At 44.4% G+C, this 72,089-nt stretch overlaps 1 protein-coding gene across 1 annotated transcript; it reads right to left on the reverse strand.

The window, feature by feature from the left end:
• Nucleotides 1–8,059: 8,059 nt before the first annotated feature.
• On the reverse strand, nt 8,060–50,896 carry LOC144508748 (B-cell receptor CD22-like). The gene is made up of 14 exons (XM_078237057.1): nt 50,804–50,896; nt 50,281–50,598; nt 40,138–40,422; nt 38,064–38,348; nt 35,675–35,959; nt 33,590–33,829; nt 32,162–32,473; nt 30,294–30,395; nt 25,387–25,443; nt 21,293–21,349; nt 20,593–20,643; nt 18,949–19,002; nt 18,607–18,663; nt 8,060–8,154 (listed from the first exon to the last, which is right to left on the reverse strand). Exons 1-14 carry the CDS (start codon nt 50,847–50,849, stop codon nt 8,060–8,062), a joined length of 2,244 nt encoding a protein of 747 aa, XP_078093183.1. The 5' UTR covers nt 50,850–50,896.
• Nucleotides 50,897–72,089: the final 21,193 nt, after the last annotated feature.

Below are 72,089 nucleotides of genomic sequence, written 5' to 3' on the forward strand. Positions count from 1 at the left end.
CGTTTCAGTAGGGAAGCAGTTCGGGAACAGTGACCGTAACTCAGTAAGCTCTAGTGTACTGATGGATAAAAATATGTGTAGTCCTCACGTGGAGGTGCTAAATTGGAGGAAGGTTAATTACAACAATATTAGGCAGGAACTGTAGCATGTAGATTTGGGGCAGATGTTTGAGGGCAAATCAACATCTGGCATGTGGGAGGATTCCAAATATAAGTTGATAGGCATTCAGGGCCAGCACATTCCTATAAGGATGAAGGATAAGTATTGCAAGTTTAGGGAACCTTGGATAATGAGAGATATTGTGAGCCTAGTCAAAGAGAAAAAACAGATGAATTTGTCAAGCTAAGGCGCTGGGAACACAGGATGCAAGTGCGGAATACAAGAAAAGTAGAAATAAACTTAAATGAGGAGCAAGGAGGGATAAAAGGGGTCACGAAATGTCATTGGCCAGCAGGATTAAGGGAAATCCCAAGGTTTGTGTACATATATAAGGAGCAAGAGGGAAGCCAGAGGGTTGGCCCACTCAAGGACGGGAAGGGAATCTATGCGTGGAGCCAGAGGAAATGGGTGAGGTATTAAATGAGTACTTTGCGTCAGCATTCAACAAAGAGAAGGACTTGGAGGATGATGAGTCTGGGAAAAGACGCGTAGATAGTTTGGATCATGTTGAGATCAAAAAGGAGAAGCTATTGTGGTTCTTGAGAAACATTACGTAGACAAGTCCCCAGGGCCTGATGGGATATACCACAGAATACTGAGAGAGCAAGGAAGGAAATTGTTGGGGCCTTGAGAGAAATCTTTGTATCCTCACTGGCTATGGGGAGGTCCCAGAGGATTGGAGAACAGTCAATGTTGTTCCTTTGTTTAAGAAGGGCAGCAAGGGTAATTCAGGTAATTACAGGCCAGTGAGCGTTACTTCAGTGGTCGGGAAATTATTGGAGAAAATTCTTCGAGACAGGATTTACTCCCACTTGGAAATAAGTGGACGTTTTAGCAAGAGGCAACATGGTTTTGTGAAGGGGACGTCATTGATCGAGATTTTCGAGAAAGTGATGAAGGTGATTGATGAGGTTAGGGCAGTGAATGTTATCCACATGGACTTCAGAAAGGCCTTCGGCAAAGTCGTCCATGGCAGACTCGTACAGAAGGTGAACTCGCACCGGATCAGAGTTGAGCTGACAAGATGGATACAGAACTGGCTCTGTCATAGATAGAAGTTTAACAACACCAGGTTAAAGTCCAACAGGTATATTTGGTCGCAAAAGCCACACAAGCTTTCGGAGCTCAAAGCCCCTTCTTCAGGTGAGTGGGAATTCTGTTCACAAACAGAGCTTATAAAGACACAGTCGGTACACTTCTTTGCAGTAATCCGTTCTGTTCAGTATGACGATGGCCCCTCCTTTGTCTGCTGGTTTGATGACAATGTTCGGTACACTTTGCAGTAATCCGTTCTGTTCAGTCTGTTTGTGAACAGAATTCCCACTCACCTGAAGAAGGGGCTTTGAGCTCCGAAAGCTTGTGTGGCTTTTGCTACCAAATAAACCTGTTGGACTTTAACCTGGTGTTGTTAAACTTCTTACTGTGTTTACCCCAGTCCAACGCCGGCATCTCCACATCATGTCTGTCATAGATGACAGAGGGTAGCAATGGAAGGGTGTATTTCTGAATGGAGGGCTGTGAGAAGAGGCGTTCGTCAGGGATCAGTGCTGGGATCTTTGCTGTTTGTAAAGTATATATAAATGATTTGGAGGAAAATGTAATTGGTTTGATTAGTTAGTTTGCGGATAACACAAAGTTTGGGTGGAATTGTGGATAGAGATGAGGACTGTCAGAGGATATAGCAGGATATACGTCGGTTGGAGACTTGGGCGGAGAGATGGCAGATAGAGATTAATCTGGACATATGTGAGGTAATGCATTTTGGAAGGTCTAATACAGATGGGAAATATACAGTAAATTGCAGAACCCTTAAGAGTATTAATAGGCAGTGGAATCTGGGTGTATAGGTACACATGTCATTGAAAATGACAACGCAGGTGGAGAAGGTAGTCAAGAAGGCATACCCCGACCGATGAAGGCTTGCCTTCATCGGTCGGGGGCATTGAGTTTAAAAATTGACAAATCATGTTGTAGGTTTAAAGAACATTAGTTAGGCCGCATTTGGAATACAGTGTTAAATTCTGGTGGCCACAGTAACAGAAGGATGTGAAGGCTTTGGAGAGGGTACAGAAAATATTTACCAGGATGTTGCCTGGTATGGAGGGTATTAGCTATGAGGAGAGGTTGGAGAATCTTGGTTTGTTCTCACTGGAACGACAGAGGTTGAGGGACAACCTGATAGAAGCCTACAACATTATGAGAGGCATGGACAGAGTGGATAGTCAGCATGTTTTTCCTCGGGTGGAAGAGTCAATTACCAGGGGGCATAGCTTTGAGGTGCGAGGGGCAAGGTTTAAAGGAGATGTACGAGGCATTTGTTTTTACACAGAGCATGGTGGGTGCCTGGAACTCACTGCCGGGGCAGGTAGTGGAAGCTGATACGACAGTGGCTTTTAAAGAACGTCCTGACAAATACATGAATAGAATGGGAATGGAGTGATATGGTTCCCAGAAGCGTATGACGTTTCAGTTCATTCGGGCAGCATGGTCGGTGCAGGCTTGGAGGGCCGATGGGCCTGTTCCTGTGCTGTAAATTTCTTTGTTCCTTGTTTTCTTTGTTATGCCATGTTACCCTGGATCTCATGTGCCCTTGCCTTCTCTGTCAGTCACCCATGTGTGTCCTTCTCAAAATCTTTGCTGAATTCCATATAAAGTACATCAACTGCACCACCTTTATCTAGACACCTGGTCAAATCCTCGGAAAGTACAATCAAATGTGTTGGGTGTGACGTCCTCTGACAAGCAATACTGTCTATCAATAACCAAACCATGGCCCTCCAAGTGAAGATTAATCATCACCTTCAGAATTTTCCCAATAGCATCCCTATCACTGATGTAAGACTCACTGGTCTGTAATTCCCTCGTTTATATCTACCACCCTTCTTGAAAAGTGGAACCAAATTAAATGACCTCTAATCGTCTGGCCCCTGACCTGTGGAATTAAATATTTGGGTCAACGCCCCTGCAATTCCTTCATTTGCCTCCCACAGCAGCCTGGGATACAACTCATCTGGACCTAAGGATTTGTCAACTTTTACACCCGCCAGAAACCTCCGATACTTCCTCAATCCCTATGTAAAATTGTTCAAGAACTTCATAGCCTGTCTCCCCCAATTCTGTACTACATCTTCATTCTCCCATGTGAAGACAGATGTAAAGTTTTCGTTTAACACCATACCAATATTATCCAGCTCCACGCACAGATTGCGCCCTTGATCTCTAATGGACCCTACCATGTCCATGGCTATCCTCTTCCCCTTAATAAAGTTATAGAATATTATGTGATTCTTCCTCATCCGACTCGACAGTCATGCCCCTTCTTTGCTTTCCCAATTGTCTTCTTAGGTTCCCTCTGCACTTTCTATTGTCCTCTCAGACCTCTGCTGATTTGCTCCCTTTGTACCTGCCAAAAGCCTATCTTTCATTTCTTATTCAGCACTGAATACTCCTGGACATCCAGGGATCTCTGGGCTTGTCGCTTCTACATTTCACCCTAATGGGAACATGTTGGGCCTTTTTGAAAGCCACCCACCTCTCCCACCCGATGCCCCCCTGTCCCCTGCCGCTGCCCCCAAATCTGCCGTTGTGTATTTTCCCACAGGAAGCTGTTCCCAGTCTACAGTCCTGCCTTAATTTAATAAAATTTGCCTTCACCCCACTCCAACCACATTTTGGTTCTGCAGACCACCTATTTCTTTTTCTAAAATGTTAAATGTTACTGCGTTGTGGCCACTGTCACTAAAATGCTCCCCACTACCACCGCGAACACCAGTCCAGCTCTGTTCCCCAGGATTAGATTACATACTGCACCGTCCCTTGTTGAGGATTCAACATATTGCCATAAAAATCTCTCCTTGATACATTTCAAGAAACCTGCCACCTCTAAACCCTTTACATATGACTTTCCCTAGCTTGTCAAACTCTACGTTAATTGTCTCAACTCAGGAGACAGAAGTGCAGACGGCACAGTGACACAGTGGCTAGCATCGCTGCTTCACGTCTCCAGTGGCTGGGTTCGATTCCGGCCACTGTTTGTGTGGAGTTTGCACGTCCTCCGTGTGTGGGTTTCCTCCGGATGCTCTGGTTTCCTCCCACAGTCCAAAGATTTGCGGGTTAGGTGCATTGGCCATGCTAAATTGCCTCTTTTTGTCCTGGGGTGCGTAGGTGAGAGGGATTAGAGTGGTAAATATGTGAGCTTACGGGGATAGAGCCTGGGTGGGATTGTTGTCGGTGCAGACTCGATGAGCCAAATGGCCCCCTTCTGCACTGTAGAGTTTCTATGATTCTATGATGATGATAAGGAATTATTCTGTAGATATTGCGCCACAGAATCATGGTTTATGATTGATTTTGGTAATTACTTTATTCATTTACTTATTGCGAGAAAGTGCAAGCTGAAAGATAGAGACAACTAATTTAGTCATAATGAAGGGAAAAGTTCATCTGCTCTCTGCACGTAGGTTCATTCTAAATGATAGGATACATTCCTTCAAGTCCGTTTTGACAGAGAGGTCAATCTCTTTGAACCAAAGCTTGATTTCACAAGAAATTCTGATTCGAAATCTTAATGATGCATTTGCATTGGATACAAAACCATAAATTGGGCAACAGGCCAAGGAGGAAATAAATTGAGTTATAAGGAGAGGCTGGATAGACTGAAACTTTTTTCTCTGGAGCGTAGGAGGCTGAGAGGTGATCTTATAGAGGTCTACAAATTAATGAGGGGCATAGATCAATCAGATAGATAGTCATTATCTTTTCCCAAAGCTAGACGAGTCTAAAACTAGAGGGCATAGGTTTAAGGTGAGAGGGAAGAGATACAAAAGTGACCAGAGGGGCAATTGATTTCACACAGAGGGTGGTGAGTGTCTGGAACATGCTGCCAGAGGTAGTAGTGGAGGCGGGTACAATTCTGTCTTCTAAAAAGCATTTAGATAGTTACATGGGTACGATGGGTATAGAGGGATATGGGCCAAATGCGGGCAATTTGGATCAGCTTAGGGGTTTAAGAAAAAAAGGGCGGCATGGACAACTTGGGCCGAAGGGCCTGTTTCCATGCTGTGAACCTCTATGACACTCTATTTGAGAGCAGTGATATAATGCCTTAATAAAACACTACAGCCTATGTTGTGTAGGTGCCCCCAGAGTGCAGTTAAGGAATGCCATTAATTTGGCTAATAAAAGTAAATTAATGGCAATACAATGCCAAATCGAGATTGTTTGCGACTTGGAAGGCGGAGATAAGTCTCCAATGCGCCTTTAATTGGCGGAGTTTGCAGATGACAGCTTCGATTATATGTCCATTTCTCTGGAGTTGGGCTCAAATCCACAACGTTGTTTCTCAGGAGGTAAACTCTGCCACGAAGGAGGATGGACACTATTCTTCTCCTTGTAACTGTATAACATTAAATATTGTCAGCTTGTCAGAATTGTCTCAATGCAGAGCACACTTGTGAGGAGATGGTGGAGCAAGCTCCTGTGCAGCGAATTGAATAGAGCGACCGTCAGCCTATAGTCCAACCTTAAACAAGGGGAATGCGTATTGTCAGATATCCAGTCTTCCAGATGAGATATTAGACGCAGGACCAGTCTTCTGTCTCTGCTGGACCTAAACGATCTGACGGTCAATAGTCGAAGAGTAGGCCTGTTCTCCACAGAAGGGTACAGTAAAGTCAGACAGCATATTCGGTTGGCGGATGCTTTATTTGGTGGAGAGTGTTTGATTGCACACTGTTACAACACGTTAAGAGGCCTTCAGTGCACATACCATTCATATTTGAAAAGGAACGATATAATGTGCTAATATCACCACAAATGCTCCAACGTGTTACTCGTGAAAGGGTGCTCAGATCATTTGAAATTAAAATGAGAGAAGGGAGGTTTCGAAAGGCTCCATCAAAAGGAGATCACACAACCAGTGGAAAAAAATGCATTGTGAGATTTGATCATTCTATTACGTTCACATTGATGTATTACTCCCACGTTCAGAAACAACTCTGTGTACTGTCTAAAGTGTAAAACTAAACTCTGCTCTAAATAACATGCAGAGTTGCAAAAAAATTTGTATGGCGGGTGCAGGGATTTTGCACCTGCAAAACCGACGGGCGGGTTGGTGTTGGGGGAGAGGGGGCAAGGGGAGCGGGGTAGCTGGTACTGAGGGCAGGGCGTGCTCTAGAACAACGGGTCACAATCTCAGGATACGGGATAAAATTTTATTTATTTGTGTCACAAGTGGGTTTACATTAACACTGCAATGGAATTACTGTGAAAATCCCCAAATCGCCACACCCTGGCGCCTGTTCGGGTACACTGAGGGCGAATTTAGCATGGCCAATTCGCCTAACCAGCACGTCTTTCGGACTGTGGGAGGAAACCGGACCACCTGGATGAAACCCACACGGACAAGCTTATGTCCCACACGCGTACAAGATTATGAAGGGTATAGATAGGGTGAACAGTGGGAAGCTTTTTCCCAGGTCGGAGGTGACGATCACGAGGGGTCACGGGCTCAAGGTGAGAGGGGCGAAGTATAACTCAGATATCAGAGGGACGTTTTTTACACAGAGAGTGGTGGGGGCCTGGAATGCGCTGCCAAGTAGGGTGGTGGAGGCAGGCACGCTGACATCGTTTAAGACTTACCTGGATAGTCACATGAGCAGTCTGGGAATGGAGGGATACAAATGATTGGTCTAGTTGGACCAAGGAGCGGCATAGGCTTGGAGGGCCGAAGGGCCTGTTTCCTGTGCTGTACTGTTCTTTGTTCTTTGTTCTTTGTTCAGACACGGGGAGAACGTGCAAACACCACACGGACAATGACCCAAGCCGGGAATTGAACATGGGTCCCTGGTGCTGTGAGAGAGCATTGCTAACCTTTGTGCCACCATGCTGCCCTGGCAATAAATAAGTACATAAATAAACTCCTCCCCCCCCCCCAACCTTTTCTCTCTCTGTGCTGTCACTCCCTCTCTCTCTCTCTCTCTCTCTCTGTCTCTCTCAATCCCTGCCGCCCTGGAATTTAGCACTGAGGTAAGGAGCAAGGTTTTGATTCAGAGGGTAGTGAAGCTGTGAAATTCTTTTGCACAGAAAGCTCTGGAGGCCAAATCACTAAATGTATTTCAGAAGGTTAGATTTCTACACTCTAAAGGGACCAAAAGGTATAGGGAGAGCGCTGGATAATAGAGCTGAGATATAGGATCAGCCATGATCATATACATTGGCGGAGCAGACTTGAGAGACCGAATGACCTACTACTGCCCTTATTTTCTACGTTTCTCTGTCTCATTCCCATTGGAAAGTATCGAACCATATTCTGAAAAACATAATTCCGCTTTAGTCATCCCCTCTTGTTAACAATCAATAAAAATTACTTCACCTTTGTCACGAACGTTCAAAGCATGGAAAATAGCCCTTCTGTGTTGAAACTTACACAGTCCTTCACAATTTAAAACACAAAACCTTGGACTCCCATTGTCCAAAGATTCGCGGGTTAGGTGGATTGGCCATGGCAAATTGTCCCTTCGTGCCCCAAGATAAGTAAGATGGGTGGATTAGCCACAGAGTCATATAGTGCAGAAAAGGCCCTAAGTTCGATCAAGTCTGCTTTGGGGAGTTTGTGGGGATAACGGGGATAGAGCAAGACAGATAGCCTGGGTAAGATACTCTATCAGCGACTCAGTGCAGACTACATGGGCTGAATGACCTTTTCTTCACTATAGGGATTTAGTGATTCTATGATACTTACAATTTCGACAAGAGCAGCAGGGAGAAAGTTAATTTCGCAACCGTGTGTTCATTAGTAGAGTTCCCAATGATCTTTTTTTTTATCTTTAGTGCCCTTTCTCTGCTGTTGGAGTTTCCTTATGGGGGAATGAGGGGGTGGTGTGGACAGGCGACAACAAGTCTACACAATCTCTAACCGCGGCTGTGCTCCTTCAAAAAATATATTATTTATTTCTTCGTTCACTGTCTGCTCTTGTTCGTAAAACTTCGAAGGCACTAGCATTTAAGAGCTAAATTATGTATTCAAATTTCACAACTTTACTGGAATATTGTAACAGGCAACCTTTGCCCATTGTACAATAACCTGAGGAACCAAATCATATCTGAAGTGCTCACAGAAATGTAAACACCTAAAAGCAGCCAGGTGTTCAAACAGCGCCTGTTCCAAAGGTGAAATCGTTATCGCGTTCTAATATAAACTTACGTACACAGTCCACCATTAAGCACAGCATATGTGAGGTCAAAATCTTCTGCCTAGAATAGATTTATTCATCTCAAATTATATAATGAAAACACATCACGACATTACAGAATAAAGCAACAATTGATCATTTGGGTCCGGACTCAAGACAAATAATAAATATTATTAATTATTATTTTTATTTACAAATATAATTTAATGTATTAACATGAGATAATCTCACCACAGTTATTAGTGTAAGCCCACAGAAAATGTCCGAAGAGCAAAGCTCACTATTTAATTTCATACTGGTTATACTAATTACACTGTTCAATGGTTTTTTCAACGTGTAAAACTCACTCGTTGAATAAGCATTTACTTGTCATGCTCTCTGAATCCAAGTCATTTAGCAAATCTATTGATTTATGATAACAATATGGACTTGTATTGGAGGGCGATGGAGTTTTGTGGTACAACTCCAGTAGCCACATGGCAGCAGAAGGCATGATGAGTCAATTTAAACAGAATGTCGGAGAACAGGAAGTCTCAGCGAACAATAGGGCATGAAGGATGTTACCGGGGTAGGGTGTGCCATCGGAACTCGGGGAGTTCAGAGCTGCTAAATGAGGTTACCGAGATAGGGAGGGTTGACGGGGCTGGAGGAGGATAGTGAGATAGGTAGCGTTGTCGGGGCTGCAGGAGGTTACAGAGGAAGGGGGGGCTGTGGGTGCTGGAGAAGATTAAAGAGGCGTGTTGTAAAGCTGGAAGAAGTAACAGGAATAGTGAGGGGACTCTGGGTTTTGTCAGTATTTAAGCATTTCAAATATCAGTTTATTTTTTCGTGTTTTATTTGAATCAGTCCTGTAGCTGAAATACGTGTTGCTTCTGTTCGAAATTACAGGTATGTGACGAATAGGGTAAAATACATTTTCTCGAGTTTAATTTGTATTTTTCTGACATCAGGGAATGCCCGCAGACTCCAACGAGTAGTTGAGGCGACCAAACCAGTCAATGTCTTAATGTAAGTTGATCTGTGAAAAGTGCAACATGAGAAAGCATACATGTATTACTTCACCTTCCTGATATTTAGTTTTGAATTCACAGTCATACAGTGCAGCATTCAGAAGGCAGGCTGACGTTGAAGTTATAACAATAAATCATGGGTGCTGATGGAATATGGTGTCGTTTACATGGATTTGTGCTCAATTACGACAGACTGAGTAAAGCCACATTGGATTAATGTCTCTTCATTTAAAATTCACATTTGTAATGGGTTTACAGTTAACCATTTTCTTCATTGTTTGCTGAAATAATTAAACGAGCAACTGTTAAATCAGCAGCTTCAATTTTGCTCCATTATTTCATGGCATTTTTAAAATTTAAGATGAAATTGTTAATCTGCTCTGGAATTCTAATAATCTAAACCTTTCTCTTGCTAAGTATTGGTTGACTGGTTGTGTAACTCTCCAAATTTCTACCCTTATTTAGCAAAGCTGGATTTTTTAAAACATCGAATTATGTGATAAACTGGCATGAAGATGAAATTTGAATGCATTTTCTCCGATCTCTATTTGGACTATTTTTTTAAAATATCTTTCTCAGGATGCGTTGGCCCTTCCAGCATTTGTTGTCCATCCCCAATTGCCCTTCAGAAGGTGGTGATTCGCCAGCAATCATTAAACTCTTTACTGATAGTTCCTTTGATTGCAATGCATTGCAAAGTTTCGAACAGTCTGAAAAAATGATTCTAGACTTTGCGCTGTTTGCACAATGGCCTGGTTACGACTACTGTGAGAATTTTGTTTGAATCGAATTAATTTGGAGAATTAGAAAGTAAAAACTGTCTGATTGATATTCTGTGCAGCATGAAAGCACAACATTCGGAAAAGAAATGACTAGTTAGTCCCCTCAACGAATGAAGTTGGTGGCTTAATAAGGTTAATAACCAAGTTAAAAAGGCAACTAAATGAAATTTGCTTCAACACAGTTTATTTTCTGACCCCACTGTAAATACGAATGGTTTCTGCAAGATGCTCTGCACATAATTACACAATTTCCCTCGTTACCTACCTTTATTCATGAGGTTTTTTTTGATTTATTCACTTGAGCATATAGATCTGTTGGGACGGCTGCAGGACGAGAGAGACAAATAAGCATTATCGTACAGTAGCAAATTTAAATGACCAATGCAAAGATTAATAAAATTCGACCCAAAACAATTCATGCATTTTCTTTTTCCTTACACTGTGAGCAACGTTTGTTTCACAAAAATCTACTGACCATAGTGTTCATTCGGTTTGTTATTTTTCATTCCATTATTCATTCATTCATGGGACATGGGCTTTGCTGGCTGGGCAGCATTTATTGCCATCCCTTGCCCTTGAGAAGGTGCTGGTGCACCCCCTTCTTGAATCGCTGCAGTCCATGTGCTATGGGTTGATCGACAATGCCGTTAAGGAGAGAATTCCAGGATTTTGCCCCAGCGACAGTGAACGAATGTCGCTATAATTCCAAGTCAGGGCGGTGAGTGACTTCGAGGGGAACTTCCAATTGGTGGTGTTCCCATGCATTTGCTGTCCTTGTCCTTCTAGATGGAAGTGGGCGTGGGTTTGGAAGGTGCTGCCCAATGATCTTTACTGGATTGCTGCAGTGCATCTTGCAGATAGTACACACTGCTGCTACTGTGTGTCGGTGGTGGAGGGAGTGGCTGTTTGTAGATATAGTGCCAATCAAGTGGGCTGCTTTGTCCTGGATCGTGTCAAGCTTCTTAAGTGTTATTGGAGCTGCACCCATCCAGGCAAGTAGGAAGTATTCCATCACACTCCTCACTTGTGTCTTCTTGATGGTGGATAGGCTTTGGGGAGTTAGCAGGTGAGTTACCCACCGCAGTATTCCCAGCCTCTGACTGGCTCTTGTAGCCATTGTGTTTATGTGGCGAGTCCAAGTGAGTTCCTGGTCAATGCTAACCTCAAGGATGTTGAAAGTGGGGGATTCAGTGATGATAACACCACTGAATATCAAGGGGTGTATGTCAGAGTGTCACTCATTTGTGGTGGTCAATGCCTGGCATTTGTGTGGTGCAAATGTTACTTGCTGCTTGTCAGCACAAACCTGGATATTGTCCAGATCTTGTTGCCTTTGAACATGGACTGCTTCGGTATCTGAGGAATCGCACGAATGGTGCTGAACATTGTGCAATCATCAGTGAACACTCCGGCTCCTGAGCTTATGACGAAGGGAAGGTCATTGATGAAGCAGCTGAAGATAGGTTGGGCCTAGGATACTACACTGATGTCCTGGAGCTGAGATGACTGGCCCTCCGCAACCACAATTATCTTCCCATATGTGAAATCAACAGGGAGGAGAATTTGCCCCCTGATACCCATCGATTCCAGTTTTGCTGAGGCTCCTTGCCGCCATACTCGGTCGAATGCGACTTTATTATAAGGGCTGTCACTCTCACTTCACTTTTGGAATTTAGCTGTTTCGTCCACGTTTGAACCAAGGCTGTAATGAGGTCAGGAGCTGAGTGACGCTGGCGAAACCCAAACTGGGCGTCACTGAGCAGGTTATTGCGAAGCAGGTGTTGCTTGATAGCACTGTTTATTACCCCCTTCGACCACTTTACTGATGATTGAGAGTAGAGTGATGGGGGGAAATTGACCGGGTTGGATTTATTCTGCTTTTTGTGGACAGAACATTCCTGGGCAATTTTCCACATTATGGAGTAGATGCCAGTGTTGTAACTGTACTGGAGGAGCTTGACTAGGGCAGCGGTAAGTTCTGGAGCTCAAGTCTTCCGTACTCTTGCCGGAATGTTATCAGGGTCCATTGCCTTTGCAGTATCCAGTGCTTCCAGCTGTTTCTTAATATAACGTAGAGCGAATCCAATTGACTGGAAATTGGCATTTGAGATGCTGCGGACCACTGAAGGAGGCCAAGGTGGATCACCCACTCCGCACTTCAGACTGAAGATTGCTGCAAATTCTTCAGCCTTATATTTTGTACTGAGGTTCTGGGCTCCTCCATTATTGACGATGGGGATATGTGTGGAGCCCCTTCCTCCAGTGAGTTGTTTAATTGTCCACCACAATTCAGGACTGGATGTGGCAGGACTGTAGAGTTTAGATCTGATAGGATAGCTGTGGGATCGTTTAACTCTATCTATCACTTGATTTTTATGGCCTTTGGCATGCAAGTTGTACTATTTGGTTGCTTCACCAGGTTCACACTTCAATTTTAACTATGCCTGGTGCTGCTCCTTGCATTCCCTCCTGCACTCTCCAATGAACCAGTGTTGATCCCCTGGCTTGATCATCAGGGTTGAGTGGGGGAAATGCCGGGGCATGAGGTTGCAGATTGTGTTGGAGTGTATTTCAGTTGCTTTTGATGGCCCACAGCGCCTCATAGATACCCATACTGGTCGACGTCTGTCCTATTGAGAACAGTGATACTGCCATACAACACGATATAGGTAATTCTCAAAGTGAAGGCAGCGCTTCATCTCCACAAGGACTGTGCTCACTATGACCGACGCTGTCATGGATAGATTACACCTGCAGCCGACAGATTGGTAGGGATGAGGTCAAGCATGTCTTGTCCTCTTGTTGGTTCCTTCACCACCTTCTGCAGACCCAGTATAACAGTTATGTCCTTTGGGACCCGACCAGCTCAATCAGTAGTGCTCCTGCCGAGCCACTCTTGGTGGCGGACATTGAAATCCCCCACCCAGAGTGCATTTTGCGCCCATCCCCTCCTCAGTGCTTTCGCCAAGTGTTGTTCAACATGGAGGAATACTGAGTCATCAGCCGAAGGAGGACAGTACGTGATAACCAGTAAGCGGTCTCCTTGCCCAGGTTTAACCTGAAGCCATGAGAATTCATGGGATTCAGAGTCGATGTTAAGGAATCCCACAGCAACTCACTCCCGACCGTATACCATTGTGCCGCCACCTCTGCTGGGTCTGTCCTATCAGTGGACAGGATACATCCATGGATGGCAATGGTGGTGTATGGGGTGTTATCTTTAAGGTATAGTCCCGAGGATGACTGCGGCTTTACTAGTCTGTGAGAATATTCTCTCAATGTTGGCACTAGCCCCCAGATGTTAGTAAGGAGGACTTTGCAGGGTCGACAGAGCTGTTCGTTTTGTCATTATCTTTTCCAATGTCTCAGTCGATGCCTGGTGGTCCATCTAGTTTATTTTGTTTTGAGACTTTATAGCGATTAATACAATTGAGTGACTTGCAAGGAGAGAAGGCAGGAAAATGGAGATGAGGAACATATCAGCCATGGTCGAATGGTGGAGCAGACTCGATGGACCGAATAGCCTAATCCTGCTCCTATATCTCATGAATTGATGAACTTAACTCACAGGTGACATGTTCTTTAATATTGTCTGAAAAATTCATTATCGTTCCGACTAATTTCATGTCAGGTTATTAAGAAAGTTTTTTGTCTCTATGTACTTTGCAGTCTTTGAAGTATTTTTTAATTGTAATAATTATTATATGTAGGAAGTACAGCAACACACGTGCGTACAAGTTGCTTGGGTAGCGACGTGATACCATATAGGTTATCTGTATTTGTAATTTTGATTGAATGATAAATGTTGGCTCGGGTATCGGGGAAAACTCCATTATGCTTCTTCGATGTAGTACCATGGGATCTTTTGAAGGCAGGTAAATTGTTTTTACATAGCTCCATGAGTACCACACTGGACTGTCGTCAATTGTATTCATTCATGGGCCTGTGCGTGCAAGTGGCTCGAGCAGCATTTATTTCTCATCACGAATTACACTTAAGTAGGTGATGGTGAACTGTCTCCTTGAGCCTGCTGTCCTTGTGGTGAAGGCTAAATGCTGCACTAGCCAGTTCAATCAAAATCACAAATACTGATAACCTGGATAGTATCAAGCCACTATCCAGGGAACTTGGCTGTGCGCACGTGGATTGCTGTATTTCCTTCATATAATAATATGGCGGGAGAGAGGAGGGGAGGAGGGGAGGAGAGAGGAAGGGGGAGAGCAGTCAGTGATGGGATTCCCTGTGGTTGTCCCCCTCTAAAATAAGTATACCGTTTTGGATACTGTGGGGAGGAGGGGGGGATGACCCTCCAGAGGTAAGCCACGATGACCAGGTCACTGGTACGGAATCGGGCTCTGTGGCTCAGAAGGGAAAGAGGGGAACCAGGAGAGCAATAGTAGTGAGGGACGAAATGGTTAGAGGCACATACAGGTGGTTCTGTGGGCGTGAACAAGACTCCAGGATGGAAGTCTGCCTCCCTCGTGCCGGGGTCCTGGATGTCTCTGAGTGGGTAGGAAGCATCCTAAAAAAGACGGGTAACCAGACAGACGTCATTGTCCACATTGGTGCAAGTGACGTAGGCAGAAAGAGCAGGGAGGTCCTGCGAGAGCAATTCAGGGGGTTGGGTAGGAGGCTAAAAAGCAGGCCCTCTAGGGTAGCGATCTCTGGGCTACTCCCAGTGCCACGTGCCAGTGAGGCTAGGAACAGGGGGACTGCACAGCTGAACGTGTGGCTAAAGGACTGGTGCAGGAGGGAGGGTTTCGAATGCATAGTTCACTGGGAAGTCTTCAGGAGAGGATGGCACCTGTACAAGAAGGATGGGTTGCACCTAAACTGGAGGGGTACGAATATCCTAGCTGGGAGTTTGCTAGTGTGGTTCGAGTGGGTTTAAACTAATGTGGCAGGGTGTGGGGCTCAGAACAATAGGTCAAGAAGCATAGAGGCTGGGGACGAGATTGGGGACAAGACAAGGCTATCTAAGAGGAAGAGCATTCTGGAGGAGGATAACCTCAGTGGGCCTGGAGGTCTGGAGTTCATCTGTTTCAATGCAACGAGCGTTACGGGCAAGACAGACGAGCTTAGAGCCTTAATGCTTGCGTGGAATTTGGATGTGATTGCAGTGACGGAGACTTGGTTAAAAGAAGGACAGGACTGGCAGCTGAATATTCCGGGGTACAAGTGTTTTAGGCGAGACAGAGGAGGGGCGAGGGGAGGTGGGGGAGTAGCAATGCTGGTTAGGGAGCATATTACAGCGGTAGAGAGGGTGGACAATATGGAAGGGTCAGGTAACGAGTCACTGTGGGTGGGGCTCAGAAACAGGAAGGGCGCAGTCACTATGCTGGGGGTATACTAGAGGCCTCCCAACTGCCCACGGGAAGTTGAGGAACGGATATGTAAGGAGATTCTGGACAGGTACAGAAAAAATAAGGTTGCTGTAATAGGAGACTTTAATTTCCCTCACATACACTGGAAATCTCTTAGGGCTGGGGGCCTGGACGGGGAAGAATTTATAAAATGCGTACAGGAAGGCTCTTTGGAACAATATGTTGACAGTCCAACTAGAGAGGGGGCTATACCGGACCTAGTACTGGGGAATGAGCCCGGTCAGGTCATCAAAGTTGCAGTAGGGGAACATGTGGCAAATAGTGACCACAATTCTGTAAACTTTAGGATAGTAATGGAAAAAGATGAGTGTTGTCCTATGGGTAAGGTGCTGAATTGGGGGAAGGCTAACTACAGCCGGATTAGGCAGGACTTGATGGCTGTTGATTGGGAGAGGCTGTTCGAGGGTAAATCCACATCTGGCATGTGGGAGTCTTTTAAGGAGCAGTTGATAGGACTGCAGGACAGGCATGTCCCTGTAAAGAGGAAGGATAGGAAAGGTAGGAATCGGAAGCCGTGGATAACCAGTGAAATTGTGGGTCTAATCAAAAAGAAAAAAGAGGCATACATGAGGTCCAGGCAGCTAAAACAGATGGAGCTTTGGAGGAATACAGAGAAAGTAGAAAAGAACTCAAACAGGGAGTTAGAAGGGCAAAAAGGGGTCACGAAATGTCCTTGGCAGACAGGATTAACGAGAATCCTAAGGCATTTTATACATACGTTAGGAACAAGAGGGTTGTCAGGGAAAGAATCAGCCCTCTCAGGGACAGAGGAGGGGAATTATGCTTAGAACCAAAGGAACTAGGTGAGATCCTGAACGAATACTTTGCATCAGTATTCACAAAGGAGAGGGACATGTTGACTGGTTGTCAGAGAGATGTGTTGACCCGTTAGAAAAAAATCTCAGTTACAAGGGAGGAAGTGTTAGGTTTTTTAGGAAACATTAAGACAGACAAATCCCCAGGGCCGGATGGCATCTATCCTAGACTCCTCAGGGAGGTGAGAGATGCAATTGCTGGGCCTCTAACAGAAATCCTTGTCTCTTCACTGGTGAGGTCCCAGAGGATACGAGGATAGCAAATGTGGTCCCGTTATTTAAGAAGGGTAGCAAGGATAACCCGGGTATTTATAGGTTGGTGAGCTTGACGTCCATGGTAGGGAAGTTGTTGAAGAAGATTCTTAGAGATTCTTATGCACATTTGGAACTGAATAATCTCATTAGCGATAGACAGCATGGTTTTGTACAAGGGAGGTCATGCCTCACAAATTTGGTTTAGTTTTTCGAGGAGGTGACAAAAACGATTGATGAAGGAAGGGCCGTGGATGTAGACTATATGGATTTTAGTAAAGCGTTTGACAAGGTCCCTCATGTCAGGCTGGTGCAAAAGGTTATATCTGACGGGATAAAAGGTGAGCTAGCTAGATGGGTGGAGAACTGGTTTAGCCATAGAAGACAGAGGATAGCAGTGGAGGGGTCTTTTTCCGTTTGGAGGTCTGTGACTAGTGGTGTTCCGCAGGGCTCTGTGTTGGGACCTCTGCTGTTTGTGATATATATAATTGATTTGGAGGAAGATGTAGCTGGTGTGATCAGTAAGTTTGCGGACGACACAAAGATTGCTGGAGTTGCAGATAGTGATGAACATTGTCAGAGAATACAGCAGGATATAGATAGGCTGGAACATTGGGCGGAAAAACGGCAGATGGAATTTAATCCAGATAAATGCGAAGTGATGCATTTCGGTAGATCTAATGTAAGGGGGAGCTATACAATAAATGGCAGAACCATCAGGAGTATAGACACACAGAGGGACATGGGTGTACAAGTCCTTAAAGATCCTTAAAGGTGGCAACACACGTGGAGAGGGTGCTGAAGAAGGCATATGGCACGCTTGCCTTTATTGGACGGGGCATAGAATATAAAAGTTGGCATATGATGTTGCAACTGTATAGAACGGTGGTTAGGCCACATTTGGAACACTGCGTCCAGTTCTGGTCACCACACTACCAGAAGGACGTGGAGGCTTTGGAGAGAGTACAGAGAAGGTTTACAAGGATGTTGCCTGGTATGGAGGGTCTTAGCTATGAGAAGAGATTAGATAAACTGGGGTTGTTCTCCCTGGAAAGAGGGAGGATGAGGGGCGACCTAATAGAGGTTTATAAAATTATGAAGGGCATAGATAGTCTGAACAGTGGGAAGCTTTTTCCCAGGTCGGAGGTGACGAACACAAGGGGTCACGGGTTCAAGATGAGTGGGGCAAGGTTCAACACAGATGTCAGGGGGACGTATTTTATACAGAGGGTGGTGGGGGCCTGGAATGCACTGCCAAGCAAGGTGATTGAGGCGTACACGCTGGGATCGTTTAAGACTTATCTAGAAAACCACATGAACAGACTGAGAAGAGAGGGATACAACAGAATGGTCTAGTGGGCACATGAGTGGCGCAGGCTTAGAGGGCCGAAGGGTTTGTTCCTGTGCTGTATTGTTCTGATTACAATTCGAAAGGAATTCAAAGTACATGGAGACAAAAGCTTTGTTGATAACCTGACAGCAAATTAGTAGGAACGATAATGAATTTCTCAGACAATATTAAAGAAAGTGTGAACTGTAAGATAAGTTCATGAGTTCATAATGGCGGAGCAGTATTAGGCCATTCGGTCCATCGAGTCTGCTCTGCCATTCAATCATGGCTGATATGCTTCTCATCCCCACTTTCCTGCCTTCTCCCATAACCATTCAAGTTTTTACCAATTATAAATCTGTCTAACTCCGCCTATTTGTATTTTGTGCATCTTTCAACATAATGTTCATGTGGGGTTCCATTATTTCATTTGGCTTGAACGTTGGTTCGTGATCCGGAATGACACTAACAGCTTGGCTTCAATTCCTCCACCGGCTAAGCTTATCGATGAAGGTCCCTTTTAATCACTGAAAGGGGACCGTGGACTGTGATGACATCTCATTTCATACACTACTACTTTGAACCCAACGTAAAAAAGAATGTCTTTAGATTCAAGGACATTTAAGAAAAGCTAACATTTAAATCTAAATACAGGTTTGTGTACCTGTTTCAGAATTCTTACCTGTATTCTTTGATGCATTGTTTTTATCCACTTGTGCATATAAATCTGTTGAGTCAGCTACATGGCGAAAGAGCAAGAGAAAGGGAGAGAAAACAAAAGCAAATCTGTCTTATTGTAGCAAGGCTTAAATTGTCAGCACAAACAATTTTCCATATATAAATCAATCATTTTGATTTTGATTATGTGTCGGCCTGAGCATTTTACATGCCGAACTACTGCTAACATAACGGTCGTCCACTTTGTCAATGCGCAGTTATCTTTAATATTTAAGAAGTAATTTAGAATCCTCAGATTCATGCAAATATTAAGATAACCTCTTAAGTGTTTTGCTTAATTAAATACCTTTATGTTCTTGCTTTGAAGTTTTAACCTGAGCATAAATTACTTCTGGAGCACCTACAAGATTAAAAAAAACACAAAACATATATTTCATTAAAAATCTATTGAAACATTATTAGAAGAATGAAACACGTGGTATTGGAAGCATGGTGACACAGCTGGCTCACAACGCCAGTGACCTGGGTTTGATTCCCAACTTGGGTCACTGTCTGTGTCCAGTTTGCACGTTCCCTCCCCCGTGTCTGCTGTGGTTTGCACTCGTCGTCCAAAGATCTGTAGTTTGGATACATTTGATCAATTATCCCTTAGTGTCTAAAGATGGGAAGGTTAGGTTGATTAGCCATGCTTTATGTAAGGGAATGCGGGGATTGGGGTGATTAAGATGCTCTTTCGTAGAGTTGGTGCAGCCTCCTTCTACATTGTTGGGATTCTATGTTTCTATGATTGGCTACAAGGAGCTGAAGAGAATAGCATTCTTATTTGAAGGCAAAGCTATAAAGACATCAGGAAAACAAAAATGGCATATATGATGAAGACACTCAGGACTATCAAGGAGTTCATGTACAGTTCCATCGACCAGTTGCATTGAAAATGAATGAATATGAATGTTTGGAATTGAAGAGGGCTTCGAAGAAGATTTAGTGCAAACACTTTTTGATACAGACAGTATTCAGCAGCGGGAGATTTCTGAAGTTAACTGGGTAATACAGACTGCATGGAACAGAGAGAGAGATTGCTGAAGAAGTGTCTTCAGCTCTAAAGAAGAATCACACGGGCTCGAAATGTAAATTATGTTCCTCTCTCCATAGATGCTGCCAGACCTTGTGAGCTTTTCCAGCATTTTCTGTTCTGATTTGAGACTGCAGAAGCTAAGTGGGTAGATTTGTGGCACAAGCAGTATTTCTAATGGGTGTGATTAATTGCAAAGTAATATGGTATTATCAAGTCTCACTTCAGGACTTGAGCACAGACGTTAAGGCCAACTCTGCTGTGCTATACTAAGATAACACTGTATTTTGGAGGTGCCACCTTTCTAATGGGATAACAAATCAACTCTCCTGAGTGCTCGGATGGACGTAGAAAATTTTATATTTCAAATAGCAGCGAGAGACCATTGGCCAATTCCCTGGTCAATAATTATCATGAAGTCAAGATTACAGAAACTGATAAGCTGGTTAATATAACATCGTAAGAAGTCTTACAACACCAGGTTAAAGTCCAACAGGTTTATATGAACCTATTGGACTTTAACCTGGTGTTTTGAGACTTCTTACTGTGTTTACCACAGACCAACGCCTGCATCTCCACATCATAATATAACATCGAACAGACTTCTTGAGTATTTCAATTGCTGTGAGATTATTCGAAATTTCTGTTGGTTGTGAAAACTGTTTTCTAAATGCAAATACTCCTTTAATTAATACATTAATTCAGTGCCACCAAATCTAATTCATTCCTCAGAAAATTTAGGAGGAATTTTTCATCATTTGCGAGATATTTCTACTCGCTACAATTTTAATGTGTGTTTTTACATTGCGGTTCAGAAAATCCATAGAAATCTGATGGTTTGAGATTTAAGAGGCTTTCTGTAATCGACCAATGCAAATCTGAATAGGAGCTTTTGCATTTTTCCTTCCAATAACCTACCAGTTTTTGTGGGTTTATTCACTTTCGCTTTTGGATCTGTTGCGTCAGCTGCTGAAAGAGAGGAAATGAATGGAATAAAAACCTGTCTTACATTAGCAAAGTTTGCGTTTCCAGAAAATAGTTCCTTGGCATTATTGCCCACAGAAAGTCAAACATGTTGTTTTTCAATTCGCAGATTTGAATAGCGAAAGTATTGCTGAATGCCATTCGTTCAATATGTCTATATACATTTTTTCTCTTTCGTGGGATCGTGTGAATTACCTACAAAATGAAATAGTAAAATTGGATGCAGCCCAATGCAGCCCAAAGAAGATTCAACAGATTAATTCCCCGGATGAGAGAGTTGTCCTCTCAAGACCGACTAAATAGTTTGAGTCTGTGCTCCTTGGAGTTTAAAGGGGTGAGTGGTGCCCTTATTCAAACTTATAAGACCCTGAGGGGTTTGGGAGGGTAGAAGATGCAAATCTTTTCACTATGGGAGAGTCTCAAACAAGGGGGCATAAGTAAGAGATAAATGGTTGACCATTTAAAACAGAGATCCGTCGAAATTTATTTTCACAGAGGGTGGTGAATCTCTGAAATTTCCGCGAGTGAATCTACCATTTCCGCGAGTGAAATTAACAGTTAAGAAATGCTTTGTCATCCACGAATTCATACAGTTGTGCACAGAAATGCACAAATATTATTAATATTTACATGCCTTTGTGTTCGGGTTTCTTCAATATTGTGATCTGAGCGTATTCAACGTCTGTAGCACCTGCAAGATGAAGAAAGAAACAAAACCTTATTTTTATTGGGCCTTAATGTTGAGAAAATACAAAATATTCGGAGTTGACACAATGATTTGTGTTACATTGTATTGAAAGGGAACTAGATAAAACACATTTGGGGAGACAGATGCAATGATATTTTGATCAGCCGAGATGAAGCAGCGCTGATAGCAGGCTGATGCATGGCATAAGCACTGGCATTGACCAGTAGAGCCGAACGATCCTCTTCTGTTTTGGACACTCTCTATGACAAAGTAGTATTAAGCTGGTCAAACACCTGCAAAAATATCCATTGTAATATAACAGGAAATATATATAACAGGAAATATACACTGTAAATGGCAGAATCCTTAAGAGTATTGATAGGCAGAGGGTGTACAGGTACACAGGTCACTGAAAGTGGCAACGCAGGTGGAGAATGTAATCAAGAAGGCATATGGCATGCTTGCCTTCAACGGCCAGGGCATTGAGTTTAAAAAGTGGCAAGCCAGGTTGCAGCTTTATAGAACCTTATTTAGGCCACACTGGGAATATAGTGTTCAATTTTGGTCGCCACACTACCAGAAGGACGTGAAGGCTTTGGAGAGGGTACAGAAAATATTTACCAGGATGTTGCCTGGTATGGAGAGCATTAGCTATGAGGAGAGATTGGAGAAACTTACTTTGTTTTCACTAGAATGATAGAGGTTGAGCGGCGACCTAATAGAAGTCTACATAATTATGAGGGTCATGGAAGGAGTGGATAGTCAGAAGCTTTTTCCCAGGATGGAAGAGTCAATTACTAGGGGCCTTAAGGTTAAAGTGCGAGGGGCAAGGATTAAAGGAGATGTGCGAGGCAATTGTTTTACACAGAAGGTGGTGGGTGCCTGGAACTCGCTTCCGGGGGTGGTAATGAATGCAGATACGATAGTGACTGTTAAGGGGCGTCTTGACAAATACATGAAAAGGATGGGAATGGAGGGATTTGGTCCCTGGAAGGGTAGCGGGTTTTGGTTCAGTCGGACAGCATGGTCGGTGCAGGCTTGGAGGGCCGAAGGGCCTTTTCCTGTGCTGTAACTCTCTTTGTTATTTGTTCTTTGTTGTTTGAAGCAAGCATTTCTCACTCCAGGAACAAACGGAATTTCTCTCTGTGTATTGGTCTATCTCATCGTTGAGTGATTAAGTGATCGTTTGGATGACAATGAGCAGGGAGCAGGATCCAAAATATACAAACATATGTATTAATAAACACAGCTCGCTGTACACGAAGAGTGCAAGCCCTTCAATCTGGCCGCGCACACAGAGACAATGCAAAACGCAGGCATCCCAGCATATGTAATCCTTCAAGTGATTGTGGTATTTCCTTTTTTTTCCTTTCCATGTTACATGTGACAAAGAAAGTACTATTCAGCATCAAGCGCCCCTACCCCACATGTTTCCTTGGGAGTAGTAGAAAAGTGTCTGATGGAAACAGCGTGTGGCCGAGCAAACATGGTGCTAATGTTATCTGTTAATCATATTCGCATGTTTACATTGGAAAGTAGCAGAGCATGGTTAAATGGAAGAGTCCCAAGTTCCAGCGCAAGAGAAGCAAAATATACTGTAGATATTGTTCGAAAAGATGTTCCCCAATGAAGATTGCTGCATATTGGTGATTAGTAGAACGGGGGACTTTCCAACATTTTAGACCAAGTCATAGCTACATGGCAACGCCCCGAAATGCAAAACCCAAAAAAGTACAGTGATACCGTGATTCAACATATTTGGCAACTGCATATTTAAAATGATCTCCCCATTTCCATAACGCTGTATCCTTATTTTGTCCTTGTCTAGTCTTCACTAATCGAATTATTATTTTCACTACCAGCCATAGATCACATCTGCGTTCACTTACTGTCTTTTTTTACTATTAGCTTTATTACTTTATTTCAAACTGCTATCGTTAATCCAAACCAACCCTAAATCAAAACACGCGCTAATTTTCTTTTCCAGCTGCCATTCTCACCAATGATCGTTTGGAGCCTGGCTCTCTTTAAACCTTCACAACGCTGCAATAACTTTATGATTGTCCATTTATGTGCTAAGTTGCACTTTCGATCCAAACCAGGATCGTTCCTATGTAAACATGAAATGAAAATCCAAAGGTTGTGTTTTTTAACCCTTCATGGGATGGGAGCACACTGAAAAGGCCAGCTTTTTTTTACATTACATTATGACTATCAACTGACTGGTTTGCTGTGCTATTGCTGAGAGCAGTGAAGAGTAAATGACATTGTTGTGAGTCTGGAATTACATGTAGGGCAGGGATGGCAAAATTCCCTGAAGTGGATTCGCTAACCAGTATTTTTACTATTGTCGTTGCCAACATTAATGAAGCTTACTTGATACTCCTGATTTTTTGATTGAAATTAAACACCACAGCTGTCAAGGTGGCATTTAAATCCATGTCCGCAGGACATTATCCTGAGCCTCTGGATTATTAGTCCCAGTGACATTGCCACTAAGCCATCACACATCTGAAATTGGCAACATTCCAACTGAGCAAGGAATAGACACAAAATATTTGAGCTTGGCACAAAGAGTCTGATGGGGTCGCCTATTGCAAAAGAATAGTGATTATATTTATGCATCTCGAGCAGAAAAGATTGGACAATGGCTGAGCGAACCCATCATGAGTCTTTATCATTAATAACTAAGGAAAGTTAATTCAAAATTAACGTCATGATAACTATATTTTGATTAGGGGGAACGTGTTTACAAGACTCTGGATGTGAATTCCTTTGCCATCAGCGAGTTACTGTAGAGATTATGAACGTTCTAAAGAGAAGTAACATATTTTTGAAAGTGCAGAGATGCGTTGAAGGATCAGGAGTACTGTCAGGTTAATAACATTAAAATAGATACCTCATATACAGGTAAAGAACCGATTAGCTTGGTGAGCCGAAGTTCTGCCTGTGTACTTTAAACTTTGCCCTGACTGAACAAGGGGCAAAGGCTGTCTATCTGTTCTGGACGCGAGATGAATAGACCTCACGAACTTCCTTACTTTGGATTACGTTGTGATATTTCATGTTATTTGTCAACAGTCGCCTGCAGACTTTCTAAGTGCATCAGAACCTTTTCTTGGATTCATTCATTGGCAATACCACCACTGAATTCCCCCTTGATCAATATACTTAGAGATGTCATTGACCAGAAACTGAGCTGGATCAAGCATATAAATATTGTGACTACCGGAGCAGGTCAAAGGATAGGAAATCTACAGCGAGTAATTAATCTACTGACCTAGTGCAAAGCACAAGTTAGAAGTATGATAGTCTACTCTCCACCTGCCTGAATGAGTGCAGCTCCAACAACAGTTAAAAAGCTTGACACCATCCAGGACAAAGTAGACCGCTTGATTGCTATGTCTTCCACAAACGGTCTCTCTCCAAAACAGCGAGGAACAATGGCAGCCGTGTGTACCACCTACAAATGCGCTGTAAGAACTCACCAAGACACCGTAGGTAACACCTTCTATAACCACAAATAGTATCCTCAGGAAGGACAAGACCAGATATCTGGGAAACAGCACCGGAGGCTCCTGTCCAAGTTCTTTCACTGTCGTTGGGTTAATGTCCTAGAACTGCAACACATCCCACCACCTCACCCCGTGCTCACGCCACATCCCTCCCCCCTCCCCCCGCCGCGTCCCTAACAAACAGCACTGTAGCTGCACCTGCACCTCGAGGACTGCAGAAGTTCAATAAGGCAGCTTACAGAGCTTGCCACCGTTTTCTGAGTGGCAACTGGGGATGGGCAATAAAGTTGCGCCGAGCCAGCGACGCCCATATTACATAAATTGTTTTCTCAAGAAACGTCAAATCAAGGGATTACTTCTGGGTACCAGTCAATTTACCTGCGTGTGCTTCAAAGGCAACGTGCAAATTATAACAAGCAAATTCCCAAAACAGTTGATTATCTGAAGATTTTTTTAAAAGTAGCTCTTCACATGCATGCGCGACATGATTGTTGTACATTTCAATCGGTATTCACGATCGCATACCTTCACTTTTACTTCCATCCGATGTCTTCACTTCTCTAGAGACGTCTGGGAGAACATCTGTTGCAGAGAATTAAAAAGTAAAGAATACCCATCTAATATCCGCCCATAATGTGAGCGCTCAATTTTGTGGAAGAGTAAACATTTAATCTCCGTAATAAATCAAAATATTGAGCTATTTTCATCAGAAGCGAATGGAAACGACGCGATATCACAAGCTATTTAATTTCCGTCTACTTCCTGTGCTAATAATATGAGTTGAAGTTAACAAATTCAGTTAGAATTCGCCGCCATCCAGCCAAATATTATTAGGGCATGTGAGCATTACAGGGCATTCATGTGACAGAGGGGATATGTTATAAGTCTGTACATTGATTATTGCTAACTTCTGTGGGATTTGTAATGTTCTAGTAAATAGACGACGAAGTTGGGCCCAGCAAGTTCTGGTATGTTATCTTTATAAGCAACGCAGAGCTTTGTCTAATGCAATTACTGTGGGATAGCCTTTGGGCCACACGCATTTGCATCTGGATTGTATGTCTCTCCCAATGTATACCGGGCTCAAGCGGTGTCTCGATTTATTTTTACCAGGTGCGGGCGTCCCTGCCTAGGCCAGCATTCATTGGCAACCTCTAATCGCCCTTGAGAAGGTGTTGGCGAGCCAGTTTCTTGAATCGCTGCAACCCACGGGGTGTAAATACACCCGACGTCCTCGTAGCGAAGTTGTTCCAGGATTCTAATCCAGTGACAGAGTTAGAATCCATCCAAGGACCGGTGATATATTTCCATGTGAAGATGGTGAGTGACTTAGAGTGAAATTTGCAGATAGAGAAGTTTCCATCTACTTGAGGTCTTAACTGGTAAATTCTGGGGCTTTGAAAAATGGCGTTGAATGACCATTGGTGCATTGTAGCGGTGCATCTTGTAGGTGGTAGAGACAGTCGGCATTATGCACAACTGGTGGAGCGAGTGAAGGTTTGTTGATGGGATGCCAATCAAGTGAGCTGTTTACCTCTGCCTTTTAATGCTCTAGATGGTGTTGACATCCTTGAGTATTGCCATCCAGGGAAGCAGGCAGTATTCAATCACAGCCATGACTTGTTCCCAGTAGTTGGTGAACAGGCTTTGGCAATTCGATGTCCCAAACTGATCAATCTGAAACAAAACCTCCCGGGCCATTGCTTTCACTAACCGCCGCCGCCACCCCCCCCCCCCCACCCACCGCCCCACCCGCCCCCACTTCCTCCCAGTACAATGATCCCTCCACCCCCGTCCTCAATTTTCACCTCATCAGCCTCCATATTCAAAAGATCATCCTCTGCCGTTTCAGTCAAATCAAATATTATGCCACCACTCAACACATTTTCCCCTCACTCTGCTTGACAGCAACCTGCAGGGAACATTTCTTCGTCCACTTCTCCATCACATCCAACCCCTCATCCACTGCCAATGGTACCTTTCCATGCAATCGTAGAGGGTGCAATAGCTGCCACTTCACCTCCTCCCTACTCACCATCCCAGGGCCCAAACACTCAGCGTCATTGACCAATACAGCACAGAAACGGGCCCTTCAGCTTAACTGGTCCACACGGACCATGGCGCCTCCGGCTAGTCACAATTGGCTGCGTTTAGCCGATATCCCTCTACTGCTTTCCCTCTATATACTTATCCAAATGACTTTTGTAATGTTGATAAATGTTGCTAGTTGTTGAAAGTGCCTCAACTACTTTATCTGGCAGCTCATTCCATACACGTACCACCTTTACATGGAGAAATTGCCCCTCGTGTCCCTTTTAAATCATTCCCCGCTCACCTTAAACCTATGCCCTCTCGCATTCAATTCTGCTCCCCGGGAAAAAGATTGCCCGTTCATCCTATCTATGCCCCTCAAGATTTTATAAACTTCAACTTGATCACCCCTCATTCTCCTACGTTCACGGGAATAAAGTCCTAGCCTGGCCGACCTCTCGATATAACTCAGGCCCACTCGTCCTGGCAAAACCCTCGTGAATCTTCTTTGCACCCTTTCAGTTTATCAATGTATTTTCTGTAACAAGGTGACCATAATTGCACATGATACTCGAAGTGCGGCCTCACCAACGACTTATACAACTGCAACATAATGTTCCAACTCCTATACTCAATGGCCTGACTGATGAAGGCCGGTGTGTCTTCTTCACCATCCTGTCTAACTTTGAGGCCAATGTCAACTAATATGAGCTTGTGCTCCAAGGTCGCTCTGTTCCTCAACACTCTCCAGGGCCCTATCATTCTCTGTATAAGTCCTTCTCTGGTTTGACTTTCCAAGATGCAATACCTCACACCTTTTATTTTTATTCAAATCCGTTTGCGAGTCCTCGGCCCTCTTTCCCAACTGATCCAAGTCCCCCTGTACTATTTGGTAACGTTCTTCACCACCATCGATACCTCCAAAATTATTATCACCTGCAAACGTACTAACTATGCCTTGTACATTCACATCCGAATCATTGATATGAAAAGAAAATAACAAGGGATCCCACATCGACCCCTGAGGCACACCACTAGTCTCAGGCCTCCAGTCCGAGAAACAACCTTCGACCATCACCCGCTGCTTCGTAGCATCAAGCCAATCTTTTATCCAATTAGTGAGCTTTCCCTGGATCAGATGGGACCGAACGTTCCGGATTAGTTTGCCATGTGGGACCTTGTCAAAGGTCCTGCTAAAGTCTGCATAAAAAACATTTACTGCCCTACCCTCATCCATCCTCTTGGTTACCTCTCCCAAAAAAACTCGAAAAGATTAGTCAGACATGACTTCCCACGCACAAAGCCATGCTGACTACCCCTAATCAGACATTGACTATTTACACGTTGGGAGATCCTGTCCGTCAGAATCCCCTTCAGTACCTTGCACACAATAATGTCAGTCTCACAAGCCCATAATTAGGTGGCTTGTCTTTGCTACCATTGGTAAACAGTGTTAGCCAGCCTCCACTCTTCACAACTACGCCAGTGGAAGGAGATGAAGCAAATACCTTTGCAAGGGCCTCTGCAGTTTCTGCCCAGCCTCCAACATGATCCGAGGGTGCATTTGATCAGGCCCGGGAGAGTTAGCCATCTCAATGGATTTTAAGACTGCAAATATCTCCTCCCTAGTAATATGCATGTGGCCAGGACATGACCACTCGTTTCCTTTATTTCTTTAGCACCCATGATTTTCTCCTCAGTGAACACCAGGGAGGAATATTCCATAAAAATCTCACCCATCTCCTATGGCATCACACACAGACAGCCACGCTGACCGTTAAAGGGACCTATTTTCTCCCTAGCCACAACTTCGCTTTTAATATAGCTGTAGAACCTCTATAGAGTCTTTTCAAGCTTACCTGTCAGATCCATCTCATACCCCCTTTCTGCCCTACCGATATCCCATTTAAGTGTACTCTTACACTTTTTATACTCATCAAGGGATTCACTTTTCCCCGAATGCCTCAGCCCAATGAATGCTTCCTTCTTTTTCCTGACAAGAGCTTCAGTATCTTTCATCAGCGAGTGATCCCTAAACTTGCCAGCCTTTCTCTTCACCTAACTCTTTTCGGGTGAAGCAGCGCTTCACGTGCACCGCTTGTAATCTAGTCGATTGCATTCGCTGCTCCCAATGCGGTCTACCCTACATTGGAGAGATCAAACGTAGACTTTGTCACCGCTTGGATGAACACCTTTGGTTTCGTCAGCAAACAGAATCCACAACTTCCTGTCACTTGCCATTTCATCACATCATGCTATTCTCTTGTCCACATGTCCGCCTTTCGCCTTTTGCAATGCTCCAGTGATGCATAATGTAAATTGGAAGAATATCACCTCATCTTCTGATTAGGCACTTTATAGCCTTCCAGACTGAACATTGAGTTCAACAACTACAGATCATGAACTCTCTCCACCGCCTCCACTCCATTTCCATGTATTTCATTGTGTTTCTTCTTTTCATCTTATTAATACAGTTTTGCCACTTTTGAGATTTTTTTTCACGGCTAAAATCTTGCTTTCCATTCTGTTTCACCCCCTTCCCCCATCCCACTGGAGCCAGTTTACCATGTTCATACATTTGAGATTTGCGCTTAATGAACACTACTAGCACCATTCTTAGCCTTCCAAGTGACCCAGGTTTTCCCAAATATTGTTTTGAGGACTACTAATTATGTAATGATGTGTACTGGGGGAACAGGGGGCAAATTACACATTGTTCATTTATTTTCTGCCCTGGCTTCATAGCTGGTGAGTTACGTCTTGTAGAAGTTTTGGGTGCATACCTATCTATTTAACTAATTCAGAGATTGCAGCAGGAGGTCAATGATAACAATTATCAATCCAAGTTATTGATGTCCCAAAGACAGCCTCACTTTTATGCAATTGTGGCCACAAAATTCAATGAGATCATTCTGCCCATGACGGCTATGTTAGCTCTGCCAGAGAGATAGGTGATGGAAATACAGAGCAAATTAAACACATAAACAGTTCGATAACTATTAAAATATCACTGATGATGATAACTTTCACATGCCTCCAGGATGGCTGTTCTCCGACTGGTTTAATTGGACCATATCATCGTTCGGGACTTCTGTTAAAGAACGAAATGGGACTAATCTCACGAAGTGAAAACTAACCAATCAGAAGTTAAAGATAACTATCTCCGTGCTGCTATTGTTGGACGTTAAAGTTTATCAACTTCTGCCCTGACCCCTTTTGCTTACTTCAAATTGTTACATGGAATGGCACTATGAATTTAATGTGAATGTGTTGAGTGCGTGTATCTAATACCACAATGCTATTTTAATCCAATCTCTGAAATCGAATTTCCTGGTAAATCGTTTTTCCTAACCATGTGGAAAGATGTTATATTTGAACTTTGTCAGATACATTTCACGAACCTCTTTTCTTATTCCTCCGAATGCAAAATGTTATCACCAGAGATATTATCACCACGCCAGCCAATGTCCCGAAAGTTGCTCCCACAATGAGACCCACATTCACTGTACAAAAGAAAAAAAATAAAGATATGTTCATTCAAACTAACAAGTGCGAGCCGAATCGGTAGCTAATGGATAGATGAGTAGATTTGTTCAACAGAAATAATTAGCGCACATGGCTGAATTCAGGAAATGCCCTCAATATCTCTGGGTTATATTTAATTTGTGCATAACTTCTGGGTACCCTAATACAACCTACACCATGTTCCTTCCCATTCGGGTAGAATATTGACGCAACGAAAAGTGGTGGGTTCAGGCTCTGTTCAATATTCACTATATCCAATTAAACAAAAGCAGACAGCACGTACAAAACAATTGTAAACAAGTGTTAGGGGCGATCAGTGGCATGAGTGATCCTATATTACTGATTCACAGCGGACAATTAACAGGCAAACACTATAGCCTATTTAGAACTAATCATAGATTGAGGGACTGTCAGTAAATTTTGACAGGCGGTTTGGCGAACACAGTCAACTCACCATGAACACCTCACCTCAATTGGTTTTCAAAGTGCAATGTCTGGAGACTTGAAATGAACCTTTCATGACTTGAACCAATCTATCGGTAATTTTGAAGTTGTGCCTAAACATAAGTTGACAGCTGAGAAGAAAACCGACTAACCCCTCTTTTATTGTTCTCACCAGAAAACAAACATCAGGGTACATAAGAAACACACAAATATTATACGACAGAAGAAGGCCACTCGGCATATCGACAAAGGACCATCCAAACTAATTCCACCTCCCAGCTCTTAACTGCGCTCCTGTACGTTACGACAGTTCCAACACACATCCAGCTATTTCCATAAATATTAGGAGGGACTCTGCCTCGACCGCCCTTTCAAGCAGTGAGTTCGAGGCGCCCACCACCTGCTGCCTGAAATAAAACCCGCCTAACTCCCATCTGACCACGGTGCCAAATCAGTTAAACGCCTGCTCTCTGTCCATTCACTACTCTGCTCATTCGTACCTGTTCCTTATAAATCATTTATCAATTTTAGAGCTGAATTATATCTGCATTCAGCCATCTCTATTAAAAAGCAAAGACAGCACCCAGTATTTCCTCATATATCGCCTTGTCTCCGATGCTAATCATATTGCTGTTATTCATTTTAGATTATCGCACAAAGCCAAAATTTTACCCAACTGGCAGAGTTTATATCATCATAGAAAGAAATCATAGAAACCCTACAGTGCAGAAGGAGGCCATTTGGCCCATCGAGTCTGCACCGACCACAATCCCACCCAGGACCTACCCCCACATATTTACCCGCTAATCCCTCTAACCTACACATCTCAGGATTCTAAGGGGCAATTTTTAACCTGGCCAATCAACCTAACCCGCACATCTTTGGACTGTGGGAGGAAACCGGAGCACCCGGAGAAAACCCATGCAGACACGAGGAGAATGTGCAAACTCCACACAGACAGTGACCCGAGCCGGGAATCGAACCCGGGACCGCTGGTGCTGTGAAGCAGCAGTGCTAACCACTGTGCTACCGTACCGCTGAGGCTCATCTGAGTAAATCAAACAGGAGAAGTGAATATATACAATTCATCAACACAATGCCGGGTGGTTGGATTTCCATCAGTACAAACTTTTCAATTCATAATGCTAGATACAAATATTAATATTGTTTATTGGCCGCATATTATTGCACACTGCTGCATTTCCTTGAATTGGGAAGAAAGTACGTGCATTGCAGATCACCACCGAATCTGCGTCAAAAGCTTAGATGTTAATCGTGTCAGTCATATCCATTAACTTACATTCGTTTGCGAAATTCACTTCAAACTGAAAGGCCTTCTGTCCAATCATGTTTTTCGCCAGACAGGTGTATGTCCCTTCATCCGCTTTTTCAAGACTCTTGATCACTAATTCAGAGAAGGTATCGTTTGAATTGACGATAAACTTGGTGCCGGACTGAATGGTCGAGAGTTCCGCTTTAGACCACGTGAAGGTCGCGGGAAGGAATGGATTTGAGAATTTCGCCCGCTCCGTTTGGGACACTTTCAAACTGACATTTTCATTTGGAACCACGGTTATTTGTGACCCAGTAGGTGCAAAGAGCTGAGGCTCATCTGAGTAAATCAAACAGAGAGAAACAGGTTGGACTGTCAATTGCTCAAAGCACAATACAACACAAAAAGAAGAATTCGGTCTACTTGTTCACAGAAGTGTTGAAAGAACGTTCTAATTAATTCTAAAATTCCAATCCTCCGCCGTTTCACTCCCTCGGTGTTGCATGTGTTACCTTTACAAATAATCTGCTTTTTTGAAAGTTCCTATTGAATAACGTGCCTAACAGATCACAAAAATGGGTGGTAAGTGAGGGGTGCTCCGTTGTCGACACAGCCGGTGTGGACCAGCATGACACCAACAGCAGTTTTCAAACCGTACTCGGGTCTAGACTGTTCAGAACCTGTATGTTCTTCACACCCATGGTGAATCATGGAATCATACCTTCTCCACAGTGCAGAAGGAGGTCATTCGGCCCATCGAGCCAACACCGGCAACAATCCCACCCAGGCCCTATTTCCGTAACCCCACCTATTTACCCTGACAATTAAGGGCCAATTTAGCATGGCCACTCCACCTAACCCGCACATAATTGCACTGTGAGAGAAAACCGAAGCACCCGGAGAAAACCACGCAGACACGGCGAGAACGTACAAACTCCACACAGACAGTAACCCGAGGCCAGGTTTGAACCTGGGTCCCTGGCGCTGTGAGGCAGCAATGTGCCACCGTGCCACCCACCACTCTGTCACCGTGCCGCCCACCACTGTGCCATGCACCCAGACCAGGTAAGGAATGTGGGTTTCGTTCCTTTAAGGATGTGCCTGCAGTCTATTGTGTACATGCTGGTATTTTTTTTTTCTGATCGGTATAACCTGTTTCGCTGGGCAGTAACATGCCCTACAATCGTTGTCTGATTAACTTTCATTGCACCTTTCTAGCACCTTCAATACTTATTATATCTGCCGATACTACCAAGCCAACAACTATACCATCATCAAAGATTTGTTCACTGCTTCTATGTCAATGTCACTAGTCCCGCACTTCACTCAATAACACGCAACAAAGAAATCCAATGGAAATTTGCATTAGTAATCAGCATCGAACTCTCTACATTGTTATATATGTGCGCATACACAAATTACTTTCCAGAAATGTCCCATATATTTTTTCCTCACCTAAAATTTTTCTACAAGTTTCTGTGGACATCACGTGCTGTCCTTTGCATTGTAGAACAATTGGTAATTTGTTGCCCGGTTTTGCAATGGTGTAATTCAATTTATTTAATCCCGTTTGAGTGGTCGACCCAACTTTCATTTCAATGGCTGTTGGCGGTATCCCATCCGCCCATGAACAGGACAAACTCAGTTGATCTTCTCTCCCTTCGGCATCACATGCAATCTCTCCGACAGGTGGCCCTGGCAGGAAGACAAAAATGTGCCGTTATTGTTACCAGTTTCTGCTTTGTTTAATTTAAAGAAAAGTGCTCAGTGGATTGGCAGATTTTACATTTTCCAAGTTACCCCGGGAGAGTTTTCCAAGTGTCACGCAACAAAAGCTGGATATTGCCACGTCACACACACCTGAAGTGAAAATAATAAGGGACGGGGTTCATCATTTCAACTTGGTGTGAGGAACAACAGGTCAGCAATCAGATGGCTTCAACTTTAAACGATCGAGATGAAAGAATCATACAATTCCCACAATTTCAGAGCTTCACATTATCAGACCATTTGGTTACTAATTTAACTATTATTTCGAACTAGAATCTATCTTTACGAGAAATTTGTCTTATTGTATAAGGTAATGCGACCAAAATAATAGCAATTTTAAAAATCTGCACTCATAGTCAATAAGCCTAAAACCTTGAGACCAACTGAGGACATTGTGTGTGCATGTATAAGCAACAATGGGCGGCACGCTAGCACAGCATTGCTACTTCACAGCTCCAGGGACCTGGGTTCGATTCCCGGCTTGGGTCACTGTCTGTGTGGAGTTTGCACATTCTCCTAGCGTCTGTGTGGGTTTCCTCCGCGTGCTCCGGTTTCCTCCCACAGTCCAAAGATGTGCGGGTTAGGTTGATTGGCCATGCTAAAATTGCCCCTTAGTGTCCTGAGATGTGTAGGTTAGAGGCCAGAAAATAAAACAAGACGTAAGGAAGACAGGGAATAACGAGCGAGTGAGAAACAGAACATAATGAGAAGACAGCTATTGCAAGAAGCGAAATCATTATGACTTCTCATGCAGTCATATAACAGGAAGTATGTAGCAAGCCTTAGGTTGTAAATCGCTGCCAGAATCTATTGACATCGTTGACATAAAATCTTGAATGTACGCCCTGACTTTATTACATTAAAGTTTTATAGTCACACAAATGTGCAAAATACATAAGCTGCTAGCTACTAATACTCTCAAAGACAGATAAACTCCTGTTGAGTAACCATTTGTCTTCGCTACAGAGAATAGTAAATGACCATGGCTCAATTAATTGTAAGGGAGACTTTCTTCTCACAATGTTCACAGAAGAATCCAGCTGAACACTGTACAGCTGCAACTCATGGGTATCCACTAAAAAACAATGGACAGTGGGTCAGAGAATTGATGCAGTCTTGATACGTCACTAGTCAAACCTTTTTTAAATCATACCTATGTCTGGAAGTTAGTAAATAAATCGAAAGAAATACATGTTTGGTGATATTATAGATTAGTAGACGTGGTCAAATTATAATTGGACAACTACACTCTTATGTTATACCTTATGTTATCCTAGCTACTGTTATTAGTGCATAAAGATAATTTCAGAAAAGAAGTGCATCTTTGATTGGTGTATGCTAATTACTTGTACCTGAATCTGAAGGTATAACTGCCCCTGTAAGGCTTTATTCAAGGCTCACTGTGCACCAGCTGCAGTACCGGATCCCTTGCAAATAGAGGCCGTTTTCAAAACGCCAAAAAATTTTGTCTCGTCGCTTCAAGGGGACAAAGGCGGAAAATGGTTGGACAGCCTAATTGTGTCCGGTAACAAGTCATCTCAGGGAAGAACGCTTGCTCGTCTATTCCCAGAACGATTAAAGGGTTTAGAAGCCCTCAAACCCAACAGCATCTCGGCAGTTAAAGGCAAAACCGCCGATGGACAAGCAACAAAAAGCTGTAATTCAGATTTGTACTTTTGATTCGTGAATGCTAACGAGAGAGTTAGAGACCCGGCCCAACTACTAAAGTCCTTCCCGACAACGAAGTTTTGTCCATATCAACAAACTTACTATACACCAGGATTGATATTTCCGAATCGCCCATTTTCTTAGTATAGATGTTCTCTGCGAGGCACCTATAATTTCCAGTGTTGTTAAACTCTGCGTTGCGTATCACGTGCACCGTTTCACTGCTGACGGTAATTCCATTGAACGACCACGTATAGTTACACTCAGGAAAAGACTGAGCCTGGCACATGAGACTCACTTCTGAACCATTCTTCACACAAAATCCTCCCGTGTAGGTGCTACCGCACTTCCCTGCCGTGACATTTGTCTGGGCTGAATCTGGTCCATCTGATTAGAAAATAGAAATGGGAATAAATGGGAATAAATAACTGCCAGGTAGGTGGGAATTCATGAGAAAGGAAGATCGGTGGAAAATCAGCTTAGGCACGATAGAAAATATTCTGATAACACATTGGCGGCATGACTTATTCTCTGCTGAACTAATTTAGATAAGACGGTTGGCTAGCAAAGCACTGGAATCTGAAGTAAAAACACTCAGCAGGTCCGACAGAATCATTGCCGAGATAATAAAGCCAACGTTTCGAGTCAAGATGACTTCCTGGCGAATGGCCTGACCGAAGGGCACTGTGGCACAATGGTTAGCACTGCAGCCTCACAGCGCCAGGGACCCGGGTTCGATTCCCAGCTTGGGTCTCTGTCTATGTGGAGTTTGCACGTTCTCTCCATGGTCTGTATGGGTTTCCTCTGTGTGCTCCGATTTCCTCCCATCGTCTGAAAGACATGCTGGTTAGGTGCATTGACTCGAACAGGCGCTGGACTGTGACGACTAGGGGAATTTCACAGTAACGTCATTGCAGTATTCATTTCAGCCTTACTTGTGGCTAATAAATAAACTTTGAAAAGAAGGGCCGTCCTGACAATACACGTTGGCTCTATTCTTTCTCCAAAGATGCTATCAGACCTGCTGAGATTTTTCACCATGTTTGGTATTTGTCAGTAATCCGTGGGGCGTCCCTTATACTTGAATTTTCTGCTATTTATCTGGAGATCTGGTGCACAACGTGGGATTTGCTCATCAATCGATAACAATATCCATAACTATACTGGCTAAAACATTGAAACCTTCCTCCCTCGCACAAGAGAAGAAAGGCGAAATTTTCAAACTTCTCTGCGTTCTTTGTTGTTCAATTTAAATTGAGCAGAACCGCTCGACCAACAGGATTGTATCGAAAGTCTGAAGTCAGTTGCCAGCATAGCCCGAACCTGGAATTAAGAATAAGGACCAGCCTAACAGCACTTAGTAATGGAGCAAATTGGGCCGGTGCCAAAGACTTTTTCTAATCCATTGTGCTCCCATTGAGGATTCCTCACTCCCACTACTTCAGGAATATTGATTCTTGCCCTAATCGCACACATCACAGATCCTCTGTAATAGAAACATAGAAGACATCAGTGGGAGGAGGCCACCTGGCCCTTCGAGCCTGCTCCGCCATCGATCGCGATCATGGCTAATCGTCCAACTCAATAGCCTAATCCTGCTTTCTCCATATAACCTTTGATACGATTCGCCCCAAGTGCTATATCTAGCCACTTTTTGAATGCACTGAATGTTTTGGAATCAGCTGCTTCCTGTGGTAATGAATTCCACTGGCTCAACACTCTTTGGGTGAAGAAATGTCCTCATCTCCATCCTGAATGATCTACCCCGAATCCTCAGACTGTGACCCGTGGTTCTGGACTCCCCCATCATCGGGGACATCCTACTTGCATCGACCCTGTCTAGTTCCTGTTAAAATTTTATAAGTCTCTATCAAATCACCCGCCTCCCAACGCCCCCCCCCCCCCCACGCCCCCCATTCGTCTGAACTGCAGCGAAAACAATCCTAACTTAATTAATCCCTCCTCACCCATCAGTCCCGCCATCCCTGGAATCAACCTGGCAAACTTTCGCTGCACTCCCTCGAGAGCAAGAACACCCTTCCTCAGAAAAGGAGACGAAAACTGCGCACAATATCCTCGGTGTGGCCTCACAAAGTTCCTGCATGATTGCAACAACATATCCCTGCTGCTGTACTCGAAACCTCTCGCAACGAAGGCCAACATACCACTTGCCTTCCTTACCCGTGCTGCGGGTACAGCAGGCGGGAAAGAATGAGTGCTACGCTGCACATGATCTCTAATCACCACAAGTTATCATGCAGGAATCCGCAAAATAACTGCGGGTAGCTGTGAATGTCAAGAAGCGAGGACTCAGTTTCTTCATCGTTTACGAAATTCAGGCGAAATAAGTTTTGCCCTTGGAATTTCCCACGACGAATACTGGTCTAAAACATGGAGTTTCGCCGGTGGGTGAATTATAGCTTTGATTTAACTTTTGATCCCATTATGTGGTTTCGCCAACATATCTACAGTTTTACCTGAATTTACTTACAGTAAATCCGCAACTTGACTGGTTCACTGTGTTGGCTGTTCAGAGCATTAGTTGCTTTGCAGATGAACTCGTTACTATCGCTTCGTTTCACAGGTTTGATCACCAAAGCGCTGTGATCTGCAGAAAGTGTAAATCGCGGGTTTTCAAGTAATGGTTTTCCAGAGTGGCTCCAGGAGTAGGCTGGAGCAGTTCCCTGTGCGTCACACTTCAGGCTCACATTATCTTCATCCTCCACCAATCCATCTGATACCGGACTGATAGCTACAATTACATTGGACACACTGGCTGCAAAACAATTAATAAAGGACCATGTCATGATCTGTGTTAATAATTATTTCTCAATTCCTGTTTCGTTTAATGAAACTACATTGCACGCACATTACAAAATAGTCATTGAATACTTAAGACGGATTTGAATAGATTATTGGTTAGCGATGGCTGACAAAACGTTTATTGTGGGTGGGAAAGAATTGAACACTGCTCCTGCGTCTTACGGTTTTATGGAGTTGCGGCTTTATTCAGTTCAGCCATAATTTTATAGACTGATGAGTAGGATAGATGGGCCGAATGGCCTACTCCTGCTCCTATTGTTTTGTTCCTGTAATGCACTCAAGAGGGGTGGAAAAGCAAAAGGAGGAGTGTGATTAATCGTCCTGATCAAATATACTTTCGGCCCTGGAAAGCGATGGCGTGATCGAGGATTCTTGGCCAGATGCATTTTGGCAGAATGAACAAGCTGTTATGCTGCTGCCTGTATTTATTTAGCGTGGAAAAGAGGTGCAGGTGCAAATTTGCAAGCTCATTTTAGAAACATCTGAAAAAAACAACTGCCGAGATTTTTGCATCAGTGATGAAGCAAGTGAACTCGTCTATGACATCGACCAGGATGCCCGCAAAAATTTACTAATCTCTCGAGTGGGAGTTTTCCCTTTACCAATTACCAATTGAAATCGAGAGCCCAAATAAAGGATTGCTTTCGCACGCCGCCGCACTCATGTTAGCCTGGAGATGGGCAGCAAATCACACTGAAATATTTAGAATATTTTGCTTGTAATTGAAATGCTCAGACAGCAAAATGAATATGTGGGTGCATCATGAGAGCGGTAGTGTTGTGACCTCCCTACCTCTGAGCCAGAAGCAAGGGTTTGAGTCCCACCACAGGACTTGATGACCAAGGAATGTCCGTTCATACCACGGCCATACACATCAGTGGCACTCCTGGTCAGATATAAATGGATGCGGAGTAGTGCACCTCACGCTGTAAGCTACTGGCGATACACTAGCGACCTGGTCCAGGAATAACTGGCTATGGGAACTTTAGTGCAACACAACGAGAAAAAGATCCATTTTGTATAGTTGATAAATCATAGTCATAATTGGCCTGTTATATACACCGACAAATCAGTGCATTACATTCATTATCCATTCCAATAAGCACTCTGCTCCCTATCGAAGTGAACTTTTGCCTGGTGCACCCATTAAGTCGTCTTAATCAAGGACAAACAGTGAGACAGATGGGTAACCTATGTGTCCAGATTTAGGATAATAAGCAAGAGGAGACATCAGTAAAATTATTTCGTTTGTTTCCGTGGCCAGTTATTAAAATCTGGAATGCATTGCTCCAATAGTAAATTATTAAGATTATTCAACAGAATTGAGACAACCGTTGTATAATAAAGGCAGTGGACATGCCTTGGATTCACCGGGGGCTGAATGCTATGAAATTCTGGTCCAAATAACTCCAAGATGGCGCCACAGTTTTAACAAAACTTGGCCCATTAAGCCAAGTCATTAAACGTCCGTTTTTAAACATAGAGACACACAATTAAACACAAAGCACAAGTGCTACTGAATATATTGCTATGCTTACGGGCAGATGCACAGGCTTCTGTTACTGTGGTGTCTTGATCCCGAGTAACCACTTCTTGATACACAATCTAAGTTGATCTGGCGCGGCGTTTTAATTAAACTATTCTGAATTTGGCATTACTTCATCATTACTTTACTTTTCCATGGTAGTTGGACTGCATTCAATGGCGCAGGTTACAACATCTTCCATAATATCTCCACTTACCCAATATCTTTAAAATCACTGGCATGCTCTGCACGCTGCTCACAGGGTTCCTAACGCTGCAGATGAACCCTTTGCTGTCATTAGTGTGCACCGAATGGATCGACAGGCTGGCATTATCGGCAGAGAGTTTGTACCGCGGATTCTCTGGCAAAGGTTGCCCAGCGACAATCCAGGAATAGTTGGGTTCAGTTCCCACGGCCGCACACTTCAGCGTCACGCTGTCCACGTCTTGGATGAATATATCTTTCTCTGGGCTGATGCTGACCCTCACAGCGGATATCGGGGCTGTAAAACAAAGAACAAAAGCAGGACATCAGAACGCCCCACACGACCTCAGAACATACCAGATTATGTACATTCGATGAAATGATAGCCAGGTTGTCAATTTAGCGAGCACCGTAGGGAATTTACGAATATTGATTTGATAATGTCCAGATATTCCCAGCTGGCCAATTTATGGCAGGGAACTCACTTCAGTCCACGTTCCATCACCGGGATCGAAGATACGATTCGGATGAGAATAATAACAGGGTGCGGGGCGGGGGGGGGGGGGGGGGGGGCGGTGGCGTGGTTTGCAGTCAGTACAGAGCCGACTGGCCTCCTTCTGTACTGTAGGGATTCTACGATTTTATGAATTGCTGCTGGAGGGCCATAAACTCTGGGAAAGATAATGCAGGGTCTGTTTTAACTTTGTTCACCTTGTGGTGCAACAAGCTGTCGACGGCTGCGAGTTGCAGAATACACACTACAGAGCAACACCATGTGCTGGGGAATACATAGATACTCGGGGTAGGGGTGCAAATGTTCAAATACAAATAGCACCGACTAAGGTTCCCCCGCCATAGTGGACCGGAGGAATGGATCCCATGCGAAACCCTTGGTCTGTGTACACTGGAGAGCCATGATGTGGAGATGCCGTCGTTGGACTGGGGTAAACACAGCAAAAAGTCTCACAACTCCAGGTTGAAGTCCAACAGATTTATGTGGTAGCAAAAGCCACTAGCTTTCGGAGCGCTGCTCACCTGACGAAGGAGCAGCGCTCCGAAAGCTAGTGGCTCTTGCTACCAAATAAACCTGTTCGACTTTAACCTGGTGTTGTGAGACTTCTTAGACTAGAGAGCGCCGGGCACAAAATGCAAATTCAACTTCGAAATAGAATTTGTAATGAGAGCTACCTTAAAGTGCTCCGTTAAAAGAAACTTCATGTAATGGCAAATTTGAACTGTTATGTCATGGACATTTGACGCATATAATGAAAACAATGTATTTTTGGAGGCTACCTCAACTCACAGGTTCCTTCCCATCACACTCTAAAGGACGGGACAAGCTGGGGCTCAATCCTTTCGGAATATTTCAATTTCGATAACGGTGTTTAAAATAAGGAAAGTGTTTGAGATAGTAGGCCGTGTAAATAGTTTTATTCAGGTGGGGACAGAAGGAAAGCAGAGACCATAAAGATTATCTAGTTTCTAGTAAAACGAATGGGGAATTTAGCAGCAGCTTCTGCCCAGTGAGTAGTAAGACAGTGGAATTTGTTACCATAGCCGAGGCATTTAGATGGATACGAAATAAACGCATGAAGGAGGAAGGGATATAAGGATATGCTGCTTAAACAATGGAGCAGATGGATGGATGGTCAATCTGATCTCCCATAATTGTTCACTTCGATCCGCCCCTCAGACTCCGACCGCACATCCCACATTTTAAATATAAATTGCTCCAATCCATGTTGCCATTTTTGGGGGAGCAATGCAACTCGACTGTGGTCTGGAATCAGAGTGATGGGTTGGGAAGGGGCACCAGATTACGATTAAATGAGGGACAACGAGGAGCTGAGCATTTGGCTCGGCGGCATAATGGCACAGCAGTTAGCACTGCTGCCACGCAGCACGAGGAACCCGGGTTCAAATCCAGCCTTGAGTCTATCCAGAGTTTGTGCACTCTCCCCCTGTCTTTCTCCTGCTGCTCCACTTTCCTCCTACAGTCCAAAGATGTATAGTTAGGTGAATTCGCCATGCTAAATTTTCCCTTAATGTCCAAATATGTACAGTTGATGTGGATTGCGCATGCTCAATTGCCCCTTAGTGTCCAGGGATGTGTCGGTTAAGTGGGTAACACATGGAAAATGGGTGGGTTTATGTGGATAGGGCGCAGGTGAGGGTCTGGTTTGGATGTTATTTTGAAGAGTCGGTGCAGGCTATGTGGGTCGAATGGCCTCTTTCTGCACTGTCGGAATACTATGGTTCAGCAGGAAATTTCTGGGAAGATTTTCTTAGCGTTACATTGTCAGTTGAGCAGCACATGTAAACTCTAAAGTTTAGTTACCCTGTCAATCCGCTAGTTGTCTTTTATAGATGAGCGTTGGGAGCGGGCAGCGGAGTGAGAGGGAGCTGAGTGAGAACTGAGGGGCTTTGGCTCATCGGGCTTAGGCAGAAAGGGCGAGCAGGGGTGAGTTTCTTATTTTTTTTATTTATAATTTACTTTTCTCTGTGTACCTTGGAAGAAAGGGTGAAATATGAGTGTAAAGCCAGTGTGGTGCTCGCAGTGCAGTATGTGGGAGGTCCTGGAGGCACCTGGCCTCCCGGACATCCACACCTGTGAGGGTGTGTCGAGCTGCAGTTCCTGAGGGCCCGTGTTAGGGAGCTGGAACTGCAGCTTGACGATCTTAGGCAGGTGAGGGAGAATGAGGAGGTGATAGACAAGAGCTATCATCAGGTGGTCACACCAGGGCCATGGGAGGAGGCCAAGTGGGGTGACAGCCAGGAAGGGTAGAACACGGGTGATTGAGAGCACCCCGGTGGAAGTGCCCCTACATAACAAGTACTCCTGTCTGAGTACTGTTGGGGGGGACAGCCCATCTGGGGGAAGCAGCGGTGGCCGTGTCTCCGGGGTGGAGTCCGGCCCTGTAACTCAGAGGGCTAAGGAAAGGAGGAGGAAGGCGGTATTAATCGGGGACTCGACAGTCAGGGGGACGGACAGGCAATTTTGCGGAGGCAGGCGGGAGTCTCGCATGGTGGTCTGCCTCCCTGGGGCTGGGATCCAGGATGTCGCTGGGCGAGTCCCAGAAATCCTGAGGTGGGAGGGAGAGGAGCCGGAGGTAGCGGTACATATTGATACCGCTGATGTGGGTAAGAAGGGGGAAGGGAACATGAAAAAAGAGTATAGGGAATTAGGGAGACAGCTGAGAAGGAGGAAAGCAAAGGTAGTAATCTCGGGATTGCTGCCTGTGCCACGGGAAGGTGAGGAAAGGAATGGAGTGAGGTGGAGGATGAATGTGTGGCCGAGGGAATGGTGCAGGGGGCAGAGATTCAGGTTCCTGGACCATTGGGACCTCTTTAGGGGCAGGTGTGACCTGTATACTAAAAACGGGTGGCACTTGAATCCCAGGGGGACCAATATCCTGGCAGGAAGGTTGGCTAAGGCTACTGGGGAGAGTTTAAACTAGATAGGTTGGGGGGAGGGGATCAAAGCGACGTGACTGAGAGTGAGGAAGGTAGCTCGCAAACAGAGAAGGGTTATAGGTAGTGCAAGAGGGCAGGTGGACTGGGAACAGAGAAGGGGAGAGGTCAGACCATAGGATTGAGAGGTGTCTACTCTAATGCCAGGGGTATAGTGAATAAACAACTAGCTAAAGGAGGAGAGGGCTTGGGAGATGTTAGTAGCGCTTCAACAAACCGGGTCCAGATAAAGGCTGGCATAAAGACACTTTGCCTGAATGCACGAAGCATTCGAAACAAAGTAAATGAGTTGATGGCACAAATCCATACAAATGAATATGATCTAGTGTCCATCACAGAAACGTGGTTGCAGGGTGACCGGGACTGGCAACTGAATATACAGGGTTATCAGGCATTTAGGAAGGATAGACAGGTAGAAAAAGGAGGTGGGGTAGCTTTGTTAATAAAGGATAATATCAGGACGGTAGTGAGAGACGACATAGGCTCTAAGGAGCAAAACGTGGAATCATTGTAGATGGAGATAAGGAATAGTAGGGGGAGAAAGACACTGGATGGCGTGATCTATAGGCCCCCAAATAATAACTTAGAGGTGGGGAGGGCTATAAACAAGCAAATAATGGATGCGTGCAAAAGTGGAACGGCAATAATCATGGGGGATTTTAACCTACATATTGATTGGTCGACTCAAATTGGACGTGGAGGGCTTGAGGAAGAGTTCTTGGAATGCTGTCGGGATTGTTTCATTGAACAGTATGTTACAGAACCTATGAGAGAGCGAGCTATCTTGGATCTGGTTCTGTGCAATGAGACAGGTAGGAGTAAGGATCTTCTTGTGAAGGATCCTCTTGGGATGAGTGATCATAATATGGTGGAATTTCTGATAGAGATGGAGGGTGAGAAAGTAGGGTCCCAAACCAGTGTCCTCTGCTTGAACAGAGGGAAGTACGATAGGATGAGGGTGGAATTGGCTAATGTCGACTGGGCGAGCAGACTGGTAGGTAGGACAGCTGAGGAACAGTGGAGGATTTTTAAGGAGATTTTTTTAAGTACTCAGCAAAAATATATTCCGGTGATAAAGAAGGACTGTAAGAAAAAGGATAACCGGACGTGGATAACAAAGGAAATAAAGGAGAGTATTAAAATAAAATCAGATGCGTACAGAGTGGCCAAAAATAGTGGAGAATTAGTGGATTGGGAAAGCTTTAAAGAAAAACAAAGAACGACTAAGAATGCGATTAAGAAAGGAAAGACAGATTATGAAACTAAACTAGCTCAAAATATAAAAAATGATAGTAAAAGTTTTTACAAGTATATAAAAAGGAATAGAGTGGCGAGAGTGAATGTTGGACCCTTGGAAGATGAGAGGGGGGATTTAATAGTGGAGAACGAGGAAATGGCTGAGACTTTAAATAAGTTCTTTGTGTCGGTCTTCACGGTGGAAAACACAAATAGTTTGCCGAATATTAGAGATCGAGAGTTGGTGGGAGGGGAGGCCCTTAATACAATTACTGTTACTAAGGAGGTGGTGCTTGGTAGACTAATAGGACTGAAGGTAGACAAGTCCCCGGGCCCGGATGGAATGCATCCCAGGGTACTGAAAGAAATGGCTGAGGTAATAGCAGATGCGTTAGTAGTAATTTATCAAAATTCGCTGGACTCTGGGGTAGTGCCGGCTGACTGGAAAACAGCTACTGTTACGCCGCTGTTTAAAAAAGGAAGTAGACAAAAGGCGGGTAACTACAGGCCGGTTAGCTTAACGTCCGTAGTTGGGAAGATGCTAGAGTCCATTATTAAAGAGGAAATAACAGAGCACCTGAATAAGAATGGTTCGATCAAGCAGACGCAGCATGGATTCATGAAGGGAAAGTCGTGTTTGACGAATCTACTGGACTTTTATGAAGATGTCACGAGTGCGGTTGACAGAGGGGAACCGGTGGATGTGGTGTTTTTAGATTTCCAGAAGGCGTTCGATAAGGTGCCTCACAAAAGGTTGCTGCAGAAGATTGGGGTACACGGAGTTAGGGGTAAGGTGTTGGTGTGGATTGGGGATTGGCTATCTAACAGGAAGCAGAGAGTTGGGATAAATGGGTGCTTTTCTGGTTGGCAGTTGGTGACCAGTGGCGTGCCACAGGGATCGGTGCTGGGGACTCAATTGTTTACCATTTACATAGATGATCTGGAGGAGGGGACTGAATCTAGGGTATTCAAGTTTGCTGATGACACGAAGGTGAGTGGGAAAGTGAATTGCGTGGAGGACGCGGAAAGCCTGCAGAGAGATTTGGATAGGCTGAGCGAGTGGGCGAGGATCTGGCAGATGGAATATAACGTTAGCAAATGTGAGGTTATCCACTTTGGAAGAAATAATAGTAAATTGGAATATTATTTAAATGGAGAAAAATTACATCGTGCGACTGTGCAGAGGGACTTGGGGGTCCTTGTGCACGAATCGCAAAAACTCAGTCTGCAGGTGCAGCAGGTGATCAAGAAGGCGAATGGAATGTTGGCTTTTATCGCGAGGGGGATAGAATATAAAAGCAGGGAGGTCTTGCTGCAACTGTACAGGGCACTGGTGAGGCCGCAACTGGAGTACTGTGTGCAGTTTTGGTCCCCTTATTTGCGAAAGGATATATTGGCCTTGGAGGGAGTGCAGAGAAGGTTCACCAGGTTGATACCGGAGATGAGGGGTGTAGCTTATGAGGAGAGATTAAACAGATTGGGTCTGTACTCGTTGGAGTTTAGAAGGATGAGGGGTGATCTTATAGAGACATATAAGATAATGAAGGGGCTGGATAGGGTAGAGGTGGAGAGATTCTTTCCACTTAGAAGGGAAACCAGAACTAGAGGGCACAGCCTCAAAATAAGGGGGGGCCGGTTCAGAACAGAGTTGAGGGGGAACTTCTTCTCTCAGAGGGTAGTGAATCTCTGGAATTCTCTGCCCATTGAAGTGGTGGAGGCTTCCTCGTTGAATATGTTTAAATCACGGGTAGATAGTTTTCTGATCGATAAGGGAATTAGGGGTTATGGGGAGCAGGCGGGTAAGTGGAACTGATTCGCTTCAGATCAGCCATGATCTTGTTGAATGGCGGGGCAGGCTCGAAGGGCCAGGTGGCCTACTCCTGCTCCTATTTCTTATGTTCTTATGTTCTTATGAGTCATCAATGCCTCTATGAAAGCACATTATGAACCCGCACACAGAAAGTGCGCACAGGCACCAGGCCCCGGTGAGATGTAGATTAGAGGTGGATTTGGGAACTTGGTGGAAGCGGGGCGGGTGGGCAAAGGGGGATAGGCACGCTCCGTTTTCTATTTCATTGCAGCCTCCAGTGTATTCCCTGCCTTGTCTCGAGGTTAGTTGACGGCTAATTGCGATTGGTCTATTCACGTAAATTATTAATGAATAATCGGCTATTTAAATAAGTAAGATTGGGCAGATATGGCAACCCTGATGGTATGCCGTAATTAGAGCATTTCGTCATCTGAGGAATGCACTACAATCATGGACAACCATGCCAGCGGAAAGCAGCTGCAGATGAAGCAACCTTGGCTCGGAGTTTTTGAACAGGAGTCTTGCGCTGCAGATATTGCAGGGCATCACGGAGGGGGAACACCAGCTGGGCACGTCACTCCAGCAGCAAGCCATCCCATTGGTCTCGGCAGAACATAGGAGTTATTCAGTGGTTGGGGACAGGAGGACGTAACTGCTAGTTTGGGAGATAAGCTGAACCAGCATCGAGGTGATGGGGTAGCCTCGGCCACTGGCTTTTTTCAACAGGTGTTTGGTACCTGTGTGGAAAGTATAAGAACTACAACGTAGTTCAGGTAACCGAACATGGCAACATGGTGCACAATGTCAAACAAATGTAGGGTGTGATGATAACTGTGGCAAAGATAAGAGCTAGCATAGTTAGTGGAATAGATAGGCTTGGGCTCTGCCCAAGACCGCAAGAAACTACGAAGGGTCGAGAGTGAAGCCCAGTCCATCACGTAACCCAGCCTCCCACCCATTCACTCTGTGTACAATTCCCGCCGCCTCGGAAAAACAGCCAGCATAATTAAGGAGTCCATACACCCCAGACATACTCTCTTCCACCTTCCTCCGTCAGGAAAAAGATACAAGTCTGAGGTCACGTACCAACCGACTCAAGAACAGCTTCGTCCCTGCTGCCATCAAAATTTTGAATGGACCTACTTCGCACTAAGTTGATCTTTCCCTACAGCTACGACTGTAACGCTGCATTCTGCACTCTCTCCAATCCTTCTCTATGAACGGTATGTTTTGTCTCTACAGCATGCAAGAAACAAAACTTTTCACTGTATACTGATACATGTGACAATAATAAATCAAATCAAATCAAATCAGTGCTGCGAATTATGGAGGCTGCACCATTGGGATGGGCTACACCTGAGCGAGTGTTCTAGGAACCGACATAACACAATAACATGAAATTAAAGGAAAGGCAGGAAGCGAGGGGAGAAAAAAGGGAGATGTGCTACATCAAAGAGTAGAGATAAGGCAGGAGAGAAAGGTATAAATTTGTAAAGGAATAGTGTTCTTTGGCAGGAAGAGACAGAGATACAAATCTATGATTAAATCACAAGACAAAGTTGGAAGTTGCCAAAAATTAGGGGACAAAACTAAAGGCTCTCTATCAAAACTCAGGTAAGATTTGAAACAAAACCGATGAACACGCATTCTCCGAGAAAAAAGAGCTACCAAGAGAAGGAACCACCAAATGGCAACTAAAAAATTAAAGGCAGTATCAAACTTCAAATAAATATATATAATTACACAAAATTGGTCCCATATCATAAGATTCGACAGCATATGAAGTAAAACAGCAAATCATGATTAAAAGATTAATGAAGAGAGGAATAGAGCATGAGGGAAAGATGGCAAGAAACATATGAAGTGATAGAAAATGTTTCTCTATTTATATTAAGAAAAAAATTGCTAACAAAGTAAGTCAGTGTTATAGAAAGTGAGTCGGGAATTAGTGAAGGAAAACAAGGGGATGGAATATGATAAAACATGTACTTTGCATTGGTCTCCCATATGGAGGACAGAAGTAAGAGCCCAGAGTCCTTTCAATAACTACCGTGTGCTGTAGATTAAGAGGAACCAGGAAATGTATTGTACTTCGATTGTTTGAATGCATTTGATTAGGTGCCACATCAAAGGTTATTCTGGAAAATGAAAGTTCCTGGCAAAAGGGGTAGCATATTGGCATGGATAGGAGATTGGCAAAATGACAGAGAACAAAATAGGCATAGATAGATCATGTTCTGGTCGGAAACATCTAAGGAATGGTGTGCAACCGGGATTAGTGTTGGGACCTCAACTTGCAATTTATATACATATCTTTGATGAATGAACGGAAGGTCTGGTTCTTCAATGTGATGATCATAGTTCGATATGTAGCAATGTAAATCATGAAGGGGATGTCAAGATACTAGAAAGGGAAGTAATTACAGCAAGTGACTGGGAAAAGCTGTGGAAAATTGAGGATCCTGAGGGAAAATGTGAAATTGTCAATTTTGGCGGAAGAATTTTAGTAAGTTTATCATCTATGTGATGAGAGACTTAGGAGCAGAAGGATAAATTGTCCTGGTGTATGAATCGCCAAAGGTCAGCACGAGGTTATAGCAATTAACTAGGAAAGCTAAGAGTTTTGCTTACTAATATTATTTACTGCGAGGGGAATTGAAAACAGAACAATGATTCAGGTGTATAGCGCATTGGTGAGACCACAACTGGAATATTGTGTTCAATACTGACCGCTTTTTTCAAGAAAGGATATTAATGTAGGCAGTTCAAAGAAGGTTCACCAGACTAATCCCAGGGATGGGTGGGTTATTTTAAAAGGAAAGGCCTCACAAACTGAGATTGTATTCGCTGGAGTTTAGCAGAGTATATGCGCCTTCATTGAAGCATTCAAATTTCCAATGCGTCTTCACAGGGTAGATGTAGAAAGTGTGTTGTGTCTTGAGGGAGAATCTATAACTGAGGATCACTGTTTAAAACTGTGGGTCACCGATTCAAGGCAAAGAGGAGGAGAAACATTTTCTTTGGGAGGTGGCCAGTCTTTGGAACTCGCTTCCTTAAAAGCGGTGGAATCAGAATCTTCGAATTCTTTAAGGCAGTGCGACATACATTCTCAATAGGATTTGGGGTGAAAGGCTATCGGACGTACGTGGGAACGGGCAGCTGAGGTGAAAGTCAGATTCCCCTTGAACCTATTGAATGAAGGAACAGGTTCGAGGGGCGGAGCAGCCGAACCCAGTTCCTAATCCGGATTAGGCGTCGAGCATGTCCAGGATTTGTTGCTGAACTCGAATTGTATTTCAGTGAGTGGAGAACCACCTACTGAGCTGCCGATCTCCTTCTGATATCTAGCAGTTTGTGGCAGTTGTGTGGCTTTCGAGGCCAGGAATGGTAAGGGTCAGCAGTTTCGCTGTTGGCCTGGACTGGCACGTAATGGATGAAGATACCCGTCCCTAAAGAGATATTCAACCATGGATGATGATTTCATGACCACCATTAGTGTGCCCTGCTTTCAATCCCAGCTTTATTGAGAAGTAAACAATGTCATCAAAGACCGTGATGGCGTCATTTCCCCCAAAGCATTTTCTGGGGGTCTGGAGGACTAATTATCATCAACTACTCCCGAACGATGTTTGTACTTACTGTATATTCGAAGTCTAATTGCGGCTTGTTGCATTTGCCCGGAGATGGGGATTATATCTAATGCATACAGGCCAGAGTCTCCGTGTGTCACATGATCAAGGCGTAAAGTCGCATTGTTAATGAAAAGTTCTGCCCTCTCTTTATATGCCCCGAAGTATGTTGTTAAACCTCCCGTTGCTAGCACTATCGTCGTGCTGGCATTGACTTTCCAAGTCATACTAAGAAATCCCGAGGTATTCTTTTTCATCAGAAAATACACGGAGGTTCCAGGAATGCTGTCAATTGAATCCTCAGCCAGAATAAGAGTTAGCGTCAATTCTGTAAAGGAATAAGCAGAAGAGAATTGTCAGTTGTACTTGTTTATAGTTGTGGAAGATTCATTTTAAGCTTACAACAGACGAGTCCAGTGTATAAGGCCTGAATCTCAGCGAAACCAACCACAGCAAACTGGATGAGACGACCAACAATTTGCATCTGTGACATTTCTCATTCCGATTGGAAGTACACTCAGAGTATAATTCACCTGAACTGGCGAACAGGAGGAATAAAAGGGACGTGAGCATCGCCATGACTGCCACCACCTCCCAGTGTGAGGCAAGAGAAAAATCTAAATGCCTGATCTTCCGTATGGGAAGGGTCAAATTCCAAAGTAATTGCGCTGAACTTACACAGGTGACGCCATGTTCTTTCGATAAAAAAGATAATAAACTCGGTGTTTATGATCCCTGCTTGCTGATGATTTTTTTTAACTTCCTGGTTCAGCAAATCACTCCGAAACGGGGGAGGGCGGGAGGTTGTTAGGTTGTGCCAACCATTTCCAGGGTCTTCTCGCATGATGGTTTGGACTGTACCAGGTAGATTTCTTCTCTGAAATAATAATAGCAAAATCACACATGCCCATTGTTTTGGAGTCAGCACTGGATTTCACTTAACAATCAAACAGGAAGAATTTTAAAGGTGCACTCACAATATCAGGCACACAACCAAAGACCTCACTCTCTCCGTACTACACTGTGGAAGAAAATACCTGCATTTGAATGGCGCCTTTCACCACTTCAGGACGACCCGAAACCAAATTTCAATTTTTCAACTTCCAGAGTGATGTAAGGTAAAAGAAAGCGAGGCAAAACCGACAGCGAGGGTGGTTTATGGCTCACCTCAGCAACATACATATTTTACACAAAATCAGACAGCAGTGGAACATTCCAGCAGGTCTGCCAGCATCGGCGGAGAGAGAATAATGCTCACGTTTCGATTCTGGATGACCGATGACGAAGGGTCTCGAAATCTTACCTCTTCCCTCTCTCCACAGATGCTGCCAGACCTGCTGAAATTTTCCACTATTGTCTGTTTCTGTTTCAGATTCCAGCATCCGCAGCATTTTGCTTTTATTTTTGCTTATACTTCTTTTGCACGCAGACCTGGATGATGGAAATTCAGGACTGGCTGCTTAGCATTCCAGGATTTAGGCGAGATAGCGACGGTGCCAAACGAGGTGGGGGTGTTTCTTTATAGATTAGGGAGAATTTCACAGCTATAAAGAGGGAAGACACCTTGGTGGGATCATGCAGTGAGGCAATATGGGTAGAACTCAGGAACAGGAGAGGCGATATGGGAAAACTTAGGAACAAGAGCGGTGTAATCATACTTTTTCGGTGGTTCTTCAGACCTCACAACAGCCAGCGTGAAGCGGATGAACTGATATGTCAGCACATTCTCACTGTGTGTCAATTTTTCGAAGGCTTCTTCCATTTACAGGACGATTCACACCTAAATGTGATCCTCCGAAATGCGTCACCTCGCATTTGTCCGGATTAAACTCAATCTGCCATTTCTGTGCCCAAGTCTCTAATCTATTTGTATCCTGCTGTATCCTCTGAGAATCCCCGGGACTATCAGCAACTCCACCAATTTTTGTTTCATCTGCAAACTTACTAATCAAACTACCCACATTTTCCTCCAGATCATTCATATATACTGCAAACAACAGATGTCACAGCACTATCTACAGATCTCATTCTAAAAAAAACACCCTTAACCGCTACACTCTGTCTTCTATGTCCAAATCAATTCTGTAGCCATCAAGCCAGCCCATTTTGCATCCCATGTGATTTTAGTTTTTGTACCAGTATGCCATGCAGGAACTTGTCAATCGCTTTACCAAAGTCCATGTGAACCACATCCACAGCCCTTCTCTCATCAATTAGAAATCATAGAAGAAATCATAGAAACCCTACAGCACAGAAAGAGGCCATTCGGCCCATCGAGTCTGCACCGACCACAATCCCATCCAGGCCCTACCCCCATATCCCTACATAGTTACGCACTAATCCCTCTAACCTACGCATCTCAGGACACTAAGGGCAATTTTAGCATGGCCAATCAACCTAACCCGCACACCTTTGGACTGTGGGAGGAAACCGGAGCACCCGGAGGAAACCCACGCAGACACGAGAAGAACATGCAAACTCGACACAGACAGTGACCCAAGCCGGGAATCGAACCCAGATCCCTGGAGCTGTGAAGTAGCAGTGCTAACCACTGTGCTACCGTGCCGCGAAGTGACAGAATTGCTTCTGTCACTTCTTCAAAAAACAGAATCAAGTTGGTGAGACAAGGCCTCCCCTGTACAAAATGATGCTGCCTGTCACTAACTCGTCCATTTTCTTCCAAATGTGCACATATCCTGTCCCTCAGTGTATTCTCCAAAACCGTCCCCACCACAGGCGTCAGGCTCACCGCCCTGTAATTTCCTGGATTACTTCTGCGTCCTTTCTTAAACAAGGGAACAACATTAGCTATTCTCCAGTCCTCTGGAACCTCGCTGTGGTCAAAGGGGATGTGAAGATATCTATTTCGGCCCCACTATTCCCTCCCTTGCCGCTTGCAGTAACCTGGGATACATCACCTCTGGCTCCAGCAACGTATCTGCAATTAATGCAATTTAGGATAATCAACAAATCCTTATTCTATATACTGACATTCTCTCGAGCGTTCACATACCTATCCCTGACCTTTAGCCTTTTGACCAAACGTACAATTTTCCTTGTCATCCAAGGTTCCCACATCCTGCCATTTGTATTATTCATTTTTGCGGGACATGCATGTCCTGAACTTCAATCAACTGGCCTTTAAAAGCCTCCCACATGCCAAACATGGATTTACCCTCAAATAGCCACTCACAATCCACACTCCCCAGTTCCTAGTTAATTGGGATGTATTTGCACCAATTAAGCACCCTCACCAGAGAGCCACTATTGTCCTCACCCATGACTACCCAAACTGTCACTATGCCCAAAATGCTTCCCCACTAAAATATCAATCACCTCGCCCAGCTCATTCCCCAATGACACGCCTAGTATGGCCATCTCCCTGTTTGAATTGTCAAGATAATGTCACAAAGCCATCCTGGACACTTCTAACGAATTGCTCTCCATGCGAGCCCCTGGCTCTAAGAGAGTGTCAGTCAATATGGGGGAAGTTAAAGTCACATACCACAATCACGCTGATTTTCCACTATCTGACTACACATCTGCTCCTCTGTCTCGTGTGGGAGTTGGGAGGTCTATAGTACATTCCCAAAATTGTGATTCTACCCTTTCTATTCCTGACCTCCACTCAATGTCTCACTGCAAAATTCCTCCAATGTACTCCCTCAGCACAGCTGTGGTGTGTTCCCTAATCAGCAATGCAACCCACCCCCCCCCCCCGCCCCCCCACCCCCACCCCACCCCCACCCTTTCGTTTCCCCTCCTGTCCCGTCTGAAACAACGATATCCCGGAATGTTAAGCTGCCAGTCTTCTCCGTCATTTAGCCATGTCTCAGTAATGGCAATAGCATCATAATTCCAAGCAGTAATCCAGGCTCTCAGTTTATCTGTTTTACTTGTTATAGGTCTTCCATTGAAGCAAATGCACTTCAGAACTCCAGACCCGCGAACCCCGCGACTTCCCTCTGGCTGCTCTGTCTCTGCGCTATTTTTATCTCAGTCTCATTTTCTTCCCCGGTCCCTGCACTTATTGGCCTGCTTTTTCAGTCCCCACCCCTCTGCCGCACGAGTTTAAAACCTCCCGAAATGCACTAGCAAACGTCCTGCCCAAGATTTCCGTGCCCTCGAGTTCAGGTGGAACCCGTCCTTCGTGCACAGGTTCCACATTCCTCAGAAGATATCCCACTGAACCATATACCTAAAGTCCTCCATCCTACACCAGCTCTTTTGCCACATGTTCAACTGTACTATCTCGCTATTCCAAGCCTCACTAGCACGGTGCGCAAGGAGTAACCCCAAGAGGTCCTGCTTTTTATCTCCCCATCTAACTCCGTCTTCACAGGACCTCTTCTCTCTTCCTGCCGATGTCATTTGTGCCAATGTGAACAATGACATCTGTCTGTTCACACTCCCGTTTCAGGATACCCTGTACCCGCTCAGAGATATCTAGGACTCTGGCACCAGAGAGGCAACACATCATCCTGGAGTCTCATTCACGTTCACAGAAACGCCTGTCTGTACCCCTGACTGTCGAGTCTCCTATTACTATCACTCACATGGACTTTGCTCCATCTTGTTCTACAGCAGAACCAGTTGTGGTGCCACTGGCTTGGCTGCTGCTGGTATTTTTCCCTGACAGGCTATTCCCTCCTCCCAACAATATCCAAAACGATATTGTGCATTCCTATGTGCCATCCTTTAATCTCTGAATGGTTAAACGTATTTTGAAGTTGCAGTTTGATAAATCATCTAAGGAAACATTATTAAATAATGGTGTGTCCTGGCTGCCTGAGGTGAAGTTCGGGAGCGGCTGGGAAGCGTTAGGATTCCTGTATTGGCTGCTGCTGGGATCACTGCAATGTTTTCTGGTGAGAAAGCCAAACTGTTTGTGCCTGGTGGTACTTACCTTCATTTGTTGTGTGTGTCTCAGTCATTTGAGTTGATCTGCTGGTATTCGCTGTAGTTTGTACTGATTAGCGCTGGGCTCGAAGTTCTCTTTGCTCCTGCGGTCCATTAAGTGGTTGCAACTGGGGTCGACGAGCTCATGGAAACTTGGGTCAATGTGCTGGTTGTAACTCGGGTCGCTGTGCTGGTTGCTGATGGGGTTGATGCACTGGTGGCAACTGAGGTCGACGCAACTGGGGCCAATTTGTTGATTGTAACTGGGTCGATGTCCCAATGGCAACTGTGGTCGAAGCAACTGAGGTGGATGTGCTGGTGGCAAATGGGGTCCGACACGCTGGTGGCAACTGCGGTCGATGTGCTGATTGATGATGGGGTTGATGTGCTGGTTACAACTGGTGTTGATGTGCTGGTTGCAACTGGGGTCGATGTGCTGGTTGCAACTGGGGTCGATGTGCTGGTGGCAACCGTGTTCCATGTGCTGGTAGCAACTGGGGTCTGTGTGCTGGTGGCAACTGGGTTCCGTGTGCTGGTGTCAACGAGGGTCTGTGTTCTGGTTGTAACTGGTGTCGACACGCTGGTTGCAACTGGGGTGGATGCGCTGGATGCAACTGGGGTCGGCACGTTGGTGGCAACTGTGGTCGATGTGATTGGGACAACGGGGGTCGATGTGCTGGTGGCAACTGGAGTCGATGTACCTGAACCGAAAATAAGATACTGGGAAAAAATAGTTTAATGTCGGTCTTTGATAAGTTTTGAATCAAATTATTTTTCTAGAGGAAACCAAACATCAGAGTACAAAAGGTTTCTTCTATAAGATATTATCAGTGGTGAGGAAATTGTTGATTGTATTTTAATTATTGGATAATTTCAAGTGCGTTTTCATTTTTGTAATATTGGGGTTGGATTGACAAGAATCCAGGAAATTACAGAGCTGTCAATTTAACATCAGTTGTTGAGAATGACTGGAATCTATCATAATGGACAGACTGACTGAGCACGTAAACAAATGTATACTAGATTAACAGGAGCATTGGCATTATGTAAAGCAAGATGAAAGGGCATCGAACGGCCCATCTAATCTGGGCCATATCAACATTCGAATATCAAAATAAGGAGCAGGAGTAGGCCATTCAGCCCATCAAGTCTGCTGTTCCATTTAATGTGATTACTAATGGTCGAATAGCAACCTCAAAACTGCATCCTGCTTAAACGCTGATAACATATCATCACATTGCTTCTAAAAAATCTATCCACCTCTGCCTTAAAAATATTCAAGCCTGCCCTTCCACTACCTTTTTAGGAAAAGAGTTCCAAAGATTCACAGCCATCTGAGTGAAATAAATTAACTTCATCACCGTTTAAAATGCGCGACCCCTTATATTTAAACAGTCAATCCGAATTCTAGATTCGTCCACAAGAGGAAACATCCTTTCCATATTCACCCTATCAATACCCATCAGGATCTGAAATCCAAGTCGCTTCTTACTCTTCTAAACACTCGCGGCTACAAGTCTAGCCTGTCCAAACTTTCCTCATAAGACAACCTGTCCAATGCCGGAATTTGACCGGTAGACTTTCTCTGAACTTTTTCCAATGCATATTCCTTAATTAAGGAGACCAACACAGCACGCAAGACTGCAAATGAGTTCTCAATATTGCCATGCACAACTGGAGCAAAACTTCCCTAATATTGTAATCAATTCCCCTCCCAATTGATGGTAACATTAAGCTTTCCGAATTCCTTGCTGGACCTACATATTTGCTTTTTGTAATTCATAAACTCGGACATCCAGATCCCTCAGCATCATGATGAAGAACATTGAATTATGTAAGGTTGGTACTTTATGACAAATTTATTGAAATATTTGAAGAAGTCATTTGCAAGAGATACAAGGGAATGTTCATCAGCGTTACCTGTATTAATTTCCCCCAGAGAAAATCATAAGCATCAAAACAAGAGGTAGTGAGAACAAATGGCAATTCATGGAATTGGATGTATCGGTCAGATTTTGATTGATAATTGGTTTCAAAGTGGGTCACTAATTCAGAGTAATGGTTTTCATTATGGACATGAGGTTACAGTGGGCGAGAGGCTCATTGAGAAAATGGGCAGAGCAGCGACAGGTAGAGTTCAATATCGGGAAAGGTGAGATCATGCACTGTGGATCAAATCGAGCAAATCCTTAACATCTCGCGGCCTCCCAGCACCCGACCCCCTAGCACCTTCCTTCAGTCCCTCCATCATCCGCCCCCCTCCACAATCCCTGGATGCTGAGACATGATGTGGAGATGCCGCATTTGGACTGGGGTAAACACAGTAATAAGTCTCACAACACCAGGTTAAAGTCCAACAGGTTTATTTGTTAGCAAAAGCTACTTTTGCTACCAAATAAACCTGTTGGACTTGAACCTGGTGTTGTGAGACTTCTTACTGTGCTGAGACATGGCTATCACATACCTCATCCAATCGCCCCACCTCCTATGTCCCGGCCCTTCCAGCAATCTGTTTCAATCCCCCCTACTATCCCCACAGGAGAAGATGGCCGACAGTAGGAGGTTGTGTGCAAAGACAGGAGATGGTGTCCTTGAGCTGTGTGACTGCACTGCTTTCGAGAAGTTTGCCATGGAACTGTCAGGAGAAAAGGGGAAGAGAAGTGAGACCGACAACCAGGTCACGGTGTGCTGCAGAACTGAGGAGCCACAAAACCTTCATCCATGTGACCTATCTCAAGTAAGCTGCAATCTACCCCGATACCTGTCCGTCCCTTGCACTGAACTTGCTGTCTTGTGATGCAGACCTCTGAGATGCAGAAGGATCTGGGTATCCTAATGCATGAATCTCAAAAGGCCAGTATACAGGTGTTGCAAATAATTGGGAAAGCTAATAGAATGTTGTCAGTTTCTGTGCAGAGTTCAATGCAAAAGTAGGGAGGTTCTGCTTCAGGACAGGACATTAATCGAACCACACCTGGGATTCTGCTTATGGTATTTGTCTCTTTATTTAAGGAAATATGCAAATGCATTGGAAGAATTTCAGAGGTTAACTAGGTTAATACCAGGAATGGGCGGATGGTTTGACGTGGATTGGCTGTAATGGTTATGCTCGTATCCACTGGAGTTTAGAAAAATAAAAGAAAACTTGATCACAACCTTCAAGATCCTGAGGGGTATTGGCAGGATGCATGTGGAGATGATATTTTCTCTTCTGGGAGAATGTCACAGAATCATAGTATCATACCGAGCAGAGGACGCCCTTCGGCCCATTGAGTCTGCACCGATACATCAGAAACACCTGAACTCCCACCTAATCCTCCCATCCGCCAGCACTTGCCCAAAGGACTGGATGTACACACGTGCCAAGTGTTCATCCAGATACTTTTTAAAGGATGGAAGACAACCCACCTCCACAACCCTCCCAAGTGCATTCCAGACCATCATGCCCTCTGGCTAAAAATGTCTTTCCTCACATCCCACCTGAGCTTCTTGCCCCTCACCTTGAACCTCTGTCACCTCATGACTGACCCTTCAACAAAGGAGAACAGCTGCCCCTTATCCACTCTGTCCATGTCCCTCATAATCTTGTCCAACAAACTGTTACTCACTGTTGAAAAATAAAGGATCGCCCATTGAAGACAGAGATTAGGAGATTTTATTTTTCGTCAGAAGGTTGCGAGTCTCGGCAACAATCTTCCTCAAAAGGCATTTGAAGCAGAGTCTTTGAATGTGTTTAAGGCAAGGCTAAATGGATTCACCATTAACAGGAGATGGAAGATTATGGGGGTAGGTTATCGAGGGTCGGCAGGAATTTGGCAATGAATGCACAATCAGATCAGCCATGATTCCAGTTAATAGCGGAGTAGGCATAATAAGTCAAGAGACCTTCTCTTTGAACATGTGTGCATGATTATTTTTTCACAGAATAAGTAAGGACAAACAGTTTTCACCGACAGGACTGTGGGTCGACAGATTTATATTTGGCAATTGGAAAGTGCAGAACAACAGATATTTTTGACGTATTATGTTATGGTCTGGAGCACGGTGCCAGAATGGATGATGGCAGCAAATTTAATAATAATTTTGAAAAGGAAACTGGATAATTACTTGCGAAGGAAACCGCCACCATGGTTCGGTGACCATTACATGTAGTTGGGCTCGCATCATCGTTACATAGAACGTATTCACAACCAACCAACTCATTCAGGTCTAGAGCGAACGGCAGCAAATTTATCTTTGCAGCATTCTAAATAAAGAACGGGGTAGTGAGAGGAAATGGATAGCTCCTTGATAACTCTGGCACAGGCTGGATGGATTGAATGGTTTAATTTCTCACTATGAATTATCTGATTCATCACTGCTCTGTGAGGTTTCAGTGTTTGTACCATTCACTGAGATGGGAGGAAATTTGCCGAAACTCACTTTTCCGCGCTGAACATGGCATTTGCAGGACACAGAGCTCGGTGACTCAAGAAAACTTTCTAATAAAATGTTGCCTTAATCAAGAAGGGAAATACCACTGATCCCCTCCACCATGGCTGCTTGAACTTTACTTGTGGTGATGCTCGGTTCACCGTTACACAGACCCCCGTACAAACATGTCACTTTATTCAGTGTTATAGCAAAAGGTAGCAAATTTATCGGCAGGTGCATATTCTCAGAAACGCATCCTTTGACTAGAAGGTGCATCCCAAGTGGCACTAGAATGAGACAGGAAACAGATTACATCGCAGTGCAGCTTATTAGATAGTGAAATGTTCCACACATAGAATCCATACAGTGCAGAAGTAGGTCATTTGGCCCGTTGAGTCTGCACCGACACTATGGCAGGGCATCTCACCCAGGCCCACCCCGCCTTATCCATATAACCCCACGTATTAACCCGGCTACTTCCCCTAACCTCCATATCTTGAGACAATAAGGGACAATTTAGCATGGCCAATCCACCTAACCTGCACACCTTTGGACTGTGGGAGAAAACTGGAGCATCCAGAGAAAACCCGTATAGGCACGGGAAAAACATGCAAACTCCACCCAAGGCTGGAATGGAATCCGAGTCCCTGGCGCGAGAGGCTGCAGTTCTAACCACTGTGCCACCGTATCGCCTATGGTGATATTCCTAAAGGACAGTGGGAAACTTCATGAAATTGGATAACTGTGCCATACCTTCTTGGTCACGTTTATTGAGAGCAGCATTTCATTCTTCGTTCCATTTTACTGCATTTCAAACCCTCAGAATGAGGATTTGAGCCATGGTCTGGATTAGTCAACGTTCAACTTGTTCCTAATTTAACTAGCATCATGCCATGTCCATTGCGGGCTTCTGGGCAGGACGGACAGTTATCAGGGGCTGTTCATTCCAAACCATAATGTTCTCATTCGGGTGCACGCATGTTTCGGGGAGAGAGAATCAGTGATTGGAGCAGTTGGCTCAGGAGAGTGCGAATCTATGATTTAAGGAGCTGTGACCAAGGATGGGAATGGAGGACTGAGGGGAGGAAGGGGCAACAGAGGCTGAGGGGAAGGTAGGAACATGGGAGGGAAGAATGATAAAAGTCGGATGAGGGGGATAACAAAGGGGAGGGGCAGTCTGCTCACATGTGAGTTACACGCACAGCAGAGCGTCTGGAACTGGAGCTGGACTCGAGTTCTCAACTCCCGAATCCACTGAAATACTTGGGGTGAGAGTTGGTTCCGAATCATTCTTCAGGATGTGTCTCGGGATGAAAGCTGGAATCTGTGAGGGAAATGAAGGGCTCAGCTAGCTCAAAGTTATGAGAAACATTGACTGCCTGCTTGGTAGACCTGGATAAGAGCAGGACTCGAGATTACTGCCCATTCACCAGCTCTCAGTGGTCATGGTCTCAATCTGGATTCAAAAGACCCATGACAGCCTAAATCAACTATAGGTTACAAATCGATGGATATGGCCCATGCTGATTCGATAAATTCTCCACTTGCTCGGATGAGCGCCGCTCCACAACTCTCAAGGTGCTTGACGCCATCTCGGACAAAGGGACCCGCTCGTTTACTATCCCATACACAGACATTCACACTCTCCGGCGCACTGTGGCAGCAATGTGTACCATCTACAAGATGCACTGTAGCAGCTCCCCAAGAGTCCTTAGGAAGCAACTTCCAAATCCACGACCACTATCATCTAGAAGGGCAGGGTTAGCAGACCTGGGAACACCGCCACCTGGATGTTCCCTTCCAAGTTATTCACCATCCTGACTTGGAAATATATCACGTTCCTTCACTGCTGCTGGGTCAAAATCCTGAAACTCCCTCCCTAAAGGCACTGTGGGTGTGCCTGACCACAGAAATTGCAGCGTTTTTGGAAGACAGCTCACAACCAATAATGATTCATATTAATCTCAAAAGGAAATAAGGGATGGGAAATAAATACTGAGCTAGCCAGTGATACCCACATCCCTTAAATGAAGTCTAAATGGCACACAGGCACACACATCCTGGGGAAACATTGTTTAAAGGATTTAACTTGAACAAGCGTTCTGTAGCATTCTGACGGTTTTATGGGAAAGCCAGCACGGTCACAAGGGGGCGGAATGCATCCTGCTGTTCTGCATTGTACTGTGATCCCCTTTTCCTTAACCGAAACCCCTTCGAACTGACAAGAGTCGGATAGGCGAAATATCAAAGAAAAAGTTACATCAGGTCTCATAGCAAAGGAAGAAAATAACTGTGTGCGAAGAGAAAATACGATAATCATTTCAGTCTCAAAGGCGGCACGCTAGCACTTTGGTTAGCACGGCTGCCTCACAGCGCAAGGGAACCAGGGACCCAGGATCATTTAAAGGGTTAACATTCAGTTAAAGAGTTAGAGTTTCAAATGAGAGTTAATGTTAAAGTGCAGGAGTTAAATTGTTGCAACTATTGTAAGTTTGAATTTCGTAACTAAAGTGTTGAAGCCGAATAACATAATTAAACATACTCAAGTTCTGAAAGCCTGTTCCATTGAAGCAGAGATTCTCCGCTCCCACATATTTCACTTTTCGCTGACTGTTACTGGAGGACTCGGATGATGAGTTATAACATCCGAATCATTCCAATCCATTGACTGTGTTATTGGCAGGCTCTGAAATAGAAACACACATTAGATGAAAAGCCCTGAACCCCCTTCTTACAATTTTACTTTAGTACACCTAGGTAAATCTGGAAGGCTGGAAATTGGCCGTTAATTTTCGTTTTCGCCCGTTATGCATTTCCAGATGACTGCAGTGGCACTGCTACAGTACAAAGGGGAAGGTGATGTTCCGGTGGAAAACCAGGCTCCAACTCGCTATCCCCTATCTTTCCAGACCGCCAAGGACTATTTTTGCCCTAACCATATAAGTGCTAGAAATTCCTTAACTGGGTGGTGAAGTTCAAGGTGGAGGAAGACTTGACCATAAGTCATGGAGACGAAATAAGCCATTCACCTATCAAACGGCTCCGACATTCAATGAGATCAAGGCACATCTGATGTGTTAATCCTCAACTCCACTTTCCCGCCTTATGCGCATGACCGTTGATTCCCTGACTAATTAAAAATCTGTCTATCTCAGCCGTGAACATACCTAAAGACCCAACTTCTATTGCCCTCTGTGGAAAATAAATTCCCACGTTCACTACCCTCTGAGAGGAGAAATTCCTCCTCATCTCCGTCTTCAATGGGTGACCACTTACTCTGCGATTATGCCCTCTGGTCATAGACACTCCCACAAGGGCATCTACCCTGCCAAGCCTCCTGGCAATCCTATATGTCGGAATAAAGTCATCTCTCGTGCTTCTAAATCCCAGTGACTACAGGCTCAACCTACCCAGCCTTTGCTCAGAAGAATATTCCTACTGAATATTCTCTGGACTGCCTCCAACGCCAAAATATCTTTCCTTTGTTAAGTGGGCCAAAATTATTCACACTCGTACAGGGGTGATCTAACCAGTGTCTTGTATAGTTTTAACAAGTTTTGGCTAATTTCACACTCCAGTCCCTTTGAAATAAAGGCCAGCGTTGCATTTGGCTTCTCTATTGTCTGCTGAAATTGCATCTCAGTGTTTTACATGATTTATGTATGAGAAACGCAAAGCCCTCAGTGCTGCAGTTTTCTGCTGTCCTTCTAACCTAAATGATATTCAGCTTCTTTATTCTTCCTACCAAAGTGTATAACTTCATGATTTCCTGCAATACATTCCGTCTGTAACATTTTTGTCCAGTCACTTAATCAACATATATCCCCCTGTAGATTCTTTCCATCATCCTCACTACTTGCCTTCCCAACTATTTTTGTGTCACTTACAATCCTGGCAATAGTACATTCACTTCCCTTGCCCAAGTCATTCATATATATTGTATCTTGCTTGTTCCCATCTCAAAGATTTCTAATTAATTCCTCATGCATGATTTCCTGGTCATGAAGCCACGCTGACTCGCCTTGATTATAACATGTATTGCTGAATGTTCTGCTATCACATCCTTTATAATGGACTCTAAAAGTTTCCCAATGACTGATGTCAAGCTAACTGATGAACAGTTATCTGTTTTTTGTCTCCACCACTTTTTGAATGGAAGTGTTCCGTTGGCTATTCTCCAATCCTGAGGGACTTTTCCAGAATGTAAATTTTATCAGAAGATTACTACCAGTGCATCATCTGCTATCTCCGTAGCTACATCCTTTACTTTCCTCGGATGCAACCGATCAGGTTGAGGATACTTTTCGGCCTTGAGCTCCATTAGTTTCCCCAATATACTTTCTTCAGTGATAGTCTATGTATTTATTCCCCCCCCCCTCCCCTTTTGCCACTTGGTTACTGATTATTATTGGAATGTTATAATTGTCTTCAACCATGAAGACTGACGCAGAGTATTTATTTAACTCCTCTACCATTTCCTGGATTTTCATTATTGATTCCCAAGTCTCATTCTACAAGTGACCGATGTAAAAGGCCCATGTTCACTTTGGCCTCTCTCTTCCTTTTCATATGTTTACAGAAGCTTTTACTGTCCTTTTCATTTTATTTGCTACTTTACCATCATTGTTTACCAGTGCCTTTTTAATTATTTTGCCATATTATATCAGTGTTTAAAACTTTCCCAATTCGCTGTCTTTCCACAAATCTTTGCCACATTTTACGTTTTTCCTTTCAGTTTAATACTGTCCTTACCTTGCTTCATTAACCAAGAATGAATTATACCCTTTATATCACCCTTCTTCCTCATTGGGCTATATCTTCATGGTTCATGAATTAATTTCATAAATGTCTGCCATTGCTGATCAACCATCTTTTCTGCTAAGCTCTTTTCGAGTCCACTCCTAACAGATCTGCCCACATTCCATTGTAATTTCACTTATTCGGAGTTAGTACGGCTTTTCTTGATGCAGGTTTATCAATCTCAAACGGAATGCTAAGTTCTTCCATGTTATGATCGCTGTTTACTGCCTGATTGCATATTGCCAGATTCAAAATACGCTGATCCCTGGTTTGATCCACAACACAAAATTCGAGGAAACTGTCCTGAATGCACTCTATGAATTCTTCCTCATTGCTACTTCTGACAATTTAATTTTCCCAAACCACGTGAAGATTAATGTCACCAATTAATATGTACTGCCTTTTTCTTTGCCCTCATTATCTCCTGATCTATTCTCAGCAAAGGGCCTGTTAGGAGGCTTATCGACAATGAGCGTCCTCTTCCCCTCGTTATCTCTTACCTACACCCAGATGGGTTATATGATTTCTGACCCCAGATCATTTCTTGCTGTCGTACCGATACAATTTCATATTAACAAAGCTACCCCACCACCCTGTCCTTCCTGTCTGTCCTTGCAGAAAGTCACATACACTGAATACTTAGCTCTCAACTTCGACCTCACTGTCAGCACATCTCTGCAATGGTTAAAAGATCACACCTGTTAACCTCAACTTGTACCGTTATTTCATTCACTTTGAACGGAATACTGTATGCATTTATATAAAGAGCCGATCAGTTAGGCTTTTAACAATTTGCCCCATTGACCCTATTAGCTGCTTTTGTTTATTGTTTGCACATTATATACCTTCCTCTCACATTCAGCGTATGATTACCTATAGCTGTTTTACATTGCTGCCAAATTCTTTTGCTTTGTAGCCCTACGCATAACCGCCCCAGAACCATTGCCCAAAACTCCTATTTAGTTTAAATACCTCTCTACACCCCTCTCTATGCAGCCTGCATGAAAACGGGACCCGAATGGTTCAGCTATAGCCAACCCCAATGTTAAAGTCCCCAGTATCCCCAGAACCGATGCAATGACCCAAGAACCAAAACCGACGACGACTACACCAGACTTTGAGCCACGTATTCATCTCTCTACTTTTATGCACTTGCAGCAATTTGCACACAGCTCCGGTATTAATCTAAAGATTATAACCTCCTGTGAAGGAAGGGTGGGGGTGAAAATGTTATCCTGAAGTACGCAGAAATGTCGGGCTGATCTTTTAACCAGGTCAGCCATGGTCTTATTGAATGGTGGAGCAGGATCGATGGGCTGAACTACCTAACCCTGCTCCTAATTTGCATGTTTGTAATTATTACTCAATTCTCACACGGGCTGCATGCCTTCTCTGGGGCTTGGAGGAGGAATGGATATATGATGGGGAACTGTGGCTGAACTCAATAGAAGGCGATTTTAAGAGGTGTCACATTAAACTATCTCAGCAGCTAAACCCAGGTCACGAAAGGTTGAGGTCTCACGTGGATGGTTGTTAAATTACATGTTACACATCAGTCAATGTATTACATGAAAATGCATTTACATAGTGCCAAAATATAGTAAAGCTATCCAACTCAAAGGAGTGGTGGGTATCTGAAATGATCTCTCTGGGAAGGTCGTGGAGGTCGGAAATCTTGCAATCTTAAGATGGATGAGCACTTGAAACATCATAATATTCAAAGATATGGGGCAAGTGATGGAAAATGGGATTAGTGCGACTTTAGTGGTAGTTATTGTCGATGAAGACTTGATGGGCAGAATGGCCTTTTCTCCATTGTACGATTCTATGGTTCTATGACTCTATGATTACATTACATAGGCGTATTATCAAACATCAACTGACACCCAGCTATGTAAGGAGGTATTTGAGTAGAGGTTTTGCGACGATTGCTCTTAACGAAATTGTGGGAGTGTCTGGTTTGTAATCCCACAGTTTGGGGCCCAGACAGCTCATGAAAATGCACACATTCCGTTAAAATGCTTTTCAGTTCTGAATGGGAATATTGCACGCTGATAACATACCTGCCACTGTCTTATCCTTACAGCGGTCAGATTCACAGAAACTGCTGCTCTGGGGGATAAACGCCACACCGCTGTTAAAAGAAAAGCCATTCAATGAAGTGTTACATTGTTGAGAAATTTGCTGGCGGTTTATTCCCTTTGTAAAGCAGCACAGACTGCAATTGGAAACTGAAACCAATTATTTTTCCTGGGAAGATTTCATCTTTGAATAATGTGATTGTGTAGAGAAGAATTCAGTTCAATTAATCTCAGACAAGTAGTTGTGGTCCAAGAAACAAGCTCAACTATCTCTCCCTCTGCCCAGACATCTGAAGCTCTGTCCAGTTCTCTGCATTCAAAAACAGCACGGGAGAAGAGGCCGTTTGGCCCAAACGTGATTATGCTGGCACTTTCCTTCAGCAATCCATTTAGCCACATAGTGACAGAGTTTACTTTTTTCATTATTCATTCAGGAGAAGTGGGCGTCGCTGGTTAGGCCAACATTTCCTGTCCATTACGAATTACCCTTTAGAAGGTGGTGGTGAGACACTTTCTTGAACTGATGCACTCCATGTGGTGTTGGTGCAGCCATAGTGCTCCTTGGGAGGGGTTTCTGGGGTTTTGATCCACCGGCAATGAATGAAGGGCGATATATTTTCAAACCAGGATGGTGAGTGACCTGAAGAGGAACGTCCAAGTGATCCTTTTAGCATCAGATCAGAGCCAAGATGGGGTGCAATGGCTTATCTTGTCAGCTTGGATCTTGTTGGTCTCACTTGTGGAAACCGTACATTGGATTCCGGGCGGAATTGTGGTACAATGGTTAGCACTGCAGCCTGACAGCGCCCTGAGACCCGAGTTCGATTCCAGCCTCAGGTGCCATTCTCCCCACCTCATAGAAATCATAGAAACCCTACAGTACAGAAGGAGGCCATTCGGCCCATCGAGTCTGCACCGACCACAATCCCACCCAGGCCCTAATCCCTCTAACCTACGCATTTTAGGATTCTAAGGGGCAATTTTTAACCTGGCCAATCAACCTAACCTACACATCTTTGGACTGTGGGAGGAAACCGGAGCACTCGGAGGAAACCCACGCAGACACCAGGAGAATGTGCAAACTCCACACAGACAGTGACCCGAGCCGGGAATCGAGCCCGGGACCCTAGAGCTGTGAAGCAGCAGTGCTAACCACTGCGCTACCGTGCCGCCCGTGGTTTTCTGCGTGGTTTTCCTCCGGGTGCTGCGGTTTCCTTCCACAGTATGAAAATGTACAGGTTATGTGGATTGGCCAGGGTGAATGAGTGGGCTTTCGGGGAGAGGGCCTGAGAAAGACAGACACTCTGTCAGAAAGTCAGTACGCATTCGATGGGCCAAGTGGCCGCCTTCTGCACTGAAGAGATTCAACGTGAATTTGTTTTTGGGGCAAGTAAGGAAAGGATTTCGATTTGCCTGCTCCATTCTGAGCATTGGCTTTGTAAATTCAAGGCGAGAGTAAAAATAAAATAGAGAGGAACTTCCCGGTGCTGCTTTTCCCATCTGTCTGCCGTCCTTGCCCTTCGACAAGCTAGCGGTCATGGGATTAGAAGCTGCTGGCAAAGGCGAGTTGGTGAGTTCCTGCAGTGCATCTTGTAAATGGCACACACTGCACTTCAACGTGTTTGCTTTCGACTAGAGTTATGAGGATTCATGTTAGAGGCCCCAAATTTCAATCGCTAAAATGGCTGAATAATGCTCCCACTGTTACAGCCTGTTGTAGGGAAAACTCCCTTGTACCAGTGCATTCAAAGAAGTCGAGTCGCAAGGCAACGTTCAAAGTGTTTTTCTTTATTGTACAATTACTGGGAACCCAGGGAGAACCAAAGTAACCAGCTCCGAAACAGTGGCTTGGCCACGTTGATCTCAATCCTTTCACATCAGCTCTGGATCTTTATAGGGATCCAAATTCGAGCGGGAACATTTGATTATGCATTTTTACAATATGTATAAAGTGGTCTGTCGGGTCAGGAAGTTCTCTGGGAGGCTTGTCAATTTGCATTTGTATGGTGTGTGTTTGTGTTAATGGACTACCTGTTCTTGCCCCGGTGTTTTAATGTGTTTCCCATTATCCCCTCTATGTGTCTCTTTATCTGAATTGACCTCATTGTTTTGTGTCTGTGTTCCCTGCTTGCGAGATTAGGTGTTAATGTCATTTTGTCCTGCTGTGTGTAGGGAGATTTAATCTAATCTTTTATTCCTTTTACCCTAGTTTGTTAAGTTTCTTTGCCTGCCTTGGCCATTTCATTCCTGTAATATTTTATTGATAGTCTGGTTATGCCATATAGCCCACTCTCGGTCTTGACTCGCAGATATCCCGATCTTCCTTGGCCAAAGGCCGGTTTAAAATGCAGCTTCGCGCTGTTGCTGGGCAGAATAAGGATCTTTCGTTGGCTTTGAAATTTAAAGGTCTCTCAGCTGTGCAGAGGGGGTTTGAACGAATATCCATCCGGGTGTTCCCCTCTGCATTGTAGGCACGTTATGAATGGTGCCAATATGGCTTTTGGAAAATTGCCTACTTCAGTCCCTCCTCTCGTCCAGGGGGTCCCATTCATGGCTGACCCCCCCCCCCCCCCCCCCCCCCCCATGGACGATCTTCAGAGGTACAGTGACTTGTACAGATGTCGTCCTTGCCGTTGTTCCTCTTCCTCTGTGGCGTGGTTAAATTCTTGCATCTGGATACTGGCAGTGGGTAGCATTCTTGATGTAATATTTGCACATATCACTTTAATACAGGTTAGGCCCAGGCAGAGTGTGAACAGGATGGCTACTACTAAGATTAATCCCTTCATAATGTATGCTCCCCAAACTGTGGTAAACAGCCACCCTAGCCACCCATCAGTCCCTGTTAATCCCTGTTTAAAGCTATCCAATTGCTTTTGTATCCCGGACATGGCTGCTGTTATGTTTAGTGTCTCGTCGTGTACATATGTGATGCATTTTCCTTTGATGATGGTGCATACCCCTCCTTGTCTGGCTAGCTGATAGTCTACTGCATATCTCGTTTGCTGTGTGTATAGTCTGAGTTCTGCGAGTTCTTGGTCAATTGCACCCAGTGCTTGTAGGGTGTTGTTTCCTAAAATGGTCAGTCCACATATGAAGAAATTCCTATTACTGGCACTGATCACCCCTGCGGCGCCTCCTAGGGATAGTGTCCCCAGAAATCCATACCCCAGAGAAGACCCTAATGTGACAGACTTCTGTGCTAATGGCCCTGGTCACTATGCGTTTCTGGACATGTCCCTCGCTTGGGCACGGAACCGTGAGAGGTCTGATTGTCCCTACGGAAAAGAACCTTGGAGGCCTGTCTGTGGCCGTCATGTATACATTTTTGAATAAAAACACGTAACTTTCTTTAACCCGATAACATGCATTACCCCGGGGTCGTTTGACCACATGGTCCCATCTTGTGGAACCTTCCCTCCCCCGGGACTGTCCACTTGATTGTACCCCTTGGTGAGAATTAAATGGGTATGTCCCCAAAGCTGAGCTTACGTGGGTGCCGTTGCACTTGCCACACATAAGCTGCCTACCCGCGGTGACTGCAATGCATTTTTGTTGCTTGCAGTCACAAGTGAAGTGTCCTTCCCGGACCCGGCACTCCTGGAGAGCACAATGTGCCTCAGCGCACGAATCATTTTTAGGGACAAAGGCATGCACGCACCCCCATCCCTCTCCCTTAAAACATTGTGGGTAGTTCCCATGTGTCTCCTCCTGTTGGGGTCCCATCCCCCTTAGAATTCCCGGCTCAGTGAGCTCTACACACATTCCTTGTATCCCTTGTTTAAAGTACCCAATATGTTCCTTGCAGGGTGCCCCCGATGTGTCAATAGTGAATAACTCTTGTGGGAGCCACCCTGGTGTTGCGATGAATAGGGAATTTACTGATCACGCTGAAGGGTAACAAGCGGTCCTATTCCCATAGATCTGGATGTGTGTTTTCAGGAATAGGTTTCCTTCCATGATTGGGGGTTCTGCTCCCCTAACCCCCATGTGTTGGAGCGTATTTACAATGGTCATGGTTATTATCAAATATGTCCCTGTTCCCATATCGTTTTTTTCTCAACAGTATTTTTACAGTTATAGTATATACAGAAAATAAACAGGCAATCAAATTAAAAGTAGTTTGTTCCGACGTCTTGATAGTAGATCTGGTCCTGGTTCCTGTGGAATTTGAATGAACGAAAACGGTATTCTTTAGTTCATTTGTCTTCATACAGCTTTAATTGGGTCCAGTGTTTCCAGACCCCCTGTCCCCTTATATCTATACAGGCACAGGTATCTCCACTAATAATGACCTCGTAAGGTCCGTGCCATCTTGGGGCAAATCCTGGTTTTGCAGGAAGCACTTTTGTTAATACCCGGCTCCCGGCCTTTGGGACCTCTAGGAATATTTCTGAGTCCTCCTCTGTATCGACCTGTGCCTGATTAAAAATTACGGACCGGCGCATCCCCTTCAATTGGGTGCTAAGGTCTCGGATGTATTGACGGATCTTATCCTTTATCGGACCCACATCTGTCCAGCCTGTAATAATGTTTTCGGGTAAGTGCATTGCTCGCCCGGTCATCAGCTCGTATGGAGTCAAGCCGGTAGTTCGATTTGTGGTCGCCCTAAACCTCATCAGAACTGCAGGTAGGACTTCTGTCCAATTTCTACCTGAGGATTGCATTGCTTTTGCCATGGTTATTTTTAGAGTCCGATTCATCCTCTCCACCATCCCGGAACTTTGTGGGTGATAGGGAATGTGAAATTTCTGTTTTATTCCCAATAGTTGGCAAATGTTTTTCATAACCTTTCCTGTGAAATGTGTTCCCTGGTCCGAATCAACTTGAATTGGCATCCCCCATCGGGGAATGACTTCTGCTGCCAATATCCTGGCTACCGTTAGGGCTGTACAATTGGTTGTGGGGAATGCTTCTACCCACCTGGTGAATTGATCTACTATTACCAGGCAGTATGTTTTCCCGTGAGAGGGGGGCAATGGTCCTATGAAGTCCATTTGTATCTGTTCCCAGGGTCCCTTCGGTCTGGGTTGGTGTCCCATCTTTACCTTTATGGGCTTCCCGGGGTTGTGCTGTGCACATATCGTGCATCTGCGGCAGTATGTGGCCACATCTCGTCCCAATCCTTTCCACCACCACTCTCTCCCCAGGCTCTGTATCATTGTATCCCTGCCTGTATGGGGAAGCCCGTGGTGTAGTTCCAGTAATGTGTTCTGGATACATCCTGGCGCCAATACCCGGTTATCTTTTCTCCACACCCCGTCAGTCCCTTTAACTGCGCCCAGCTCCTCCCATCTATCTCGTTCTTGCTGTGTAATGCCCCGTGTAATTTCTGTATGTCAATTTCTTCCGGTTCTACCACTATCGCTGCAAGGGGCAGGCTTTTAATGTCGCTGTTTTCTAGTGCTTGCTGTGCCGCTGTGTCTGCGGCTTGATTCCCTTTGAAATGAATCCACCCCGGGGTGTCCCTTCCGGGTTCCCGCTGGTGGGCTTTTATTTTAATTACTGTGGCCTCTGTAGGCTGTTCACTAGCTGCTAGCAGCGCCCTTATCTGCTGTTGGTGTTTAATGGGGGTACCTCCTGTAGTAATGAGCCCCCTTCTCCCCCATGCGGGCATGTAATCATG

Source organism: Mustelus asterias, chromosome 20 (genome assembly GCF_964213995.1).
Source record: "Mustelus asterias chromosome 20, sMusAst1.hap1.1, whole genome shotgun sequence".
Taxonomy (NCBI): Eukaryota; Metazoa; Chordata; class Chondrichthyes; order Carcharhiniformes; family Triakidae; genus Mustelus; species Mustelus asterias.

Coding starts and splice junctions, on each gene's coding strand:
- LOC144508748 (XM_078237057.1), bottom strand. CDS start 50,849: ATGGCGATGCTCACGTCCCTTTTATTCCTCCTGTTCGCCAGTTCAG. Junction 30,396..32,161: donor AGTGAATTTCGCAAACGAAT/GTAAGTTAATGG, acceptor TCTTTTGTACAG/TGAATGTGGGTCTCATTGTG. Junction 21,350..25,386: donor GGATGGAAGTAAAAGTGAAG/GTATGCGATCGT, acceptor TTCATCTTGCAG/GTGCTACAGACGTTGAATAC.